This window comes from Polyodon spathula, chromosome 1 (assembly GCF_017654505.1).
Source record: "Polyodon spathula isolate WHYD16114869_AA chromosome 1, ASM1765450v1, whole genome shotgun sequence".
NCBI lineage: Eukaryota > Metazoa > Chordata > Actinopteri > Acipenseriformes > Polyodontidae > Polyodon > Polyodon spathula.
In genome coordinates, this window is record NC_054534.1 from 70,429,884 (window position 1) to 70,487,033 (window position 57,150).

Below are 57,150 nucleotides of genomic sequence, written 5' to 3' on the forward strand. Positions count from 1 at the left end.
AATATCTGTCATAAAATGTTATGCATTTTAGTATTGCAACATATACTACCATAATTGTTTATACTGTAGTTGTGGATTGTTTCGTATTAGTAAATAAAATGTGCTTTAGATATCCCACCAAAAGATCTTGCAGTATACTACAACCACTGCTCAAGGACCCATCTGCTTATGTCTTTTTAAAAGAGTAGTATCATGATCATCACCATCATCATCATCACGGTGCCGTGTCCTTGACTTTGATAATCATTTTCTGCCACCTTGCCCTGTCTGCTGCCAGCTAGAGTAGTTCACATGGTTTCCATCTCTCTCCTAGGTCCACCAATATTTGGTCCAGATTGTTTTACCTGTCTCCCTCTCCCTCTCTTCCCTTCAATTTTACCAGTTAGGCTCAGGTTTTCCAACCTGTTCCTCTTTAAAATATGTCCTAGAAATGTAAGCTGTCTTGTTCTTATTGTGTCAAGATGTTCCTGGTGGTGTTTGTTGTGTTAATTACGTCTTTGTTACTTTTCCAGGTTTATGATCCAGGTTTCACATCCATATAGCAGAGCTGTCCATGCATAGGTTTTCAGTGTTCTTAATCTTACTTGAAAATGTATGTGATCAACTGTTAACAAGCTGTGCATTCTTGTGACGGATTTCTTTGCTATCAATATCCTCTTCTGGATTTCTGTTGTGCATCTTCCGTCTGCCGTTATTGTACTGCCTAGAGATACAAATGTATTTACTTGTTTTATACTGTTGTTATTTACAGTACCTGGATGTTGCACTGTGGTGGGTTTTGCTTTTTGGATATGACTAAGGTTTCCGTTTTCTTTATCTTTATTTTTAGTCCCTGAGCTTTGCTTGCTTCATGTTCCTTTTGTACTATTATTTTGTTTTTTGTCTTCTGAATCTACAACTAGTACTGTATCTCCTGCATATACAGTATGCAACCATTTAATTTTGGAAATGTTCTCAGATGCTTTGGAGTGGTCACAATTGACAAGTGGTCCTTGTTAAATAATGATACACTTCCCTATACGGTATTTTAGTCTTCAATACTGTAAATCTGCAGATATATGCATACTCTTCTATGGTGGCCATTGCTCAGTAGGGGTGCTAGTAAAAGTGAGTTATGTCTTGGTGCTTTTCAAAAAGTTAGCATACCGTGTTTTTTTACTGTATTGGGAACAAAACAATATAATTCAGCTCCCCACTACATTAAACACTCTATCATAACATTTTACTAGAATGTAAACATAGTCTCAGCCTTGTCAGTTATCACAAAGTGTCCAGTAGATTAGTTACCTACAGTATCTTCATGGTGTCTTTACCACAATCAAGTTCCAAAACAAACACATTCAAACTAAAAACATGACATTGTACACACACCCACAAATCCTATTAAAGCCCACAGTGCAAGCATTGGAGATTTGCTTCATTGTCCCTTTGCCAACTAACACCTAACACCTGTTTAGTGTATTTTCTGTATGTTCTATTACAATAATTTAAACAACTATAGTATTTAGTTAAATGTAATATCAGTATATTGCACATAGGTTTTAAGTACCCCCTGATCCCTGATCCCATTGTTTATTTCAGTCCATGTACACCCCTAGCTTGAGATTATAAAGGAAAGTGATAAGGTTGACTCCAGGTGAGTTTATTTATTAGCTCCAACGAGGGCGTGTGGCACTGGGGGCAGGACAGCAGCTCCCTTGCTGGAGCTCTACCTGCTACCGCCTGCCTCCCAGGTATCCTGCTTTGACAGTAAACAATTTGATGAGGTCAATATGTTAAATATTCTCAATACTGCACAGTCTTTTCCCCAGGCACGGAGGAGGGGGTGAAGGTTATAGAGCACACCTGCTGGTATACAGCTGCACTGGCCCAGTAGTGGTGTGATAGTTGCCTCCTCTCAAACATTTAAAGGGCTAGCTGCAAGCAACTTTTTTAAAGAAAATTTAAATCAGATTAGCTATCTTGTTAACTACAGCAGCCATGTTAATTCCTTTTTATACAATCACATTCAATCAAGCACACTATTTACACATTTATATACAGTATAATTGTAAATCTCAAAAAACTACTCACTTCTAAATCTTTTGTAGTCATCTTTGTATTACTTAAGTATAAATACATGTTAATTTGGATTCATATGTTGTTTTTTTATGACTTTATGTGAACGAGAAAACACACATTTGCCCATTTTCCCATTGGAAATAGTGATATTTTGAAATATCACTGTCCTGGTCACAAAAGCAAAGTTTGTGGGGAATAATAGCCATTTTCTATACTTTTGAGGCATAAGCAATTAGGAAATAACACTTACTACCCAGGAACAAAAATTGTGTTACATAGTGTAATGGATGTTTGTCACTTTTTTTCTTATACAGTGGTGCATTATCTAAAGCTTTAAATATTTACGTAGAACAGCAAAATAATGCAGTAATAAAAGAGGTATTTTTTTTATTTCATCTACCTCTCAGTTCTGCTTTCCTGTTCTAGCTAAGATATCCTTACAATTTCTGATTAAACAATGTGTATTCTTGCCATAAACAGATTATTTTGAATATTTTTTTGCTGTATTCTACCTGATTACGGTATTAATTTAAATTAAAACTATGAAAAGCAGGAAAAATTACTTGGCATTTCAAATAATATTCTTCCACAAAGTGCAGAGAAAACCACAGCTAATAAACACTTCTACAGCCAATAAGACTGACTCCTCAATCGGATTAAGATAACTGAATACATCTGTTTGACTTAACCCTTTATGTAAACAAGTAACAGCAGAATACTGGCTTTGAATAGGAGTATTTAGAATAATCTGATACATACATAATAATGTGGAACCTGGAATTAATTATACCTTGATAGAAGTGACAGTTCAGTGTTTTGAATGCTGCAGCCAGAATGTAGACCAGAACCAGATCTTCATAGCACCCATTGCCTACAGGATCGATTTCAAGATCCTGCTTCTGACGTAAATGGCTATACACAGCCTAGCGAATGCATCATACTCTACACATCCTTGCGAACTCTGAGCTCTTCTGACCTGCTTACAGTCCCTCTGACTAAACATAGTACCCCAGGTGCTAGGGCTTCTAGCCCCTATCAGCTGATAGTAGGGAGTTCAGCTGAGTACCTTTTAAAGTAATTCTGAATTTTTTTTTTTTTTTTTTTTTTTTTTTTATCTAACCTTTTCCATATATGTATGTGTGGCAGGCTGGCGAGTGGATAGAGGCCCAGAGACAGTCTGCAGTTCAAAAAAAATACTAATTTTATTATAAATAACACAAAACAAAAGTGCACAATGGCAAAATAAAGGGATTTAAACACAAAAAAAAAACCCCATACAAAAACAAACTTACAAAAACAAGGTTTCCAGGCTGGGCAATGCCTTCACTGGATTCAAATTTACAAACCCAAACCCCAACCCCAACCCCAACCCCAACCCCAAACCCCAAACCCCAAACCCCAAACAAACCCAAACCCAAACCCCAAACCCAAACCCAAACCCGCTTCCTCAGCTCCCTCCTCCCAAATGAGAAGCAGAGGTCTCCTTTTATGTCAGGTGGCTGGGCGCTGATTGATCTTTAATTAACCTAATCAACTAATCAACCCCAGCCACCTGAACATAATAAACCCAGGCAAGTAGGGGAAATTAACCCCATCCCTGCCAATTAAAAAAAGGCAGAGCTTTGCTCTGCCACAGTATGTAAAGCACCTTGAGATTGCTACAGCTGTACAGGGAAAATGCCTATCATGGAGAGGGTCTGCTATTTTTCTATTATATATGTAAATATGCATATATTCTTAAAAGGGAATAGTGCTCCGCATGATTTTAAAAATTGTTTTTACGTTTTGAAGACATTTGTTACCTTATAAACCCATCACCTCTGTTTCATGTAAAACATAACTGCAGTATAACTAAAACACAGGACCATGTTGGAGGGTAGATAAATAAGAATGTTCTGCCTCTCCGAGCAAAGGTTACTAACATAGACAGGCAATAGCATGGGTTAGACTGAGTGGCCTCTGACCTCTATTGGAAGAGACACTTGGGTAAAGGTATTTTTATTGTAGCGGGGATAGAAACTGGTACTTACCATCTATAGAAATGACAGCTGCTGGAAGACCATGACAAGCAAGGATGTGGACAGAAAATAGCCTCAATGTCACTGTCCTGGGTTATGGAACAAAACTACAAAGTCAGTCTGGAAAACCTATGCTTTCTGTGCCTACCATGAGTTACTATTCAGCACATTTCAGCAATAGCCCCAAGCTTTCATGAATACAGCTGCAATTTGAGATCCAGAAAAAAAAAGAAAAAAAAAAAAAACATTTTCAGAGCTTAAGTGGGGATGGATAGAGGGTTTGGCGCATGTGTATCCCAGATAGGACCTGCAACCAGAAAGTCAAGACTTACTGTGTCTTCAAGGAATTATATGAATTATATTATATGTAAACTTATGGAAACTATAATAAGATCCAAAATGAAAAATTACCTATATGGTAACAGTATCCTGGGAGATTGTCAGCATGGTTTTAGGAAAGGGAGATTGTGCCTAACTAACCTTCTTGACTTTTTTGAGGATGCAACATCGACAACGGATAACTGCAAAGCACATGACATGGTTTATTTATATTTCCAGAAAGCTTTTGACAAAGTCCTGCATAAAAGATTAATTCTCAAACTGAATGCAGTAGGGATTCAAGGAAATGCATGCACATGGATTAGGGAGTGGTTAACATGTAGAAAACAAAAAGTACTGATTAGAGGAGAAACCTCAGAATGGAGCGAGGTAACCAGTGGAGTACCAAACAGGGATCAGTATTAGGTCCTCTGCTATTCCTAGTCTATATTAATGACTTAGATTCTGGTATAGTAAGCAAACTTGTTAAATGTTTAGACAACACAAAAAACAAGAGTAGCAAAAATTGTTGTAACAGCAAAGGTATAGACAGCATTCAGAACTGGGCAGACATATGGTAAATGACATTTAATAGAGAAAAGTATAAGGTACTGCATGCAGGAAATACAACTGTGCATTATAAATATCATAAGAGGGTTACTGAAATTGAAAAAGGAATCTATGAAAAAACCTTGGAGTTTATGTTGACTCAGAAATGTCTTCTTCTAGACAATGTGGGGAAGCTACAAAAAAGGCCAACAAGGTGCTCGGATATATAGTGAAAGGTGTTGAATTTAAATCAAGGGAAGTAATGTTAAAACTTTACAATGAATTAGAAAGACCTAGAATATTGTGTTCAGTTCTGGTCACCTCACTATAAAAATGATATTGCTGCTCTAGAAAGAGTGCAAAGAAGAGCAACCAGAATTATTCTGGGTTTAAAAGGCATGTCATATGCAGACATGCTTAAAGAATTGAATCTATTCAGTCTTGAACAAAGAAGACTATGGGGCAATCTGATTCAAGGATTCTAAATTCAAAAAGGTATTGCCAATGTCGACCCAAGGGACTTTTTCGACCTGAAAAAAAGAAACAAGGACCAGGAGTCACAAATGGATATTAAATAAAGGGGCATTCAGAACAGAAAATAGAAGGCACTTTTATACATAGAGAATTGTGAGGGTCTGGAACCAACTCCCCTGTACTGTTGTTGAAGCTGACATCCTGGGATCCTTCAAGAAGCTGCTTGATGAGATTCTGGGATCAATAAGCTACTAACAACCAAACAAGAAGGATGGGCTGAATAGCCTACTCTTGTTTGTAAACTTTCTTATGTTCTTATAAATGACAAGCCTCACATCTACAGTACATGAATGGTGGTTTACAATAAACCAAACACTTAATGCAAGGAATGAACAAGCTACATTTAACCAGAGCAGTGTGCAAGAAGTTATATTCTTGCAGATTTTGACATACAGAGCTCCATTGAGGAGGATGTCACTGCGGAGCCAGAGCTACAGTAGGCTTGGCTTCAAATGTGGGTTTGTTTGCCCAACATAGGACAATATCCGCAACAGCTGCATCCAGTCTGATCTGGGGACATGGGAATCGGTAAGTCCACACCAAACAAGTGGGGGAAACCATATTTATGAGGCCTGCAGTATATGTTACTTTTAAATTACTTCTTTATGAACTCCTACCATAGATGTTTGTTTAAACAGCAGGGAGTCGGATAAAGGAAAATTATACTTAAGTAAGTTATGGGAAGGAGTCCGAATAGTTAAGACCACTGGACTACTACAGATCTTGAGTCTAAGCTTGGTCAACAGCTGTGAATGGGTCTGATACCGGGACACATGTAATAGCATCATAACATTTGTGTTCTTTCCTGAAAGGGTACAAGTCACAACACAGTCCAAAGCTGACTTAAACTTAACATTGACTTGAAAATATTTCACAAAACCAAAACTGTGAAACAATGATAAATATTAAAATTACTTTCAGTTTGGACATAGTGGGCCTTGGCTCACTTATGAAAGGAGCCTCTGCCTTTCCACCTTTTCCTCTTTGTGATTGGTAGGGTTCTGTGGTTCTGAACAGGAGGCAGGTTCTTGTACTGGGAGGCTGAAGAAGTGGATTCCACAGCTGCCAGCCGCCCTGCACACTCCAGGTACCTCTATGATACGTAGGTACCACAGCTGATGAAGAGGCAGTCGCTCCATTCTGCCTGGTTGCTGGCCAAGAGAAACCTGAAACAAAGCTACTCAAAGTCAAAGCACACTCATCCATCAAAATGTCACCTCCAATTAAGCAAGCTGACAACTTTCACAACATAACGAAAACCCTAAACTGAGGAGTCCTGTTGCTCTAGTCGGTGATGACCCATCTGCAATTAAAGAAAGTCACTTTTCCATTTCAACTGCATCTAGATTCATCTGAGGAGACATGCTAGACTGACTGTGAAATCCAAAACCAGCCCAACACAACTGACCCAGAAACCTTCATTGTTAGAACAAATACTTTGAGCTTCCTTCTCCATCCGATGGGAAGGAGATTGAGGATGCATGTTAAATACTAAGCATGTAACAGAATCCTAAGCCTCAGAAACAACACCCATCTTATAGGCTGCCATCAGAGCCCACATTTTTATATAAACCTTTTTATACCATCAGGAATCTCATGTTATAGTACAATATATGTACATATGTACTGTATTGTAGAGATAACACTGTACAATTCTTGTACTGTAACACATGAAGTAGATTATATCTGCAAGATGGCTGCCTAAATACAAAGCAAGAGAGAAATATTTGTAACATTTGGACAACTTTCTTAAAAGTTACATATAAGTTAACAGTTAATAGCTTAAGAGTGGGCTAGAATGTTATAAGAAAGCTGCCAGAAAAAAGGAAAAAAGTGAATTCCTAGAAAAAGACATGTAGATTATAGTTTTCTATAGAAAATATTAACTGTTTTCTTTTTTTAATTTAGTAGTCACCAATTATTTTTTGTATTTCCCCCAATTTAAAATATCCAATTATTTTTAGGTTCAGCTCACCACTACCACCCCCGAGCTGACTGTCCTCTGAAGCGTGTGCCGTCAGCCGACCACTTCTTTTCACGCTGCAGACTCACCATGCAGCCATCTCAGAGCTACAGCATCGGAGAACAATGCTTCTCTGGGCAGGCAGCTGCAGGGGTTGTTGATGCGCAGTGAGCTGAGGACACCCTAGCCGACCTAAGAATGGATTTCCAGTTGAGGAATCACTCTCTGTCAATTATTCTGTCAATCATAAGCACAGCAATTAAACACTATGGTTTATTAAAACATTCTATCGAAGCCTTTGAGCATAATATTTGCTTACTATTCACTGCCTAACTAACTTCCACCTATTAATCGAACTCAATCTAGTTTAGACATAAAGATTGCACGCTGTAGTAAATCACACCTTGAAATGCAGTGTTATTGGCTATCCTTGTCTCATATTATTTGCCTCATATTAAAGTGTAAGTAGTTTTAAATGCCATTTGTTTTGAGTTTTTTAATATGTTCCTTTCTAAAAAAATGGAAAATGGGATTGATGTTGGCTACTGCATTGTTGTATTGTCATATTTCCCTTAAAATAATAAAAAAATTGATAACAAAAAAATAATAATAATAATAAAAGATCTAAACAAAACACTTTTCAGAACAAAAACGGCATAATGGCCAAAACAGACAGACAGGCGGGGTGTACCCCGTCACACATCTCCCCCTTAGGTACAGCACACATGACTTCAAAGGCTACCTCCCCCCTTAAAGGCCCAAAAACCTTCTTCCAGGTCCTGGCCCCTGACTGGAGCTACTAGTAGGCCTATGGGCGGCCATGGTGTGAAGCCCTCATTCATTAATACCAACAATATTATCAACGACATTGGCAAGGCTGGCTCTTCCAGCCGGGGAAATCCTGGCAGCGGATATGCTGCTACCGGCAAACCTGGCAGAGGCAATGCTGTCAGCTGAAATGCTGACAGAGGCAAGGCTGGCTCCTCCAGCAAAGGCAAACCTTAATTTTCGGGTCAGACTCGGTCTGAATTTGAATCACCAAAAACGTTTTCTGTCCTTTCAGCGTACTCGTCTGTAACCCTTTCCCAAATAATGTACTAGAAGGTAAATGTACTTGTATTTCCTGCACTAAAGCGAGGGAGGACTCAGCTGACTAAGCAATGTTCTTGGTGTTGCCACTTATTTGATACGTCACATAATCCTTTTATCACGTCTGCTTGGTGATATTAAAAATGCCTGTGGACGAGGTGAAACTAGTACAGGGTTTATATCATGTAACTTAGTGGATAATAGTTTGATTCGTTGCTTGTAAACCCGATCACTATGTTTTTGTATACAACAGCCACAAAACTGGTACACCTCTGCGAAAGCACAGGTGTAGCTCCCTTTCAACTGGTGGCACGAAAGGAATAGACAGGTATTTTATCGTCAAGTAAGTAGAGATAGTTAATATGTTACAATGTTAAAATATATGCAGACCAGTAGAAAAAGCTACCACGCTGTATAGCCTATTGTATAAACTCAATAAACTCAATCTATGGAGAATAGTAAATATATCTGTGTGTCAATGTGAGAGCGTAAGAGAGTCAGTCGAAGCAGGCAGTAGGTAAAGGATAAATAGCAGGTTGCGGTAAGAAGACAGTGTTGCAGTGGGTTGCTGGTCCGGGTCAGAAAGGGTTGTAAAAATCAGACCCGTGCAGGACTCTGCTTTACAGCCCTAGGCACTGCAGGTATGGCATCCCCAGGCAGTGCAGGCTTGGCATCTCCAGGTGTTGCAGGCTTGGCATCCCCAGGCAGTGCAGGCTTGGCATCTCCAGGTGTTGCAGGCTTATCATGTGCAGACCTGCACATCAAGACGCTTTACACAGTTAAAAAAAAATACAATATCTGTAAGAGAAATAAAGCTTCTCAAGGGCCTTAACCAAATGCGAGACCGCCACAGGTGCCTACAGTGAGTTAGCATATTTTTCATAAATCTGAGCTGAAAGGTTACATTGTCATATGATTTGGATTTACTTATATAGACTCAGTATTCTACCGACAAGCTCAAAGCCAATTAAAGGCAAAGAGAGAAAAATGAAAGCTCAATATTGGAGCAATATAGAACCACAAATGACACTCAAGGCAAGTTTGGACAAAGCTTTTAAACTAAAACCCTTTTCTGGGAAAACTACAACCAAGGTGGAGGAACCTCTCATCTTCAAACTAAGGAAGGTACTATGCTATTCCTAAAGCATTAAATTACTATTATTTTACATGAGATACTGTACATTTACTTTATGATGCTATGCTTCTGTCATAAATTGAGATTTATCTAAAATCATTTAAGAAATATAGGCCTATTACATTCACAATCTAGAACAGGTTCCCAATCAAGTGCAGCTCTTTCAGATATTTAAATATGTCCCATACCTCACCTCCAGACATTTTGGTTTTGCTCAGCAATTCAAAGTGCCAGCATGCCCGCAATCGGTATGCAGATCAAGGTGGTTAGTTGCTAAGCTAACACTGAATGAGTTTCTATCAATGGCCGGCACTAAGGCATTAAGTCATGCAAACACAGGAGCAATAACAAATTCAAACAACAATATCTAAATGCATTTTTGACATGCTAGCATACTAAATGGCTTAAGAGGCTTAGAAAATGTTTAGTCTTGTTCACAGCAAATAGTCAAATACCCTGATGCAGGCAAATTTCATCTACCTACCAGTCTATGGAAAAGATGCATCCCAAACATGACTGTAGTGCCTTTACAGTCACCTTATTCTATTATTCCTTTTTTGTGCACAGTTGCTCCTCCTCACACAATAGGCATATTTTTGACTTTATGGTTTCTTAGTTTTGGCATTACTAACTAGAATCCTTTGACACTTTGAATCAACAGTAATTATGGTACATACAAAACAGATAATATCGTATATACTGAGGTATATAAATGACAGTATATGAGATTACTCCATAAAATATTAATTCTGAAGGTCCTTTCAATTTGAAATGCCAGGGGACTTAAGTTGGTGTGTTAGAGGAAACAGCTTGACTTTGATTTTATTAGATTTTAACCTTTACAATCATGCTTATTTTTCAGACATCAGTATAGAACGCAGTTGTAGCTGTGTCAAGCCCAATGTGCCTCATTGTGAGCACAGGGCTTTTACCAAGCAAACAGAAACTAAGTTTTTCTTATGGCATGCTCACATTATGCCTCGTTTGCAAGACAATGCATCTCAATTGGGCTTGACAGTGATAGTTTCCACATTCCTACATTCTTTGAAGCATAAGGGTGGATACAGGAATTTTACATTTGTTAACTCTGTTCCATGCTGACATCACTTAAGCTGATCATGTTAGACCAAATAAATTCACGTACAGTATCTAAGCATACGCATACATAGAAGACTGAACTAACATTCCCCAGTTGTATGTGCCAAAAAATGATTAACAGCATCAGAATGCAGTGTCCCATAGTCATGTTCAGTTTTATACTAAACTATTATAAAAGGATGGAAAGAAGACTCCTATTGCATAGCAGTTTGAGCCATTCTTGGTTATACTAGTATAGTAAGACACATGAACTTTGTTACCTGTACACCGTGGCTAATGAAGCTTATAATAAAATTTTGAATGGGTGAAACTTCTATGCAATACAAGTCTTATTTCCATCCCTGTGATACCTAGATATTGGTTTACTATTTTCTTCCATAGAACACCTTTAAATTCGTGTTAATCACAAACCAGTTTATTCTTCTGCTACTATATCTGCAGATTAAAACAAAAAGTTTAGTAAACCTGACCAGTGGCCTCTAGATTGATAGCACCAATTATAAAAAGCCAAACATGTGGCTACAGCTTACAGAATTACATCATTGCTTATAAAGGGGTCTAATCAATTGATCTTAATAAATACTGTCACCGGTTCAATATGAAATGAAGACCAAACCTAGCATTTAACTGTCTTAAAAGACAGAAATACACCTAAGAGACTCAAACATGTGGTTAGAGATGTTGGCCTCCTTCTTTTGAATGATTTAAATGATGGTGATATTTAGATCTATCATCTTTTGATAAATTGAATTCTCAATAATACGTTTCAATGCAAAGATGTACCCATATTCATCAATGAATCTGTTCAACATGTCTAAATTGACTGTGGGAGGCAGGACTTAAGTCAAAGTAGTGCCCTGTCCCTTTGTTATTGAATGCTGTTTTCAGTATGTTGTGACAGTGGGGTATATGGGAGTCCTTCTGTCTATACATACGTACATCTATATATCACATACAACTGCTCAACTTCTGTGAAACCGGTTTAACATGACACTTTAGCATAACTTAAGGTAATGAGTACCAGATTCTGGGGATATAATACCAAGGTATTAAACAGGTATTAATACCAAGTTTCATGACAATTGGAGAAGCAGTTCTCCAGATATATAGAATGTGACGTTTGTAAAACCGCTTCCAAGGAGGATAATAAAAGAGGCTGGTCTTTAAATCCCCATATAGGTTTATCTAAGCGTTTGTTTCAGTGCTGTTACATATGTCTGAAGCTGCATATTGATGTGACTGGATGTGAGATAAACCATACAATTGCTTTCCAAGCACCCCTCATTGTTCATTGCTCAATATTAATTTAGCTAGTTTTTTAGAAAAGGATGGGATGACCTTAACATTAACTTACAATAAATTGATGAAGGCAAGGTAAATAGGACAACATCAGTGAGAGTGAAGTACAGCCCCTCTGCAAACATATGCTCCAAAGGTGGCAGCTCACTGGTTTTCACTTTCCTGATCTGAGGGTGCCACCTGGTGGCAGCAGACTATTATCTCCACAGACAGCTTGGAACTCCAGCTGATCTCGGTTACTCTCTACTGAACCACCCTCATGACCTGCCTTTGGCATGCCTTTCATCTGCTGCAGCTTCTGCCTTCAGATGTTATCATCATTATGGACCCTGACAGGCTCCCTAACCTTCTTCTCTAGGTGCAGGAGTGCAATGGGGATCTCTGACGGAAGGAGCTCTGGCTGCCTGCAGAAGTCTTCCACCGCACAGAGGATGCTAAGCTCACATAGCCTGGTCCACTCACTCACCTGCAGGGAAAGGCATACCCAGGTTAACCCTTTCTCCTAACTCGCATCACCTAACACCACTTAATGCTGCATTACCCAAGGTTCGGTAACTCAGCACGCAGTGTCATTTTAAATTTATTTTGAAAAAAAATATTTAATATGCTATATACTTATCATGGTATAATTAAAACTCAGCAGTGTGAGTTTATTACTACACACAAATTTGAAATACAAATTTATATTTACTGACTAATATAATATACATTTATACTTGCAGCTGAATTGATACTTTATTGTAATGGTATTATTATACTGTAAAACTGATAACAGAAAAAAAAAAAAAAAAAAAAAAAACATTAATGGTTAAAAAAAAAGGATTCCCATTGCGTAGAAGTGATTAAGCCATCCTTGGCTTAATTAAAAGCACTGGACCAAATGTAGACCACAGGCAATCTTGTAATATAGTACATTTTAAAATGATGTAAACTGTGGAATTCTTGTGTAACCATCTGTCGATCTGATCAAGAAGGAACTCAAACAATGCACCTGTAATGTGAGAGAAATTATATTTTGGATGAACAGTTAAAGAACTGTGGAACATTGTTAAGAACAAAAATGAGCCTGAAAAATTTAGCAAATGCAAATATGCCTACGTTTTAAAGCCTTAGGGATTATTTGTTTAAAATAATTATTTTAGGAGGAACTACAGTACATGTAGACTTACTTCAATGCAGACCTAAGCAGGTCTTCTTAAAGCCAAGGGTCTGCCTCAAGAGTCCTCTTAATTATGTGTCTCAGTATGACCGCCAGGCTGGCACGACAGTACCTACCCCCCTCTTCCACCACTGCAAACAGGCGGCAGCTCCTTATAACCTAGGGCAACTCCTGTGTGGACATCATTCTGAAATCCATGCCCTCGGGCAGCTGATGCCTCCATGATGGCCCCTCATCAGCTAAAGTGATGGCAGAAAGCAGGCAGACTCGAAAAGTCTTGGACTCGCAGTAGGACAGGAGGAATTAAGCTGTGGTGGTATGAAGAAGTACAGTCTGTTCACTCTGACCATACACTGTCAAGTACAGACATTCTTCTATGCTGTTTGAATTGGTATGCTTAATTTTTTGAGCTGCTTTAATGATAATGCAGCCAGTTCTGTAAAAAATAATTGAAAAAATACTGTAAGACAGGGTGTGGCAAAGATGGCTGCTCTCTCTCTCTCAATTTCAATTTCAATTTCAAGTGCTTTATTGGCATGATTGATATTTAGAAGTATTGCCAAAGCAATGATGGGAAGATTCCATCTTTATAATTAACATTTAAAACATATGCAAATGTTACATTAAGTAAATAAAACAGAAACAATGTCACATGTGACGAATTATATATGGATTTTATGTATTGTTGTTTGTTTGTTTTTTTTTTTTTAATTGTAATCTCTTATCTCAATCGCCAGCTGGTTTTATGTGTGTTGTGGCTGACTGATGGGTACAGCACTTTTGTCCCATCAACAGGAAGTCCTGCCACAGCCAATGGTGGTCCAGGCAGGACTATATATGGGGCTGGATTTGAGAGCAGAACTGGAACATGGAAGACAGAAAGAACGACAACGAGGACGAGGACGAGGACAAGGACGATGAGGACGAGGAGGGGGTGTATGTGTGTGTGTGTAGGAAGGGAGAGCAAGGGATGGGTGTAACTGTTTTGGGTCCCAGTGTTGGTCCAAGATGTTTGGGCTGCCACGGATCCTTGATAGGGGGTGGATTGTTTTCCTTGATCTCTGGAAGAGGGGAAAGGACAATTAATCGTCAAGTTCATGCTAACTGTTTTGTCTGTATTACTTACCTGTATTGGCCACCACCCTACATCCCTGTCAAAGTTTGCTTGAGGCCTCCAGTGGTTTACCTGCCTTGCCTTCGGGTCTGGAGTCCAGCTTCCAGGTCGGGTCCGGTGGCGGCAGACGATATCGGTGCGAGGTCCGGGGAGCACGGTGGGAGAAGGAGAGAGAGAGAGGAGAGGAGAGGAGAGGAGAGGAGAGAAACAATCTGTGAAAAACTGACCGAAGGGAAGTGACCAGAACATAAGAACATAAGAAAGTTTACAAACAAGAGGAGGCCATTCGGCCCATCTTGCTCATTTAGTTGTTAGTAGCTTATTGACCCCAGAATCTCATCAAGCAGCTTCTTGAAGGATCCCAGGGTGTCAGCTTCAACAACATTACTGGGGAGTTGGTTCCAAACCCTCACGATTCTCTGTGTAAAAAAGTGCTTCCTATTTTCTATTCTGAATGCCCCTTTGTCTAATCTCCATTTGTGACACCTGGTCCTTGTTTCTTTTATCAGGTCAAAAAAGTCCCTTGGGTCGACATTGTCAATACCTTTTAGAATTTTGTATGTTTGAATTAGTTCGCTGCATTGTCTTCTTTGTTCAAGACTGAATAGATTAAATTCTTTTAGCCTGTCTGCATGTGAAATGCATTTTAAACCAAGAAAAATTCTGGTCGCTCTTCTTTGCACTATTTCTAGAGCAGCAATATCCTTTTTGTAGTGAGGTGATATTATATTGTATAATATTTAAAATGCACATTTTTATTTCCTGCATGCAGTACCTTACAGTTGTTTTAAATGTCATTTGCCATGTGTCTGCCCAGTTCTGAATCTTGTCTAGATCATTTTGAATGGCCTTTGCTGCTGCAACAGTGTTTGCCACTCCTCCTATTTTTGTGTCATCTGCAAATTTAACAAGTTTGCTTACTATACCAGAATCTAAATCATTAATGTAGATTAGGAATAGCATAATGTAGCATTAATGTAGATTAGGAATACTGGTACTCCACTGGTTACCTCACTCCATTCTGAGGTTTGTCCTCTAATCAGTACTTTCTGTTTTCTACATGTTAACCACTCCCTAATCCATGTACAGGTGTTTCCTTGAATCCCAGCTGTGTTCAGTTTGAGAATGAATCTTTTATGTGGGACTTTGTCAAAGCTTTCTGGAAATCTAAATAAACCATGTCATATGCTTTGCAATTTATCTATTATCAAATTATCCATTATAGAACCTTTGGGCATGTCAGTTCCTGACTGCCTCTTTCCTTTGCTCCGTTTTCTTCTCTCAGGTCCGCGGGAGGCAGCAGCGATCAACAGACGGAGTCCAGGCGATGTCCAGGGAGCGTGGGGGAGAGAGAGAGAGAGAGAGAGAGAGAGAGAGAGAGAGAGAGAGAGAGAGAGAAGAAGAGAACTGAAATGCAGGATTAGAGACCTGTCGAAGGGAAGGGAAGTGTTTTTCATGTTCTGGCTGGTCTGGGAATTGCTTCCCTTAATGGATTATATCTGGAGCACTGTATTAGAAAGTGTAACTCTGTCTCGACCTGGTTGAGAGAACAGTGAGCACACAGCTTGTCTTCTTTGTCTGCCTGTCTCAGCCGGTTTCGATGGCCAGGCTGTGCACATTGAGCCTGTACTTTGTTAAGGTCTGTCTCTGTTTACTGTCTTTCAACCTGGTCAGGTATTCAGCCAGGATTTAATGTCTTTTTGGGCATTATAGCATTCCAATTTACTTTGTGTTTTAGTGTGTCTGTCCCAATGAATAAGGCATTCTTGTTTGTTTTGTTCTATAATTTGGTTTACTCTGATTGTATGTGTTAGAGTGGTACTGTTCTGAAGCTGGTTGGTGTTAGTGTGGGTTAGTGCAGTGAGCTTCAGGACCAGCTGGCTGAGGGGACTCTTCTCTGGGTTCTGCTCTTGGTATTGCAGGGCTTTATGGTGGTAAGAGTTTATGTTACTATTTTTTAGATGGAGCCAAAATTTAATTGCTCTTTTTGGGATATTAATCAATAGTGGGTATTGGCCTACTTCAGGCCTGCATGCATTGTTTGGAGTTTTTCTTTGATACTTTTGCAAAACTCTGTATGCAAGGATTCTGTTGGGTGCTTGTCCCATTTTGTAAAATCCTGTTCTGTGTGCAGACCCCATACTTTACTGCCATACAGGGCAATGGGTTTGACACTTTCCAAATTTTTTAGCCAAATTTTAATTGGGATCTTTATATGAATTATTTTTCTCTTAGTAGCATAAAATGTCCTGCGTGCTTTTTCTTTTAGTGCATTCACTGCCAGGCTGAAACTCCTTGATGTGCTGATTTTTAGGCCTAGATAGGTGTAGTGTGTGCAGTGTTCTAAAGTGTTTTTGCTAAGGGTGATTCTGGAATATCATGACTCTGGTTTTATTGATGTTTACTGCCAGGGCCCAGGTCTGACAATGCTGCTCTAGCGGTGACAGGCTCTGCTGCAGACCCTGTTCAGTGGGTGACAACAGGACCATGTCATTTGCTTAGAGCAGGAATTTAACTTCAGTGTCATGTAGAGTGAGGCCAGGGGCTGCAGACCGCTCCAACACTGTGGCCAACTCATTGATGTAAATGTTAAACAGTGTTGGGCTCAGACTGCAGCCCTGTCTCACTCCCCTTCCTTGTGAGAAAAATTCTGTTATTTTATTGCCTATCTTAACCCTGTATTTATTTTTTGTGACGTCATATACTTTACCCCCTACACCACTTTAGATAAGTTTGTAAAATAAGCCTTCATGCCAAATTGAGTCAAAAGCTTTTTAAAAATCTCTAAAACAAGCAAATATTTTCCTTTTATTTTGGTTTACATGCAAAATAAGCAGAAAGGTCAAGGCAGCGATAGGCGAATACAAGAGTTTTGAATTGGATGCCAATGCAAAGAGCGGAGCAGCAGTGTAGCATGGTAGAAACAAGGAAGGGAAAAAACAAGACGGGCAGCAGAGTTTTGGGTGAGCTGGAGCAGATGGATAGCAGAGGTAGGAAGGCCTGACAAGAGGGAGTTGCAGTAATCAAGGCGGGGCAGTACCAGTGACTGAACTAGGAGCTCTGTGGAGTAGTCGTTGAGGAAGAATTCTACGAATTCTGAGGAAGAAGCGACAGGAGTGTGCCAGAGTAGAGATGTGATGAGAGTAGAAGAGGGAGGGGTCAAGGGTGACACCAAGGTTCTTGGTGGATTCAAGCGGAATAGAGAAATCAGCAGTGGAGAAGGAAATAGTATTGCACTACTAATGTGTAATTGTAGATATAACGTGCTGTAATTTAAGTATTTACCTTGCATTGTAAACCTGTACAGTACTGCCCTGTAACACTTGTAAGTCACCTTGGATAAAGGCATCTGCCAAATAAATAAAGACGAATGTTCAGTCAGAATACAAAAGATTCTGCTGCTAGGGGTTTAAGGGGACCTCTGCTTTTTTTCTGCCTTCCTATATTTCTTTTTTTGGCCACCTGCCGACACACACACTATGTGATAACACTATGTAACACAATTTTTGTTCCTGGGTAGTAAATGTTATTTCCTAATTGCTTATGCCTCAAAAGTATAGAAAATGGCTATTATTCCCCACAAACTTAGCTTTTGTGACCAGGACAGTGATATTTCAAAATATCACTATTTCCAATGGGAAAACGGGCAACTGTGTGTCTTTTCGTTCACATAAAGTCAGAAAAAAACAACATATGAATCAAAATTAACATGTATTTATACTAAAGTAATACAAAAATGACTACAAAAGATTTAGAAGTGAGTAGTTTTTTGAGATTTACGATTATACTGGATGCATATAATCCCAATTTAGCAGTTAAGTCGTAAGACACACATTTGCCCATTTTCCCATTGGAAATAGTGATAGTTTGAAATATCACTGTCCTGGTCACAAAAGCAAAGCTTGTGGGGAATAATAGCCATTTTCTATACTTTTGAGGCATAAGCAATTAGGAAATAACACTTACTACCCAGGAACAAAAAATAAATAAATAATTGTTACACGGTGTAATTGAGATGTTAGAAACAACAACGAATTGCGTACAAATGTTTAACTGGATTATTTTACGGCATGGGCCGATAACGTGAAGATACCTTGTTTTACCCGACATGTGCAGGCTATAGAAGTCATGAAATGTTACGTGTGTCTGTCAAATGTAGCATAACAATTAGGGCTTTTCAAAAGGGTCACATGAAAGATGTATTTAATAAACAATATCTGCACTAATCAGTGTTTAGGTGAGACAGAAATTAATCTCACGAATTGTTAAACGGTTCTCAGGTGGTGGACAACGCGGTCTTTTTTGTGCAAAGTTGCTAGTCGCGACATTTGTTTTCTTTCTTTCTTTTTATAGTGAAAGCGACTACAGAACAAAGTAACATATCATTCAATAAACTATTTCGCCATGCCTGGTGGTTCATTGCTAAATAAAAGCGTTTGGTGGGTTATACATTTCCATTACTTGCAATACACTACTAGTACTCTTCGCTGTTTCAAACCACTTCCTCTTCGTGTTACAAGCATATCCAGCCGTGCTTCCATACGCAATCACATTACTGCGTTTCATTTCTTATTTTTAACAATACCTCTGTTGTTTGAGAACTGTTGTGTCAGACAAACGCAGTTACATTGAGTTGCAGAAGTATGTTACTTTATTTGTACACAACAAACGTGTTGTTAAACTAAATTCGATAAAGTCAAGAAAAGCGTTGTATGTTTCTGCCGGTGTTAATTTCCGGACGAGCTATGTCAGCTATGCAGAAGCCAGATCAGCGGTAGCACTATTAATAAATCAAGTTATTATGTAACTTAAACAGACGATTGTTTGTATTATTATTATTATCGTTGTTGTTGCAACACACAAATACATGTAAAGGTATGTATTAATCTAAAAAGCGATTTATTCGTAAGCCCTTATTACATACGCAGAAAGTAGATAACATTAATAGTATGGGTATGCTAATCGGTAGCAAGCTAGATCTTCCGAACTGTAACAACATCCAAAGTAGATAAAACAAAACTAACACATTTAAAGTAAATGCAAGGCTGCAGCAGTCTGCCAGATTGCTTAGGAAAGGTACTTAATCGTTCCTGGTTTACTTTTTTTTTTTTTTTTTTTTTTTTTAACCGAAAGAGAAAATTGGTTCCAGAAATACACACTTGCACCCTTGTATTAACGTAATTGTCAGAAAAATAATGGTAGAAGGTCGGTGTAATGTAGACTCTTTCAGGGTTGTACAGCTATTTTCATGTCACTTTCATAAGACCATTAAACAAATATGTAGGGGATTCCATTGTATTCAGTTGTAAATATTTATTAAACGGCTGTCTGTACAGGTAAATCTTTATCCATGGAAAGTTACATGTCATTTTTATTGCAGTAGGGCATTTCGTCCTCCCGAAAACGCCATAGTTGTCTTTAAACATTAACCTTGGAGTCCGATACGCCGTGGCCATTCAAAATCTACTCTACTGAATGAATTAATTAATTAGATATATATGTATATATATATATATATATATATATATATATATATATATATATATATATATATATTTATAAAAGAAGTCACAGAGCGGGTCAATCTGTAGTGTGATAGGCTCATTTGTATTCTGTATTGTTACAGCTGATAGAGATCATGGCAGCAGCAGTAAGTTGGGAGCTGGATCCTATTTTTCTGAAAGGCCTGGGCTATCTCCACTCAAAAAGTAAAGATTCTGCAGAAAAGCTAAAGGCACTTCTAGATGAGTCTTTAGCAAGAGGGGGCGACTCAAACTACCGGCCGACTCAAAAGGTAATGCTCTTTTGAATGCGATAAGGTTTACTGCAGCTCTGTGCTGTGCAAAGGGTGCCAGTAGACAGGTTACACAGGAAGTTGTTTCAGAAAGTAATACTAAAGTAGACATGTTATACTGTGTTTTCATTTAAACCCTTTATTGCTTTTTTGTTGTTATTACTGATATTGACATGCGGTTAATTTTTCCATAGGAAGTAGAAGTTTCAAAGGTGTCGGTCTCAAAAAGTTCAAGCAAGGAATTGAAATCTTCCTCTTCGGGTAGCAACAATGGAAAAACAAGTGGTTCTGAAAAATCAAAGAAGGAAACTGAGAAGAGGTCATCTGAAAAGGTATCCATTACTTGTAGGAAAAATGCATTGCTGTATTGTTGCTTTTTGTTGCTTTTTTATCATGTTGTCTGGGACATACCAGTTTAAACAAAGTTTACATTTTTTCACTTTTTATTTATTTTTTACATTTGTTGCGGCTTGCTATAAAATCTGATTGTCTTCATGAACTTAAACATCCTCCATTTTCAGTTGCTGTGCTATAGTGGGCTGTAAGCTAAAATGTTCTTCTCATCAACACTTTAATCTGTTTCCACAGGTTAAGGTGGACCCAGGTGATGGAGCTGACTTACCAAAGAAGCCCCGGTTGGAAAAACAGGAGAATCGTTCCTCTCCCATTACAGTTCAGACCAGCAAGGACATTCCCATGCCAGACCTCTCCAGCTTTGATGAAACCAGTGCTGATGATTTTGCCATGGAAATGGGTTTAGCATGTGTGGTGTGTCGGTATGTTTATGTCTTAATTTTAAATCTGCTAAGAGATGCAAGACAACAGTGTTGAGTGTCAAGCATGCCTTATATAATAGGCAAGATGGCAAGTTTTTCAAATGTTTATGACATCTTCTCGGTACAACATAATCCATTACTGTAGAGCGTCACACCATAGAGCACTGTTACATATGTTTCAAGTTCTGTAGAAGACAAAACGCATACCAGATATAATACAGAAGAAGAAGTTTGTAGATCAGTAAACTCAGTACAGATGGCAACAATACTAAGTACTTTTTTTCTGCTAATTTTATACTTGAACTGTAAGAAAATGTGCCATTGCCTTTGAGCTTGCTTCAAAATATTGCACATTTTCCTTGTTATTCCTTTTTTTTTTTGCTCCAAATGTTTTTGCAGGCAGATGACGGTGACCTCAGTGAACCAACTTGTAGAATGCCAAGAATGCCATAACCTCTACCACCAGGACTGTCACAAGCCACAGGTGACAGACAAGGATGTGAATGACCCACGCCTGGTTTGGTATTGCGCCCGCTGTACCAGGCAAATGAAACGCATGGTAAGAAATGTAATGACTGACTGCAGTACAGGCCCTTTCTTGTAGAAATTATTTATGTAAAACAAGCCAATTTAAACAAAAAAAAAAGAAAAGAAAAACCTACCTTATTATAAAGAAAGATTAAGTTGTGATCACCTTGCAAGGACAACTAAAAAAGTTTTGTCATTTTTCTCCTAAATTTGTAAATTATAACATTCTGTGTTTTAATGTATTTCTCAACGAATCCTCACAAATACAGCACGTGTACACAATTGCAGGATGTATTTATTAAAATATGAATGAGTACAATAACTCACAAAAGTAATGATACCACTTTTAAAAGCCAGGTGGCAGCAAAGGACAAATAGCAATACTTGCAGCATGTTGAATTCCAAAACTGTCATTGAAAACTGTATGATTTGGCAACAATTTAGTTACGTATTGTTTATAATTTAACTATTTACTAATTTAAACATTTACTATTTTATGGTTTTGATCAATTTTATTTAGATCAGTGTTAGTACAATAGAAATCACTGACTAGCTACAGTTGTGGCTACAGCTACACCGTTTTAGCCATGTGCACAATACAGGTACTGTAAATGTACTTCAACACTTTATATATAGCACAAACCAGGTGTTCAAACAGGGGTAACAAGTTATTGGTAAAATCAACAATGCGTTTTTTTAACACACGTCTGTAGACACTTTTACAGTAGCATGCTCTACCCAGGTCTGAACCTACCTGGGTCGCAATCCAGTGTCACACAATCAGGCTACACGATTTCACACTGCTTTTTGAAGAAGCAGGGTTGACCTGGATGACAGAAGCAAGTACACAATGCGCATACGCAATGCCCTGGAAGCAGAAATGTTTATGTGGCCACTCTTTCATCAGAAAGCCAGAACCTGGGTCTGGACCTGGGTGGGAACACCAGTGTGAAAGGGGCTTATGTTTACCTGTATATTTACTAAACAAACATCTACTTCACAAACCTACCACCACAGTGTGAAACTTTGCATTCTTTCTCTTTCACTTGGCGTATGCATTTGGAATTCTGGCATGAAATTATCACAGAGCACACCTTAGTGCAGCTTCTAGGTTTGTGTCAGCAGTTGCACACAGTACTTTGACTTTATCGGAGTAATTGCTGAGAATTTCGACATGTAACCAGAGTGAAAGTGCCAGATTTCATCACCATGGAAACACCATCAGTATTGTATGGAGAGTGGAGCTGTCAATCGTGGTCAGCTTGATTAATCAGAATAACTGCTCCAGGCCAGCAGAAGAAAGCAAGACCAGCCAATAACAAACAGCTCCAAAGTGCTGAAATCCGGCATATTCACCTATGTTAAGGAGGATTTTTTTTTTGCTAGTGCTGGGACAAATATCTGAATATTTGAACAAACATTTTTTGACATGTATTCGCTACAAATGACAAAAACACCTTCACTATTTACTGTCTCATCAGAATTTGCGCTACAGTTTCAAAAAATAGCAAATGAAAATGATCTCCATGTGATATGTGAGATTAATATATATAATATATATATATATATATATATATATATATATATATATATATATATATATATATATATATATATATATATATATATATATATATATATAATAAAAACACAGAATCAACACAGCAGCTTTTGAACCTCTATTTAAAAGTTTTAGACAGCAAAAAGTAAACAAACCAGATTGTGCACGCGAATAAACAAACCAACATTCAACTTGAACTGCTGTTTGGCATCCTTTGTTTTGTAGTTAATTCACTGGGGTAAAAAGTCCTACGCAACTTATTCTTTACTCCTGGGATGTTTTTCTATTTTAACGTGTTACATATTGTAAGTTCTTGCTGTAAAATAAAGGCACACACAGAGGGGGCACAACAACGTCCCCTGCCCCTGCTGCTGTGCTGTCTCTGCCTGCGTTCAGAGCAATCTAATGGCATTTATTACTTTTTGAAAAACGAATATCCGAAAGAATATTTAAATTATGAGTGAATATCCCTTGTTCGTGCCAGCACAAATTTTTACACGGACGACCTAGGCGAGGTGAGAGACACAAAAAGCAAAACATTTGCCTTACGTTTTTCAACGCTATCTCGGCAGCACTGTTGACACTCGCATTGAAATACAGGGTAGGGAATTTCTTTTCCTTTTCATAACGCTTGCCTCGCTCAGGTCATGAATGTGTAAAATTCACCTTTTATATGTCATTTTAATAGGTAACAAAGGAAATAAAGAACACACAATGATCAAAAAACTCGCACACGCTGCTTTTCGTCTTACCATTTTACTAACAAAAGCTCAAAAAGGTAAAAGTACACATGCATATGCAGTGAGCACGTGATTATTGAGGTCATATGTCTGGAGACTATCACTCATTTTTTATTTACTAATAAGTGTGCTGTAGACGTGAATTGCCTTTTCAACGCACCTGTGAGGTTTCCACATCTTTTTGATTCCTGTTACTTGCAGGCACAGAAGACCCAAAAACCTACACAAAAGCCTGTGCCGGCTGTTGCTTCAGCAGCTCCTGTCGTAAAGGATACTTTGGTCAAGAAACCTGAGGTCAAACCCAAACTGGAAACAACCACCACATTCCAGGCATTTAAGAGGACAGAAGTTAAGGTTAGAGCCAACGCACTGTGCACTTCCGAGATCTGTAGTTGCTACTGAGAGTAATTTGGTTCATATGTATTTCTCATTCACCATTGTGGCTTTCACTTTGAAGTACAGTACTAGAACTATTGCTTAAGTATCTTGCCAGAGTAAATTAACTGAGTCCTTATTTATTTATTTATTTATTTTTTGAGCCTTACAGAGGAGTTTATTTTTCGGTAGGCAAGTAATAAAATAATCATAAATTCAAAATATCTTACTATAGAAACAGGCACGATTTTAATCTTCTTGTCCAATGGCCTCCCAGAATCAGTCTATAAAGAAAAGCAGAACACTTACTAATGTGAAAGATAGATCTTTCACAGTGACAATCTGAACTGTGTAAGCTCTCAAGCAAGCAGACTGCTGTAGTTTTGCTTTTGACAAAAGGAGATTTAGCAAATGTATGGAGATGACAAACCCTGCTATTGCAGGTAAGATGAGTTAAAACTTGTTTTTGCTCTATTTTGCAACACAGTTTATTTATTTATTTTAAATGTAGGCTAACAAGCAAGTGGTGTGTAATAAGTAATGCCAATAGACTTTATGCCAATTCAGTTTGGCAGTATTTAAAAATGGCTTTGTTGTTGGAAGTGTACACTTAAGATATAGTACCTCTCAAGCTAAGCAGACTAGAATATGGTAAAATTGTAGGCTATGAATGGAGTTAAGACATTGTACAGAATCCTTTAATTTTTTTTTTATAGGGATTGGGCTGATTTTGATTTTGGAGCTTGTCACTTTTTGATTTTTTTTCTCAAATTAATAGCACTCCTGAAGGCTTGTGTTAATATGTGTAACTTTTGGCTGACTTTTTTTATTTTTGATCTCATCTGAAAAACCACTGTTAAACAAAGTGTTGTTCACCCTTACATAAATAAATGTAATTTTGTTTGTTTCAGGCGTCCACAACAGTTTCAGGGAACACCTCAAGTGCCAGTGTCTCTTTGTCATCCGCTACTGGCTTGACTGGATGGGCTGCCTTTGCTGCCAAGACATCTACAACGGGTCCTACTAGCACTAAACTTGGAGCGCCCACACAGAGCACTAGTGGGAAAGCGACTGCTTCATTAGCTAGCCAGAAACCAGTGGGTCTGTCAGGACTGGCAAGTACTAAATCAGGACTTGGATCCAAAATTGCTGTTGGCAGTGGTGGAAACAACAATAACGGCGCTAGCCCATCCCCCCTCAAACCACCTCCTCCACTGACCCTTGGGAAGCCAGGCCTGAACCGATCATCAAGTAGCGACAATGTGAGTAAGGTTGGTTCGCCGGGGTCCAGTGGCAGCAGTGCGGCAAGTTCTATCCAGGCCAGCTGTGGAAATGGGGGCAATGGGGCAGCTGGAAGTACCAGTAACAATGGAGGCGCAAAAGCAGCAGCAGATGCTGGTAAAGTTCCAACTTCCCAGGAGTCTCAGCTCAATGCCATGAAACGTCTCCAGATGGTGAAGAAGAAAGCTGCACAGAAGAAGCTCAAAAAATAAACACGCCCCATTCATCATTTTTGAAATGCAATACTTGAATTCTTTCTAAAAAATACATGCTGCTGTTCATATTCTTCAAAACACAGATGTGTATTTTGGTCGCAGTTGAATAAAGCTTGTCAAGTGAAATAACGTTGCTGGTCTTTTGCACTCCTTTGTCAAGTGATTTTCAGCATTAAGTAACTTTACAAAAGGAAGGTTGTAAGAGCTTTCTGGAGGTAAGGTTGACTGGGTGTTTTTATGACTAAATATTGTCATATTTGTTCTTATTGTTCAAAAATACCATATTGCCTCCATGTGGTTATGGGTTGATCCATTTAGCAGTGTTTGAGTAAAGCTTGAGATATGATTTAAGAAATCTTGCATTGTGGGGTAAAAATCTGCTAATAATTGTATGGAAATAAAGATTGGATTGTGAAAATTTAAACATTTGTCCCCAGTCAGGTTTTTTTTTTAATAACGATTTAGCAAAACCCAATCCAGTATATCAAAGTTCAGTTTAATTTATTGAATATTCCTTTACAGAGGTCAGCAAGTAACAGCTGCTAAAATAATTATTTGAGACAAATGTCAGGTAATCTTTATTCATATAATAAACATGTAATCATTTATATAGTTTTTGAAATAAATATTTGTGAAGATTTTAACACACTGGCTCAATGCGACATTTTGGAAACTGTCATCATAAGATTAAATTATTAATACTTATTTAATATTTACATTATATATTCACAGAAATGTTAATTATTAAATTGCTATGTCATAATTACATTTAATCACAATATTTAAATTATACATACGTACATACATTAACAAACAAGCTACAATAACATAAAATGAATATTTAACAAAGTAAAAAAAACACTGGAGGTGACAATACTAAGTTCATGGCAGTAAGATTGGTTTTCTTGTGCAAAAATGTTGAGAGTGTGCACCAATAAATAAACTCGCAGCAATATTACATCCCACTGTTACTACTCCTGCAGAATGATTTATGCATATGACATCTTGCCTAGGTAGTTGGCAGGTACATAGCCTTTCTGACCATTGGCCTCAGCTAGCCACCAGTCTTTGTTGCCACTCACATCGCAGAACTTCACTATCCTCACGTGCTGGTATTCCTGTAAGCTTAGCTCCTGCTCACTTCGAGCTTCAAATGCATAGACAGCATAGAAGATCTGCAAAGAAAATAGGAAATACACACTTGTTTGTATAAGAGTGACATATTCAATGAGTATATTATTACACAGTAAATTGGTTTGCACAGTTATCACTGATCACTTATATTACCCACCTAAGAAAGCTATATATCTTGAAAATATAATTGGTGCCTGTGGAATGCATAACAAAAAAAAATAAAAAAATAGCACGTAGAGAATGCATGTTTGACATTCGGTACCTTGCTGCAGTTCTAACATTAGCACAGATGAGCTCACATGGATCCATCTTTTTTTAAGCCAATGCAGTGGTGTGCAGTGGTGATTTAGATGGGTTTTTTTTGTGGTCAGTGTGAACAATGTACCACAAGGTACATTTTATTAGTTTTATTTCCACAGTATGTTAGATTATGCACATGTGCTATATATGTCATTGGCAAATAGCATTATCAGTGTCTACATTTAATCTGCTAAATACAGTGCTCCCCCTTTATAAGGCGGCCCTTTACACTGGAACAGGTTACACGGCTCCCATTACACTAACACTAGTATTCTCATTATAAGGTGGTACACAAACAGCACGGTCTCTTAACTATGGCTTCTGACTACAGCATTATAAAGGGGGAGCACTGTATACAGTAAGTTAATTGGCTCTTTAGAGAACTCTGCTGGTCCAATACAATTTACTGCATGGAGGTCATAACACAGTGATAATAAATGTGAATGGTTTGGATTTTCAAAAAGTACAACCGTTACTTTAAGAAGCTACCTGCTGGTTGTCTGATTCATCAAAAGAATTGTTTCCGTCGAACTCAGCCTTTTCGTGTATTCCATTGATAGAGGAACTGCTGTCACTGCGGGCAATGCTGAAGCTTTTCAAACTGCTGCTCCCATTACCAGAGATAAAAAGGCTAATGTTGTCAAAGTCCTCCAGTTGGTTATGTAATGTCCCATTATGTTCCTTTGTATGGTTGTATTGCTTTAGGAATGAAGAGTAAACATAACCCTGCTGGCCTTTTTAAAAAAAAAGAAAGAAAAAAGGTCCTTACAACAGTACTGTTGTCACTGGTTGAATATATTAATTAAACTAATACAAAATATATATATATATATATATATATATATATATATATATATATATATTATATGTGTCTTTTTATGATGCCTGCTATCATTGTGTTTATTCTTTGATAGCTTCGGTATTAAGGTGCTTTCACCTGCATTCTGTAGCTGCTGTTCAGTTCTAGTTGCCTGCCACAGGCAGATCTAACTAGTCATTGTAAGTGCACAGCTGTTTAAAAATGCTAGCTAAATAAAAGTAGCTGATTACTAGATGCCACTGGTTTACTTCTATAAACACTTGTCTATGGCAGGCAACCATAACTGAAGAGCAGCTCCTAAATTCAGGTAAAAACATCTTGACACAGACTTATCAAAAAAAAAACAGCATTTGAGTAATTGCAATTAAAAAGTACTCTGAATGACCATGAAAGGGTGAGGGCACAGTGAAAAAAAAGGAAGACAGTGTCATCTGAAGCTGCTTACGCTTTAAGCATCGTTGTGTACTGTATGCTTTTAATCATCTGTTGTCACTTTCAAAGCCACAAGAGATGAACTCAGACTTGATGTCGCCATAAGCCCAAAGGCAGTAGACAGATTCTTCTAGTTGTAATTGCAAGTTCTTATCTTCCTTCCTGATTGCAAAAGTGCAGGATCTTATGTAATTTGCAGGATGTTTTTTGGAGAGGTGTAACATGATACTAGAAGAATATGTACACAAACTAGTTCCCTGTCAGAGTGTGAGTAAGTTTTTATATCAGCTTTTCCGTGTAGGTTGCAGACCATAACAACTTCAGCACATAACTACTAGGGTCATTGGTTTGAAGAAGGGCGGTGGGCTGAACACAGTATTCTGTATGAAAGTAATTGTAGCTAAGAAAATAATTCCCTCCAATGCCATGCACATCCATTCACTGTAGTCTTAAATGTGTACTTTTTAAGAAATGTATGTTTTAGCTAACATGTATTTTCATTGTAAAACATGATATAAAAAAAAAACTCTGCAGACCTGCTTGCACTTGCACTGCTTTCTCATGGTCATTTCTCCTGGAGAATGAAATTGTTCCCAGCCCTTCAAGGCTGACTGACAGCCAGTAAGATGCTTAACTCAGAAGACTGCTGAAACAAGCCTACTGAAAACTTTATTTTACCTATTGTAGATGCCATGTTTTAAAAGAAAAATACATGTTTGTGATGCAATGCTTCTTTGAGAATGGAATTGCAATTGTAACATTTATGAATGTATTTTGTTAGCTGCAGCCACTGTAAGCATAACTATAGAGTATGTCTTTCACAAACAACCTATTGCATTTTCAAAAGTGTGTCTGCTCTGTGAGGTATGGGCTTTTAGGACTTTGCACTTTAGCTACTGTTCCAAAAATGTCCTTGCTTCTTTGTTTTAGCAACGTATTTGTATTTTGAGAAAAATTACACTTCATAACAGTATTTTCATGTGCTTGAAGCAGTAAAGTCCAGGGGTTGTAACCAGGAGGTCACCGGTTCAAATCCCACCTCTGCCACTGACTGACTCACTGTGTGACACTGAGCAAGTCACTTAATGTACTATTCAAAGTGACATATAATGCACAGCTCACAGCCTACCTTTGTAAAGTGCTTTGTGATGGTGGTCCACTATGAAAGGCGTTATGTAATGATATTATTATTTTTATACTTTTTGGTTGCTTTGGAGGCCTCAGAGGGATACAGCTTTACTGTAATATGCCCTAAGATTCTTATTCATATTCATTTTATTGCTACATACTGTGAGCAAAAGCCTATCGTCTAAAATAATCCATTAGCACATGTCAGAGTCACCCCTAAATGCCTGCCTTTAGACCACTTATATTTTACACAGTCTCACTTATAAAAGTGCACTGCAATATGCCATGAATAAAGTATAGCTGAGCATGAAAGTGAGACTGGTAATGGGTCACAGGTATGCTGAGATAAGAAGAATCAGCAGTAGCACTCACTGCCAGTGTCGACGAGCCATCTGCTTGTACTCCCAAAGGGGTCCTGCTGTTCCACCACAGCCACCAGCTCCCCCTCAAACAGACTCAAGTCCTGTTCCTGAGTGGCGTTGCAGTTGCGCTTCAGCTGGTACAGTTTGTCTGGAGAGTGGCTTGATAACAGCTTGGACCGCTGGGCTTCTGACTGCCGTGGAATCTCAGGCTTAAAAACACAAGCGACACAGCTCATTAAAACTGGAAGGTCAGAAATGAGTACTGTTACTATGAGGGACAAATCATTAGTCGTGTGATGATAAGTGCTAAGCAGCTTCTACAGGGGTCTATTCAGTTAGAAATGTAAATGCCTCTGTTATAGAAATCGTTAAAGTAGGACCCTCATTTACATTTACAGTACATATTTTTAGAAACAGAAGTACAAACACAGTTTGGTTTTCATTACCTATATAGAGTCATCTTTTATTTATCTAAACTGTGGTGGTGTTTATTGCTTTGTAACTGTCTGGAATTCTAGTTCATCAGTTGGAAAATGCACCTAATCATCATTCAGCTTACTACATCGTGCATCATTTTGCACATGACTGACAAGACACAGCATTGAGCATTTGTGAACTGTTTGTGATTAAAGCTGCAAATAATGTTTTTTTTTTTTTTTTTTTACTCTAGTGGAAAACTGTATGCTTACATGTTTGCCCATAAGACAAGGTATTCTGATGGATTTATCTTTGCTTTCTTAATATCTTAAATTATGTATGATGTGTAATATTGATGTCCTTTTGTTGTACAGTAAAATATTATGTAAACATAATTAAATGCATACATGCATCCAAACCTACTTACCACAACTTTTTTAGGTTTATCAAAACTTAGTTTTCGTTCAATTAACTTTGGAGTATTCTCCTTCACAAAGATCAGGTTACTAAGTTCTTCCATGACACTGTTTTGCACCTCATGGATGTTAGACAAAGGTGCCTTGAAAATGAAAGAGACAACAGTTTTGTTGATAAACTGAGCAGATAAGTCAAAATGTAGTTAAAAGTGACTGCAAGCTGTTACCTGGCTATCAAAATCTACAGTAGTAACACAGTTCTCTTATTTGAACCTAACCTTATTTTGTGTTTGAGATAGCTACTGTACTCTGTACAGTACTGTACTGTACTTTATTATTATTTTTAAAAATGTTTTATGAGTGTTGGGTTGAGTTTGGTCGTTTAAGGCTTTATGTTAAACTAAGTTGTTGTTTATTCCAGTTTTTATTTCATTCCAAAAGTACCAATGCATTCTACAGCTATACAAATGTCCTAGGTGTCTTCATTCACTGATCATAGATACTTACAGGCAAATTTTGTATTGATGGAGAGTCACGAGCTGCAGAATCCATCAAGTCCCGAAGGAGAGCAACAAAGCAGTAAATACAGTTTGTTAATATTTTCTTAGCTGCAGGGTTAAACACCTGGAGCTCCTCTACTAGCTGAGCGTTGAGAGCCTCATAGTCTCTGCGTGCCATCTCCAGCTCTTCTGGTGAGGACCTCTCCAGGCGGCTGTCATAGTCAAGCAGTTTATCATAGCGTTTCTGAATGAGCTTCTGAGGTGCCGGTAACATGGATTGCAATGTAGACAGAGGTATCAGAACCATTCTTTCCAACTTCTCTTTCTGTAAACAGTATTAAAAAAATAATTTAAACTAGTATTTTACAACAACAGAATCTTAGGGCACTATTTTGAAGCCAGTTATTGCACATTGTTTAAATAAAATACAGCAAGAAACTTCTCACAGCACCAAAGATTTTTCTTGTTAGTTTAATATTGTTACAATTGTTTTATTCCTCTCTGGAAATTAAGCTTTGCCTTTGCATACATAAACATACAAACTAGACCCATATAACATCTTTTGTGAGCAAGGCCCTTCTCTCTTCCACCCTCACCTTCTGTTTAACATTCATTGTTGTTCTTATCGTGTGTAGGTAAAACACTGTAAGAAGTTTTGATTAAGCAAGGAGGTAAGGATAAAAGAAAGATGAGAGTGAAGGGAGGGGAGGGAAAGTGAAATTATATTTTCTAAACTGCAAAGTATCAGTAGCAGTCCCTTTTTTCTGTCTTTCTATATGATATTATCACAACTATGGCAATCTGCTGTGTACGGTACAGTAGATACCCTTCACAGATACCATCGAATCTTTGTTGAGCTTTTCTCTTTGTTCTCTTATTTGAACCTAGCCTTATTTAGGGTTTGAGATAGCTACAGTATTGTATATCTAGCCAGTGGCACTGGAACCATTTTTAAAGTGGTGGTGATAAAAGCCATTGAACAAAACTGTAACCACTGTATTTGATCAAAGCCACGCAAAGCCGCACCCCCAGCACATCCCTAGTTCCAGCGTCCCTGTATCCAGTATCTCTTTTACACTGCATGCTGGTAGCACAGCCAGACCAGTATCACAAACTAGAAAGGACATTTAATTGAACACAGCAAACCACTAGCTTTGTATCAGGTGTGTTCGTTTTTATAACTTTTCAATGCTTGTCTCAGTCTTGGCCGGGTTTAGACAATTTGGACTGCATATAGTTCTGCAAATGTAGCCTTGAATCTTGTTGAGCTTTAAAAATATTAGTGTCTTCTTATAAAAAAAACATATCTCTGGTGTTGAAAATGCTCCTTTAGCATATTTAAGGGACATGCAATATGAAAATCAATGTACCCAGATTTCTGCCGAGTCAACACCCCGGTTTGAACAATAACTCCACCACAACTTTTAGCTGAAAGTCACATTTTTCTCATTAATTTGTGTTTTTTAGTAACCATGCACAAACAATGCCGGAGGGGAAATATCACAGCTTGTGTGAATAGAAAAAACTGCCTAATAATTGCAGTGTGCATTGAATGATTCAGGGTTAGGGTTGACTTCCTTTATGATAACGAACATGTGGAGTTCGAAGGTTTGGGATCAGATGATAAAGACTCAGCAGTCTGATTGATTATGCTTGCCTGCTGTTAAGCTACAAACCATTTTTTTTTTTTATTTTTTTTTTTTAGGCACTGCAAGAGCTTGTAACTCAAAGCCATTATTTTCTATTTTATAGTGCTACTTTGGATGTTAATTTATTATGTTGTGTTGTGTTTTTACACTGAACGCTGCACACACACACACACATGCACACATTTTTGCCTTAATGACAACTTTATGCCCTCTGAGTGATGACTCGGCAGAGTCTGACAGATTAAGGAAAATGTAAAACAGGTGTTAATTACAGATCATGTGATTGTAACATTTTTTTTTTTACCTTTAATGTTACAGCACAGTAGAAAATAGGGTCCAGTGTTGTTGTGCTAATACAGTAAGTGATACAATACACAATTACTTTTAAAAGCAGTTACCTGTTTCATTGAATGCCATTTCTATCTTTTATGGTTTTTGTTATCTTTAAAATAAAACCCATTGCATCCCACATTAAAATAAACTATTTCTTGCAAGTTTACTTGTGCAGCCCACATATTCTGCAACACTGTAGATTCCGCAGCAGTTAGTAGGATCCTGCATGACACCACGTAAATTGCTACGTGAAAATCTTATAAAACACTTACAAAGTGTATGTATGGATTGCCACCATTGTTTGGAGGAGCATTGCTATCAGCCTTGTCTGTCTCCTGTAGAATAATTTGAAGCTCCTCATCATTTTGGACAACTAGAGGGATTATTTCCTAAAAAAAAAAAAAAAAAAAAAAAAAAAAAAAATTAACAACAAACATGTTTATAAATTACTATTTTCTTTACACTTTTCTAGCCTAACGCTATGAACCCTAATACAGTCTACCTACACTGATGTGCATGTCAGAGTGTCAATAATTAATTAATTAATTAATTAGCAGGTACTTTTTACCCAAAGCAACTTACAGAGGACTAGGGGGTGAACTATGCATGAACAACTGCTGCTGCAGAGTCACTTACAGTAGGGCCTCGTTTGTTACGGCTCACACACAGTGAGTCACTGGCTGACCTGGGAACCTCCTGGTAACAAGCCCCTCTCTGTAACTACTGGACCACCAAGCCTCCTTTAAGAAATCACTTAAGCGCTCAAGTACATATTAACAGCAGATACATTAAAAGTAACTCTCTGTCAGGAACATGCACTGCATCACATGCAATGTAATAAAATAATCTTGATAAAGGTTTGCTGCAGTATACCAGGGGAAACCATGGTAAAGCCCTAACGCTTGGAAAAGACATTGTAACATCTCAGGAGAAACAGTCTATGGGATTTAAGTCCTTTAATAAGTAATGTAAAACCACAGCCAGAACCTTGTTTAATTTATTTGTGAATCTTCTTTTTTACAACATACATGTTTAAATGTAGTAAAAAAAAAAGAATATAGTAATTTTAAAATACAACATATTAACATTATGGATGCTAGAATTGTTTGAAAGCTTGTATTAACCCTTTCTTACCTGTGTGTGTTGAAAATAACAATAGACATTTTTCACTAATTGCCGTACAGCTTTTTCTAGATTCCTGAATTTTTTTTCTTCTTCGTCAAATTTTTCATCTTTAACCTGAAAGAGGACATGTAGGAGCAAAGTTTCAAGAAAAGGTCTGAGTGGGAAGATTGTTTTTAAAGGTTAAATTGTTCATTGCAGACTTGATTTAATTAATCAAAAACAACTTAACAAACAACCAATCGTGAAAATGTGATCCAACTGTGATGGAGGCTATAAGGAATATCCTTAGTTAGCCTGTTTTATTTTCTTGGAATTATAAAGGTGAATGCATCATACATACTTTCCAAATTCCATGGTGGATTGTTTGTCATTATTTATCTCACCACCCGTGGCAGTGTAAAAGCCCTGCCGGTGCACAGGTGTGTAGGTGTGTGTGGGGAATATTGGGTTGGCAGGGAAGGGGTTAAATTCCTCTCTGCAGAAATCTGTGGGAATGTGACTGGAGCTGTACATTGCATAAGTGATGATTATTTAGGTTCAAGTCACAAGGCTATGTAAAGGCTGTTGAATAGTGTTGGGTTAGAAAGGTGAGAGAGGGTTAATGTTGGTGAAGGTGAGAGTAGAGGTGGTGTTAGCTAATGTTGGTGTTCATGGGGTATAGTTGGTGTTAAGGTGAGTATTGCTATGTTTATGTGTAAACGGCAGTTCAGCCTTAAGCCACAAGAAGGAATATTTAAATTGTATGTCCAGTTTTGTGCTTAAACTTTTGTTTTTGCCACCGTGCTTCTGTTTGTTTGTTCAAGTGTTTTGTTTGTTGTTTTGTTATTTGATTAAACGTGTGCATTAGCGCTTAAACTTGCAGCTTCTGTGTCTGAGTCTCACTTCCTGGTAGTACCAGCCTTGCCAGTGTTGCTGTCCTTACCACACCACCTATAGTGTGTTGTGTTCGTACGACTTGACTCGAAGAGTTTGAAAACTGAACTATATGAGAGCCAGGATAAGACATGGGTATAGAGACATGATAAAAAGTAGAACAACTAAATGGTTTGTTCCCTACCTGGGATTCCCCTCCTGTCAGGATTTTTAGGTGACCAGTGACTCTGATTGATCTCTTAATGATGGAGTGAAAACTCAGCCTGTTTAACTTGTTCATCAGAGTTCCCAATTCCTCATTTCTCCTGTACTTCATCACTGGAAACAGATACAAGTGTTTTATATACAAAGTTGTTTGTGCAAATTTTACCAGCACAAAAGCTTGACAGAAATATGTAAATATCCTGTATAAAAACTACAATCACCAATCTACGAGTAAACAATGTTGTACAGAACCATCTATTATTATTATTATTAGTAGTAGCAGTATACATAAATATTTATAAAATCACTTAAAAACATACAGATGTAATTGTTAATAACAGATTACCACAACTTCACATTTATTCAAAGATCATTTTAATGAATTAAATATAATAAGGTTCGGTATTCAAAAAAGCTTTTTTGGCTAACTCTGAAGAGAGTTTTAAATGTATTATTAGCTTTCAAAACACATGAAAACATTAGAGAATATTTGCAAACATTGAAGAAAATAGTTCAGCCACGATCTAAGGAAAATATATTGTTCCAAAGCTATGTATTGCACTGTAGATTTTTTAATTTTTTTACGATTCCCTCCAAAAAACTTTATTCACAGTATGGTGATTACAAAAGAGCACTGAAAAGGTAAATATTAAGGGGATGATGTAAGTATAGGCGCAGTGCAAATCATTGTGGATGCAAAATTCTATGTAAGCTTTGACATTTGTGGAGCACACAAATAACGAAAATACAAACCAAAAAAATAGTGCACTTGCAGAGTTAGAGGAAGGGCAGCAAAGTCCTCCTGGTGCACAGAAAAAAACGAAGTTTTCTGAGAAGGAGCTCAGCATGAAACAGACATCAGTTATGCAAGTATCCTTAGGAAATTATATGTATTGGTCTGCCCTTTTCAGCATGACATCCAGAAATTTGCCTAGCACTCTGGAAAAGGTGGATTGGGCTATCCTTCCAGACATTCCAACTGTGGTCTGAAAGGAAACAGAGGCTAAGTAGTGTAGAGAACACAGCACTTTCAGATGTGCAGGGATAGTGGTCCCTAGATTGACGCTGGGGTCTAGCTCATCCCTCAATTCAGCTATTAAGTCTAGGATGATCTGTGGAGTGAGACGATAACCCTTTAGCACCACATCCTCCCAAACAAAGTGACCCTGGGTTGAATATGCAGGGTTTTCTTTGTCTTTCCCTTCTCCTCCAAACATGTTCCTGCCTCTCCTCAACAAGAGCCAAGTGTCAATTTATCACCACAGCAGCCACCCTGAAGCCAATGACAAGTCTCTGCAGATGTGTGCTTTTATGCAGCTCTTAGTTACTCGCTTCTACAATGGTTTGCAGCTTGTAAGAAGAGGTGTAAAGTTTTTGGAGTGTCAACAATTGCCTTAGTGGAAGGCAAAATCCTTACATCACAATATAATATTTGCGCCCGCTTAGTATACAGATCCCTCCCAATTCCATGCTCTTTTCTTCATTTCAGTGCATTTCAATATAATTTTAATTGTAAACTTTGTCTAATTTGGGGGGCATGAATGAGGGCTTCTCCTCCTACTTTCTTCTGATCAATAACATCTGCTAATCCCCTATTTAAACCTCAAGCCTTGAGTTTGCTCTCTGTCTTGCTTTTTTTTTCCACCATTATCCCCTCCTCCCCCACTAGGCTTCCTCTTCTATTCAGCTACTACACCTCTGCAACTGTGCCCACCTCAGCAGTGGTCTCCCTCTTGGGGGTAAGTGAAGCTCACTTCCCAACCTTAGAAGCCCAGTTGGTGATGGATTCATCCTCCATGAGGAAGATTCTCCGATAGTCAAGGGGGATCCCCAGCCAAATGTAACTATCACAGTCATCTTCCCATTTTCTACTCTAGATCCCCCTTGGGGGAAGTATTGGTTGCTTTCCAGCCTGAATGGTTCGGCCTCACCTCTGCGAGAGTGGCTCTCCGCGAGCCAAGGGGAATCTCCTTAGGTTATAGGTATGTATCTTCTATTATCAATCCCCAAGGTCTCTTCCTCCATGCAGCCCTCAATCATGTCCAATGAATGGATTAACCCTTTACAGGCCTATGTCGGACCAGGTCCAGCATTACAATTTTCCCTTTCCAGTCAGATGCCGGACCCTGTCCGGCATCATCAAAAAGAAGTCAAGCACAGGTCTCTAGTTGTTTTTTCTCCAGAAAAAGCAGAGAAAAACCTTTCAATGGCTGAGTGAGACCTACAGGAGCCAAATGAAGCCGAAAAAAGGGCATATTTGATAGCCCCATGCACCACAGAGATAACATGGACACAAACTAAGGAGATAGCTGCTTCCGCATCCAGCGCTCAAAGAATATCACAGACATTTGCAGAGCATTTTGAGATGTTATAGTAATAAAATAATAACTTGGATCACATTATTGAGGAGTTTAGTGACAAAACCAGTGATCAGGAAAGGATTTATCAGTATGCACGTCTATAAAGAGGATTGATTTCGTTTTGCCATGCAATGCCTTTTAAACCTGTTTAACTCTGAAAAAATATATTTTAAACAGTGAGTGTGAAAATAAATTGGACCTGACGTGCCTGACAAGCGCTGAATAAATGGACTGCAAAGGGTTAAACATGTGCAAATTTGATAGCGGGTCTAGAATGCCAGGTGAACACCATTCTTTACATACACTGCATTTTTAGCGACTGGTAAAATCAGACTTTACGGCTGCTAACCACGATATACAGCAGCATTATGGGGCTTTTGCACCCACAATCACTTTATGCATATCCTTTCATCACCCTCTCTATTAGGGTTGTGTTGAGTAACAAATATAAACAAGTATCTGTAATTATTATGGTGAGTAATACAAGTAGTTTTTACAGTTTTAGTCCCACGAAATTATAAGATTCTTAAACAAAATCTGTCCTCAAGTTATTTTTTATTCTTCATGAAACAAGCCATATTTCTACCAAGAACAGTAGACTACTTGTACAATATACCCTCTTGCAATGGTCTGGAGTTGTGCAGCATCCAGCAGCTGTCAGCATTATTCAGGAGAGCAGGAATAACAAACTCTAGGCACAACATATATCAAAACTAGCTTCGGGTATATGAACCAAACTTTTTAAAAGTTTCTGCTCCACTGATTACTAACATTGATTACTTACTAAAAATAAATATGACCTATGAGTGTGTGTTGTACAAGATGCTATCCTGGTTACTGACTTAATCATGACTACTATTTATTAACTAGAATGCAAGCAACATAACCTGTAGTTTCTCAAGAGAGTGTAGGGAGTCTGAATTGCCCCACTGTGCTTATGTAAGAGCTCAGTTTGTACATGCATGTGCTCAATAATGTATTTCCTCAGTGTTGAAGTTTTAACAACTCACTTCTTCCCCACAACCCAAAATTACATAGTATTTCAATATTTAATTAATATTCAAATCATCAGTAACAATGTATGCCCACTCAGTCGTGAAATGTATACAGTGTTGCTGTGAATATGCTGTGTAATAAAGTATTGTTAGTAGTGTAGGAACCAGGGTTGCCAGATCTCTGTGAGAAAAAAAAAAAGCCAACTGGACTTGAAAAAGAAGCCCAAGCACCCCTGTGCATTATTTTCGGTCACACGAACATTAAATTGTCTATATCACGTTATTCAACTTGTCTATGGCTTTAAAAAAAAAAATACTGGGCTCTGCATGGAGTGCAGGATGCACCCTATAGCCTGGAGATCTCAGGTTCGAATCCAGGCTATGTCACAGCCGACCGTGACCAGGGGTTCCTAGGGAGTGGTGCACAATTGGCCTAGCGCCGCCCGGGTAGGAAGGGCTTAGGTCGGCAGGGGAATCCATGGTTCACCGTGCACCAGCGACCCCTGTGGCCGATAGGGTGTCTGTGATTCTGCAGTGGAGCTGCCAGATCTGTGTCTGATGGCCTTGCTGTGGATCCGCAGTGCGAAAAATTATGGATTGGCAGGAGCACGTCTCGGAGGACTACTTTTTTAATAAGGGACATAAATCAGAAAAAAAGAAAAAGGTTCAGCATATTTATAATTATAGGCTACTGTGACGGAAAGATGAGTTCTGGTGATGAATCTTCCTCCCGACCTGTGAGGTCGCTAAAGAACGAGAGGAGAAGTATCTGGAAGGGCTGGCCTGACAGTTCGTTTCCGGGTCAGGGAAGTGGGTCAGCCTGGAAAGAAGCGAGACTCTGTTGTAAGACCGTATTGATTTGAAAGGTAAACGAGAGGCAGCTGCAAGTAATAAGGCAGCTGCAACCGTTTACCTGGATATCATGTGGGATTACATATAGGGGCCAGGGTAACGCTGATCTTTTCTTTCGTTTGGGTAAAACGCTTGAGAGACAGAAGGATCGAGAGAGGAGCTCTCATTTAAAGAAAAGAAAGAGTATTGTGTGTTGTTTGTGTCTGTGTAAATAACTGTCTGTGTTTTCACCACTAGACAGCTAAACGCACAAATCCGGAGCTGTCGCGAGGGTCAGCATGAACCGGATCACCACTGCACCAACCATCACAAATTACCCGTGTCTTCACCACCGCACACGCACGTCTGCACTCACCCAGGACTGGTGACTGTGTGTTTGTTTTGTTCGGGACTGTGCCCTGTTAGTTCTATCCCCGGGCTTTACACATTGTTGTGTATAGCCGGGGATTTATTATTTGACGGTCACCAGACCTGGATTACAAATAAAAGCACTTTTTTCACTGGATATCGTTGTCTGTTCATCACTCCTGCACCGCATTACCGCGACTTCTGTTCCCCTTACCAACCACTCTGCCACAGCTACATTCTAGTCTACCTAGAAAATGTATAATTTCTTAATGTTGTGTATCAACAACACAAGGCAATGATACAACGTACACAGTACAATTGTCAATGTTATATAATAATTTAAAATAGTATATATATAGTTCTGTATTCTGTTACATTTTAGTGATGCCTTTCACTTGAGACCTTGGGTTATGCGGGTCTGCAGTACTTTGCACTGAGCATGAAACTTCATGCGACTCGACATCGGCTAGCGAACCTTACTGAACAAAATGCTTCAAAAGGCTTCACTTTTCATTTCAATATTTTTCAGATGTCATTTCATTTTAAATGTGCTGTATAAATGTGGGATGCACAAGCATACTAAGTTAGTCTTATACTTCATAAGTTAGTCCACCTGAACAGGATCATCTCAAGTCCGGTTTGGTATACTGCAGTCGTGATCTGATTTCGTGGATGATCCACCTGTGGTGATTATCATCTGGTACATTGCAATTGGGATTAATAAGTGTACTAACTTTAGTCCAAGCAAGTGGACTAAACCTGCTTAATCCACTAGTTACACACATCAAGTGGACTAACTCTGGTACGCTGCAATCGACCCCCTATGTCTTACAGAGAAAACAAAAACCTGGTAGATAATGTGTTTTGCTTTTGTATATAACATTGATAATTAATTGAACAGACTTTTACAGTGTTAACAATTTACAAGATAAGTGACCAAGCATGAAAAGAAGCCCAAAATATAATAAAAAGCAGCAAGGTAAAATTGTACGGGACTCGGGGGAAATAGAAGCCCAATTACGTGGTATTAAAGCGGAACTGGCAACCTTGGTAGGAACAATATAAATGAGAAATGAGAAGTTACCTATGTTGCTTTGTTAATGACTGAAATGGAGGGTGACCTTCATTATAATGTTAACTGGCATAGCTTGTAGAAAAAGATCTTAAACCAGGTGAGCAGGGATCTAACCTCTACACTGACAGTAACCCTGGCATTCCCTCACCTAGGTCTTTTCTTCGTTTAAATTCATTGATATTGCTGTTGATTCTTTTCACTGCTGCTAGGGCTTCTTCCAAAGGTTTGTTGTCTGGGTGGCAGTCGGGTGTAGAATTCCACAGCTCACTTAAAAGCAGTGGGTACTTCATCACACGCTGGACAGGTTTAATCATGAGGGATCCCATTTCTAACAAATTCGGCTTTCCTCTAAAACACAAGAAAACAAACAAACAAACAAACATAATAAACAAATTAATAACTATGTTGCCTATTCTGAGGCATCTGTCTTGTTTAAAACCTCTACTGTATATCCCTGGTACATGGCATAACAATCCACGATGCAATTGTGTCCTGCACAACTCGCCACGTGACGACAGTGCATCCTATATTCACAAAGAACACAACCCCTCATCCTACCTCACATACACTCCTTCTTAATTAACTCGTAAAAATAACAGATACGTGAACATGTGTGTAATTGAATGTTTTAATGAGCTGTAATCATTTGCATCTCCTTGCTTAGAGCAGCTCTTGTGAGCCAGTGTAGCAGGTTTATTAAACTGAGCGCATAATATTGATTATGTTTCTCCAATCATAACATTTTATGTTCTTTCACTATTTTTATCTAATGCAAGTTTTGGAACTTTAAACTTGCATTTTTAAACGCACCTTTCATTAGCACTAGAGGGTTCAGCTATTGTGCACCTCCACACCACTGCTTTAACTCAAATTATTACTTTCTGAGTTTTTTTGGAATGTTCTAAGAGTAAATATTAATTGGTCAAGAAATAGGCTGAAGGCGATTTCATATGGAAGGTCAGAGGTTAAAAAGGTGATAGTTCTAACAACTACCCCATTTGATATGGCAGTGTGTTTTCATTAGGTAAGTAAGGTATAAACCATGACTTGGCGTGCGGTTCCCATGATATATACCACACTTGGGGTGGCGATATGGTAATAAAAAATAATTAAAACACATCTAAATTAAGACAAAACCAGACATTTTTATTGTGTATACATCCACAGTGTAATATAGTCCCAAATTGTATTTAATTGAATTCATTGTTCGCTTATTAAAAATAAATTGCACATGTTCGTTTATTGTTAATTTCTGCATCGAAAGTGCCATCTCACTAGAAACTAGAGGGCTGAGCACAAGCTGTGATGATGGACGCTGTTTCAAAGGACACTAAGGAAGTAAGGGTAGCAGCTGCGATGGAGACTGAAGTCGGATCTTGAGGTGAGTTTGTTAACTCGTTATATGCAAGGCACACATATTCTAGTATGTTTTCATCCTTTTGCATCTCAAAATGTGTTTTTGCTAATTGTCAGACACCCTCGCGTCCAAGTCGTGCCAGATTAAGTTGATGATCGAACCAATCTGACCTCGGTTTACGCACCAATCTGATCGCGGTGTCAGGGACAGTACCTTAATTTCCTGCAGATGTTTAAAATCCAGGCCGGTAATTCGGGGGGGTCGTGTCTGGCCTTGTCATTACCTGCTTTTCTAAAAGTTTTTCTGACTGACATGAATACATTATTGCTGGTTTTAAACTCGCTGTCAGTAGAGATGTTAAAACTTCTACAGTTAAAACATATATTTAGTTATAAAGCTGGAGACTGAATACTGGTCCTCAGTTTAACTTCTTGCACTGGTATAAAATTCCCTTATGTTGTTGAGATTTTATGGATTTATTTCCATAAAATGAATGTCCATAATTGTTTTCTTTAGGTACATTAACCAGCCCATGCTGTATTTTTTTATTTTTTTATTTTTCATTTTGCTGTTCCTCATTTACTGTTATGTGTCTGTTCTTGCTGGTGCACTTATTTTATTTTTATTTTTTTTCACATGGACTGCTGTCTTCCCTCAGAAAGTTGGTGTTGTACCAGTTATGTGGATTTCATCCCCAGATATACTAAAGGAAACAGGTGAAATGCCACTTATTTTTGGCGGTAGTTTTGTAACTAATAACAAATAAAATGGCAGTTTGTCATGGAATTTAGAATGTAGTGGTGCGTAGTGATTTATTCAGTGTGAAGCGGCTCATTAGTATGCAAGCCATGACATACGCTATATATATATATATATATATATATATATATATATATATATATATATATATATATATATATAGATAGATAGATAGATAGATATTATAGATAGATAGATAGATAGATAGATACACAAGGTCATGTGATGCTGTTTAACCAATCAGAGGTGGTTATTTTTCCAAGCCATGTTATAATAAAACACGATGTATTATTTACAGAAGAAGAGTACTATAATATGGATTTAAATCCTTTACCCAACACCGATAACACATTCATATTAAAATACTTAATGGAAAAGATACTTACTCCCTGTCATATATTTTTCTGTAATAGAAACAAATAAAGAAAGGAAAAGTTAAGTTTTCAATTATTGTATGAAATATTATACATGTAAGTGTGAATCATTTAATTGTAAAAGTTTACATAATAAAACTACAGGATTTTTCAGTGATTTTCCATTTGGGTTAGTAATAAGAAACAAATGATAAATAAGTCAGAATGACACACAGGTATAACAATAATTTGACTGGGTACAGTATGCAGTATGTATTGTGCATGTAAATTGTATGTTTTGAAAAACAAAGCCTTTTTCATCCATAAAAACAGAAACATGCTATTGCAAACAAAAACTGTTGATGTCTAGAAAGCTCAGCATTAACATCAGACATTATTTTAGTTCATAAAACAAGATTATCAATGTAGGAGGCATTTATTTTTGTATTAGCAACTCAGATGTTATCATGGTAGGCCTATATCGATCCTTACTCTTACAAATGACCTTAGACAGCAATCCAGTGGTCTGTATTAAGGGGCAATGAAAGCACAAGGGCAGCTACAGTTCTATGAATCATTGCTACAATGGTACATACCACTGTGAACCAGTATCTCAGTATTACACACAACATAACACAATAATGTATTGCTTAGCCTAGTGTACTACAGTATTGTGCACCTTTTAAATGTTACATTCTATTTTCTGCATACTTTGTACATGTGGTTTCCCAGGCCCAGATTAGCTCTAATCCTGGACTACCTTACCTAAGGTAATATACATTGGGGGCTGTAAAACCAGTAGTAATGTTATATTTAAATATATGTATTATAGTATATTATTACGTTGCACAGCCAAGTAAAACTTTATATGGTGCTTACTTCAGGGACAGAACACAGCTTCTGAAATGCCTTTTAACTTCTTCATCTTTTTCATAGGACTTTAATAAACTGTTGGCATCATCATGGTGATAGCAGTACATTTTATAGGCTTCCTCTAGTGAAGATTTAATCTCTATGAATGCTTCACCTAGAAAGAAAGAAAAAAGGACCACAAACACTAAATATCAGCACATTGTGGTAATAATATGTACCTTTTAATATGTAATAACATGTACCTTCTAATATGTAATACTGTACCATCTAATATGTAATAACATGTCTCTTCTAATATGTAATAACATGTACCTTCTAATATGTAACAATATATCTTCTAATATGTGATAATATGTACCTTCTCAGCATGCCCTCCTCATCCTGTACAGTAAATTCAGTAATTCAAATTATGTATGGATGTGCATATTTCCTATTAAATACAAAACGCATTGTAGAGAGTAAGCATTAATTCAGGACGAACGCAACACTTATAAACACAGTTTAGGAATGAGTGTTTACTTATTTCTTATGTTATAGCTAATCATACTCATGCCCATGTGTAATTACATATGAACAGCAGTCACTTATTAAAAGTGTTATCATGTTGAACATGTTAAATTGTTCAGGAATTTCCACAAGCTTTTTTTCCATGCTTTACTGTGGATTTCCATGTATTTAAAAACAATACTACTCAGTGTTTAGCCATGCCATCACATGTATTATTCTTTACAGCACTCGGCTTATAGATCAGACATATATGATTAGACTTAGCCAGTACACTTGTGCAGGGTTAAGGGATTACCAATTATTTGCCTCTCAGGATCTGCTTCTGCTATGGCCTCTTCTAATTTGGACAACAGTTTAGCTGACACCTCGCAGACAGATTCAATGTTAGTAAACAATCGGTCCACATCCACAACCTAAAGGCAGAAATGGAGACTGTCAATGAGCCATCTGTAAAGTGACAGGCCTTGTCTGCCATATACTGTTCAGTGATATGTCTGATTTTCAATTCACAAAACACATTGTGTTGCACCTGCAATTCAACCCTTCACCCCCTTAACAATTCACATGTAAGGCAACAAACCACGACTGCCTGGAGCTCAAAAAAGTCTGTTTAAAGGTTGTTATTGCTGCCAAATGACGAGTCAAACGGAATATACAGGGTGAGGCCAAAATCATTTAAGCCTTCTTTCTATGAAGTATCCTGCCACTATGCCCTCACCATGCATTACTTAAGGCAGATTTCAAAGTTGGTAGACTCTCACCTGCCTGTATGCTAAACCATTTTAGGGCATCAGAGTCGCCCAGGTGAAAATGTAAAAATGATACAGTGAGTATTTATAAACCTTCAAAGTGCATCGTTATTGTATATTCTTACTAATTTTGGAACAGATATTTTTCACTGCATGAGAGCTTTACTGGTATTAGATATTTTTAAGACATACCAAATGTGTATTTCAGTACACACACAGAAAATGTGTCTCTTTTTTCCCCCCAATAACAAATTAAATGTTTAATTTTATTAAGGATTTGATAGGCACGAATAATGTGCTCTTTGCCTTAATGGAATTCTAGAATTGTAATGCACATCCTGTCATTAAATATTATTTACATTATGCAGGGTAATAAAAAATAAGACTAACTTCTATAAATGCTATATATACCAGTAGTTAAAATAATACACCTACATGCTGGTTAGTTGATACCTTAGGGCAATTAGAAACAATAGACACAATGCTTTTTTTCTTTGAAGCAGAACTTGCGTTACCTGTATGTCTCTCAGTGGCTGAACCACTTCCTTAATACAGAGCTGAAGATCAGTGATGTAATCTTTCTCTGTCTGAACCAGTTCATGGATAACTTTAGACCTCTTGTCCATCATCCTCTTCTTCAGCTCTTCCAAATCGATGGTCGGGGAGGTTGGTGTTGAAATTTCATGCGGTGTCATTTTCTCTGCAATTAGAGATCAAATATATTTGGGTATCAAAAAGAATGCTTAGTTTAACTAAAGGAAGATATGTGAAAATTAAAATGTCTGAATTTCAGTATGCAAGTACAATTTCAATGAAAAATTAAAGAAATTCAATAGCCTCTCCCCACTGAGAAGTTGTATGCATATATTATAAATAGCAATCGCATTTTGGTGTAGTCTGAAACCAGTTTAAAAGCAGATTTGTTTTACCTACAGCACAAGAAATTTGTTAAGCTTTATTTTTCTGTGCATTGTCTTGTGTTACATTCACTTATTCAGTCATCCATTAAAAAAATAAGTTTTTTTTTTTTTTTTAATTATTGTAGTCTAAAATACCCTGTTTTGAAAGAAACACATGTCATAGTAAACTAGTATTTTTATTTTTATAAATATGATATATGATACTAGGTTAATTAAGTCCATGCTTTCAATTAATGTTAGCTGCTTCCCCTTTTGACTGATATGCTTTCAGCAAGTAACATGCTTTGATCCAGAAAGCCCTGTTTTCAAAGTGCAAAACAGTTAAGATTTATTAAATTATTTTGTTTCCTGCAATTACTTTAAGTAATAACACCTTTATACATTAACGTTGAAGAAAATACAAATCCTCTCAGAATGCTGTTGCAAAAAACAAATAAGATCTCTTCAGAATTAAATGTTACATTGCTAATGTCCACTGTCTAATAAATAATTGATTAAACAAATGGTTAGACATCTTAGTTAAACAACTAACAGTATACAATTATACATACATATTATTATACATATATATATATATATATATATATATATATATATATATATATATATAGAGAGATAGAGAGAGAGAGAGAGAGAGAGAGAGAGAGAGAGAGAGAGAGAGATAGATGGAGATAATACGCCTGGGCTTCAGTGATGTACCCGAAGTCACTCTAATTTCCTTTTATTAGGTAGATCCCAAAGATACTATATAATAGTATTTTTTTTTATATAATACATGAATACCCTTGTGATGCTAATATTAAAGACGACGTGATTCAGCAGTATAGTTCTTCTGTACTGTGGGTGTTGTCCAGTGATTGAAAAAAGACTTTTTGTGTTTGAATTGAAAGTGATGGTCTCGCGAAAGGTCTAAGTTATTTGGGTCAAAGTTCAAGTATATTTTCCTCTAGAGATATTATCACTTTATTGAATCACTACTGTAATATTATGCCTTACTTACGGTTGATATGTCTCAGGTGCAAATATAGCCTTCTTATACGGAATATATATCATATATATGTATATATATATCATATATATATATATATATATATACTTCCTATATATATACTACTACATGATTAACATTTCTAAATCCTTTGTCTTAATAATTTGGTCAACATAAAGAATTTAAAAATACTAGATTTTGCTTATTAATGACTGTTATGTGACTATATTACTGTTATGTACACTTCTATATTGAAGATTTTGGAAAAATTTATATCATATATAACACCAAAAACTTTTTTTTTTTTTTTTTTTTTTTTTAAGAGACGTCTGCTAAGACACACACATGTAACAAATTGTTTACAATTATCAGTGTACACACACACACACACACACACACACACACACACACATATATATATATATATATATATATATATATATATATATATATATATATATATATATACATATAGTGCCTTGCAAAAGTATTCAGACCCCTGACCAATTCTCTCATATTACCGAATTACAAATGGTACATTGAAATTTCGTTCTGTTTGATATTTTATTTTTAAACACTGAAACTCAGAATCAATTATTGTAAGGTGACATTAGTTTTATGTTGGGAAATATTTTTAAGAAAAATAAAAAACTGAAATATCTTGCTTGCATAAGTATTCAACCCTTGTGCTGTGGAAGCTCCCAGTTTGCACCAATGAAAGAAATTGCCCTAACGAGGACACAATTACCTTACCATTGGCCTCCACCTGTGAACCATTAAAGTTGCTGTCACATTTTCTGGATAAAAACCCCACTGTTGAAGGATCACTGGTAAGGCTGTGAATCTGAAGGAAAATGAAGACCAAAGAGCATTCTACAGAAGTTAGAGATAAAGTAATACAAATGCATAGATTAGGGAAAGGGTACAAAATAATATCCAAGTGTTTGGATATCCCAGTGACCACAGTTGGATCAATAATCAGAAAGTGGAAGCTGCATCACACTACCCAGGCACTGCCAAGAAAAGGCCGTCCCTCAAAACTCAGCGCTCAAACAAGAAGGAGACTTGTGAGAGAAGCCACAGAGAGGCCAACAATCACTTTGAAGGAGCTACAGAGTTCAGTGGCTGGGAGTGGAGTAATGGTGCACCAGTCAACCATATCAAGAGCTCTGCATAACACTGGCCTGTACGGGAGGGTGACAAGAAAGAAGCTGTTACTCAAAAAGTACCATCTGAAAGCACGTCTGGAGTTTGCCAGAAAGCATGAGAGTGACCCAGCTGTGATGTGGGAAAAGGCTTTGTGGTCAGGTGAGACCAAGATAGAGCTTTTTGGCCAAAACTCAAAGCGCTATGTGTGGCTCAAACCTAACACTGCCCATGCCTCAGGACACACCATCCCTACAGTGAAGTATGGTGGTGGCAGCATCATGCTGTGGGGATGCTTCTCATCAGCAGGGACTGGGCATCTTGTTACAATTGAAGGAAGAATGGATGGAGCAAAATACAGGAAAATACTGCAAGAGAATCTGCTTCAGTCTGCTAAAAAACTGAAGCTTGGGAGGAAATTCACCTTTCAGCAGGACAATGATCCCAAGCACAAGGCCAAAGCAACATTGGAGTGGCTCAAGAACAAAAAGGTGAATGTCCTACAGTGGCCCAGTCAAAGTCCTGATCTCAATCCCATTGAGAATCTGTGGCACTATTTGAAAATTGCGGTCCACAAGCGTTGTCCAACCAACCTGAACAACCTGGAGCAAATCTGCCAAGAAGAATGGGCCAAAATCACTCCGACACTGTGTGCAAAGCTGGTACATACTTACCCCAAAAGACTTAAAGCTGTTATTGCAGAGAAAGGTGGCTCTACCAAATATTAATGTGTGGGGGTTGAATACTTATGCAAGCAAGATATTTCAGTTTTTTATTTTTCTTAAAAATATTTCCCAACATAAAACCAATGTCACCTTACAATAATTGATTTTGAGTTTAAGTGTTTTAAAATAAAATATCGAACAGAACGAAATTTCAATGAACCATTTGTAATTCAGTAATATGAGAGAATTGGTCAGGGGTCTGAATACTTTTGCAAGGCACTGTGTATATATATATATATATAATATATATTAATATATATATAATTAGATATATGATATATATATGAGATGGTCTAAGTGTACATTAAATAGTTAAAAGACGACATTTCCTAATTATGTACTGTAAAGCATTATGACATGGTAAAAGAGAATCGCTATGTAAGACCTTTCTTATGTACAGTATGCATGAAAGCCTGTCTGTATCTAGTATATGTATATGGGGCACCCTTCAAACATTCTGACATTTTAAGATCAAAATAAATAAAACAATATCACATCACAAGTTGTGGCTGTTGCTTTGATCTGTGAGGTTTTGTCATTATCATTAGATTTGGGAGTATAAAATGTCTACTTTAAATCCCACTTCATGGAACTTACATATTTGATAATTCTATTATTAAATGGCTAGGTTGTGGTAAATTAGTACACGAAATGGGCCGGTGCTAATGGTATCTTTCATCTACAGGAGATTAGGTGAGATGAAGTAGTAAATGGTTCCTATGACAACTTTTGAGGAAATACTAGCAGCAAGATTTCAGATGATAATGGAAGTTCAAAAGAGGACAGTACTGTTCACAAATTGGTTAAGATGGTTCAAGGAAAGCTAATAAATTACCCAGTCATCACCTTGCCATATTTGAGTCTGTTAAAGACTGTAAAGGTGGCTGCCTATTCAAGATGCCTCTATCATTACATTTTATTGAAAGGAGCAGGTTATAAGTATTGTTTTGTCATTTCTATTGCAGTTATGAAATTAGATATGTTCAGTGCATATTGTGAAAAGTTGTTATAAATCGGTTAAGAGTGTTGTCTCATGTATCTCTCTTGTATATAATGAAGCTTGTCAGTGAGGGTGGTGGGCACTCCTATAGTGTTTACAGTCGTGTGTATGGACAATGTGGCTGTAGCTTGATAATCTTGCATTTTACTTATCTATAGATCTGTATATATATATATATATATATATATATATATATATTTATATATATATAGATATATATATATATATATATGATATATGTGTGTGTGGTAACAAATTGTTTATCATAGTCATTACTGTTTTACTGCACTCTAATTGAAACCTGTTATAGGTAATTCTCAATTAAAAGTCAGCTGGATAACCTGTAGGAAACCCACCAGAAATGTATGTGCCAGTACGCAACTGTAGCCATTCTCCAGTGATCTGTGATGCATTTTACTCAGTTACAAAGCTCTATTAAGAATTGTGGTCAGCTTTTCATCAAAGTGCTGATCATTCTTTCAGTAGGTTCCAGCCTCACAACTGAAGCAGCAATGTGGTGAAGATTCAGGAAAAAGAATGACTTCACACTACAATTAGCTCCCTTAACAGAGACTACTTCCTCTTTCTCAGAAGGGCTTAGGAAGGGAACAGGTATCAAGTTACAGCATTCATCACCTAGAATGATGTAATGCTTAAACTACTCAGGCATTTAGCCTGTTAAAGCAATATAGGTGATACATTAACAATTTATTGACGATGACACCAAGCCTATTACACTGATCTAGTTACAGTTGAATTTAATGATATGTTAACATTTGTAATAACATTTGTATTGTTTAAGATATAATTTTACTGAAGTAATCAAAAACAGTCGTTTAAGTGGAGGGTGAATTGCAAGGGTGCAGTTGCCTTTTTTATTTATGATTCAATTCTTCTCTTGCCACTTGTCCTGCTGTTAATGCAGCTTTGTTCATCTCGTTTTTTAAGGAGTCAATGGGGTACATTTTAATTTGTAGATGTAAGCATGCATCCTAACCCAATATTAATCATAGTGATGCCCATTTATTAACATATCTGATAACAATAAATATACACTAAAGAGGTCCACGTTAGCTCTATGAATTGAATTGTGGCAGTGTTTTGATCCCTGATGTTTAGATCATTTTTCAAGGTACGGACCACTGTTTGAAGCAAAGATTTAATAGTAAAAAATATTTTATACTACAAACTGTAGCAGTTAGACATTGAAAATATTATACATTGTAGCTGCAAATGGCAGCATCTGATGATATATTTGAGATGGAAAATATGTAATAATAATAATAATAATAATAATAATAATAATAATAATAATAATAATAATAATGCAACTATGATGTTGTTTGGAGGCACATATTTTGCTTGCTAATATCCAGTGTTTGCACACAATAGCAGGTTAACAGTCCAGGAGGGTGCAACATGCAATTTCACTATTTTGTGCCAGCTGAGATTTACTGGTTGGGAACCTTTGTTTTAAAGCACAAGAACAGACCCCATGACCTAGTACTTAGGTCAGGCTGCTGTATATTGGACTGATTGTACTGTGATCAAACATATGTAGTTCTGGGGAAAATGCCACATTTTGCAATGTAATATTGGGCCCTATTTTTTTTTTTTTTAATTAATAACTAAACCCCCTCTAAAAGAACTGAAAAGGGTTTCGTGAACTGCAAACTTAATTTCATTAATCAAAATAAGCTTGAAAAAAAAGTAAACAAAATATTCCTTTGAACAGTCATTAATCTTTTGTGACTAGGGTCACCCATGGAAGCTGATATCCACCATAGAATCTATTTGAGATTCAAACAAGTTGCAGGCTTTGTGCAACTAGTTCAAACATTAACAGTAAGCTCTTGAATGAACGTAAATGAAGTCACACAATACTATTGTTCAATGCATCTTTACAGGACTTTATAAATAACTACTCTGTTTTTTATTTTGTGGGATTTTTTGTAGGTTTCTTTTGGTTCGATTATCAGTCTTAAAATAAAGGATGCCTGTTGTCCTGTTGATGTGAAACTGAAGCATTATCATCCAGCCTGAGCAATGAGAAGTACCTGTTTATTTATCTACTGGAGCCGGACAAAAACACTGTAACACTGACTGACCACCATGGCCGACTATAGTAAGAAAGATTGGACGCAACAAGTAGAGTATGAAAAGTATTTATATTGGTCTGAAGGGATACAGCACCTGTCAGCTACTCAATAGTGTCCTATAATCACCAGATTTCGAAACATCAGTAATTTGCACAGTTTCAGGTACAGAACTTTGCACATGTATGCCTAATCTCTGATTCTTTCAAAGACATGCCTGCTGCCTTTCCCATCATGATTAAAACAGACTTGGACCAGGTAAACACGAGCAGCAATGTATTATATATATATATATATATATATATATATATATATATATATATATATATATATAATATATAACACACACACACACACACACACACACACACACACACACACACACATATATATATATATCAAAGAACAACTTTTCAGGGGTGTCATAGGTATAACAAATGAATCATCCCATTTACACACCAATGGTATCTGTGTGTCTACCTAACTTAGGCCCGAGGTACAGTATCTCTGAGTTATGCATTATACAATGGGATGCATTTACCAAACCTTTACTTTGCCACACAAGAGACAAGGAACCTGTTTATCAAGCAAAACAAGAAATGAACACAACAATATCTACCTCTTTTTCAGAAAGGAAATAAAACATTGTTTTAAAGAAACAACTTAAAACCTGTCTAGTTCTAGTTTGAAAGCATGTTTCTTTTTTATAATTGTATTTAGAATTATTATTATTATTATTATTATTATTATTATATTATATGCTATTATGATAAAATATTTTTTAAACTCATACCTAGTATTTTATACATTTTTTAATATATAAATTTTAGCAAAAAAAAAAAAAAAAAAAAAATACAAATACAAATACAAATGAAATTCACATCTAATTTCCAAATATCCTGCATCTTTAAGGACTACAGTATGTATACTATTACTACAGCACTGTATATACCAGATAGAACACCATTATTGTCACTTGTGTTACGTGAATGTCCCTAAATCTGTCTGTAGTGTTGAATTTAAGGAAGTTTAGAATTACTCATACACTGTTCGCATAATGGCTTGTGTTTGCCTGAAGCATTACATTCCAACCACTATTGTAAAATAAAGACAATGGCAACTAACAAGCTTCCTTGAACTTGTCTCAAGGGAAACCCATAATCACATGGTAAAGGCGCTACTGACAACCAGTTAATAAAAGCCCTTGTGTAAGCATTGTGGAGGAAATCTGTGGAACCCATATTTCATTACTGTACTTTGGAACGAAATGCAGATAAACTGGTTCACTTTGTCCTAAACTATTATGGGGGTGGACTGATTACCTTGAGATAATCTGTACACATTGCAGTTTTACACTGCTGATTCACAGAAGTGTTTCACAATTACATCATTTTTATCAGCTATGCATATGTTACTAGGTATGTGAGCAGTGAGACATTTAAATATGGCTTCGTATCAACCACAGGCACTGTATACATTTGCATGGAAAATAGGAATATAGGTGACTTTTATTAAGTTTCTCATAAGCAGAATTTAACTACTTATGTCTACGTTCCTAAAATAAATTAATATTAATCTATTTCAAACAACATTTCTATTAACAATTATATCATATCTGTATTATAGACAAAGATAAGGAGATGTAATACCTTTTATTGGACTAACTAAGCAATAATTAATCACAGGATTTCAAAACCTCAAAGGTCTCTTCTTCAGGTGAAAGTAGAAAAGAGAGATTAATATTACACAGCTACCATTTCATTTATCAACATCATATTAGTAGTAAAAATTGTTGTTTTATGATCTAGTAGCCTGTATAAATATATTTTCTCTGGGGGAAAAAAAATGCAGCTTTTCTAATTTAAGCTTTTCACCTTTCTGGGGCTTTGACACACCTAAATCACTTTAAGTTGGTTGGCAATATTGTTAAGGAAACACAAATCATACGACGCATAGTCATCGCCATACGCATAGTCATCGCCATATCATAATAGTAAATATGTATATACACAGATTACAAGTAATATAAGCTTTATTGAAAATTAAATACATTTATAATAAGTGAAAGCAGATAATTGTTTTTTTCACAACCAAGCCAAATAAAAACAGAAATACATAAAGTCAATCAGTGCCTGTTACCTTTAAGTTTTTTGTTGTATTCTGTCCTGTCAGACTGGCTTCTTCTGAGGGTGGCGGAGTTGACATCTCCTATACAGTCATCAGCAACAACTGTGTCCGTTTTCCTCCTCTCTAAGATGTACAGCCGAGGTTTCACAAATATTATATTTTTCTTTTTTGATCCTTTTTCCTTTTCTTTGTCACTAGGTTCCTTTGGTTCCATGGTCAATGCTTGTTGTATTGATAGCTTATGAAACTCCACCCCCCCCTTTAATTCTAGAATACCAGCAAGTGCTGTGTTTCTGCACTGCTTGGTAAATGCAACAGGTGCATTAGTTCTGTATAGCTGACTTCCAGCTTTGCAAAGGCAGCTCCACCCCTATTGGAGTCATTTACCTGTCACCTGAGAGACCTGTGTTCTCAGGTGACAAATGGAGCAACTGTTCAGCTCTGATCAAATAATCCACGTCTCAAGACTTATTCCCTGGATACCAAAACAAAGAGAAGGCAAACAGTGTCATAGCTCAGGGAAGGCTACAAGACAAAGGCCCTTCAGAATATGTTTGGAATTAAAGTATGAGAGGAGTGCATTTTGCATGGAAAATATGGAAAATGTAAATTCTGAGATTAGTTTTGCATTTAAAGACATACACACTATGAAGGTTACAAGGCATAACTGAAGTAAACAATTATGCAAACAAAAAGTATTCAGTTGATCTTAATACTGCCACCATTGAAATCATTCAAAAACTACTTTTTTTAATGACAACTAACAGTCAGTTTCTTTGGCGTATTTCGTTCGGTAACTTCTTGGAGAAGGTGCTCTATTGATTTGAATGAAAGTGGTATTATGATCTGCTACTTTTAAGATCAACTGAACAAGCCCTACTGTATACAATATCTTTCTTTTTATTTCATCTGTTTACAATGTCTTTAAAAGTGAATGTAATTGCAAGACAAATGACAGAGATATTTACATTCCAAGTGTTTGTTGTCAGCAATGTAACAAATTAGTTCTGTAAAAACAATAAGGAAATCAGAATTTGTTTAGAGGAATAGTATCAAAGTTAGTTGCTTGCTGTAGTACTGAATATTGCAGCTAAAAAGCATGTCAGTACCGTATATTCCATTCAGTGCTAGTTATGCTATAAGCTCTGTGCTAACTGGGAATTCATCTTTACTAGAGTACTGTTGTAGATAAGTTGCTATATTACTATCAAGTTTTAGTGCCTGGTTTATCAAACCAGTTTATTTCACTTTGCTCAGTAGCTTGCAGGCAGCACTACGGTATTAAAGTTGTTGTTAAAGTTGTTGTTTTTTTCTCTTCAATATCAACTTGATTCACCATCACTAGATTATTACTTTAACTTGCATGCTCATCTAACAATGTAATTAAATAAATACAATACATGATGCAATTATATAAAGAATTATTAAGTTTGATTAAGGCACTACTGAAAAATGAGAGCTGAGGTATTCCCTCAAAAATGTTATTGAGCATTTTGCTTTCCTTCTTGAGTAATAATACAACTTGTATATTGTATTCATAACCTTTTACAGCTGTTCTAGAATGGCACATTGGCAAGCAGTTTCAAACACGGTGGTAGCACATGCCCCTTTAGCTTGAACTTACCTTTAGAGAATGTAAATAAACAAGAATGTTTGCCTTCTGAAGAAGATGAGTGCAAAAGACTAAACTGAAAAATGTAGCAAATGCATTTAAATTTCCAAACAGTGATGGGAAAAGCTATGTTAATATAATAATGGCATAGGGAACATTAGTTATTTAGATGTATTTAAGCATAAACAAAAACATATAGTAAATATACACTTTCGAACTGCTGTTTACTGATATGAGATAGCTACATTCATATGCTGAGGTAAAACTTGTACAAAAAATCTGTAACTTTTAAAAAAAAAATAGGTTTCAGTATTACCTACCTTTATTTTTTAACTGTACTGACAAGGAGTTTACCTTATTTCTTGTTCAAATGTATTGTACTGTTACTGAAGGGTTACCATGATCATACAGGAGTATTGTAATAATTTATTTATGACCGGTGTTATACCCCTCCCCCCCAACCTGCAGGGGAATAGCCTGAAAACCAGTGCACACAAAATAATGTTTTTTTGTAAACACCTGTTGTATTCATTCAAATACAATTACAAAGGGGACTCTATTGACTTTTTTAACAAGAGTCCTAAAAAATGTAAAGGCGTTCAGTACTAATAAGACTCTGTAGGCAGCACAATTCTTCTTCTATCCCAATACTTGAATACTATATGTACTTTAAAATAAATCTTGACCTCCATGTTTGTCTATTGAGAACAATGGGTATCAGAGCCCACCCTGTGTTCTCTGTGCAAGACAGTCACTGCAGGATATCACATGTGTTACATGAGGAATGATGTGGTGTTTTTTTTTTTTTTTACATAATTTTTGTATTTTCTTATAAAAATTCAAAACAATAAAATATGGAAAATGTGGAGACCTATTGTAATCTGAACCTAGTGTAACCTGGAGTATTGGTCTATTGGTATTGGTCTCATTTGAAGTGTTTTTTAAATCCCCAAAAGTAAAGACTAAAGTTAAGGTTTACAATTTTAGAAAAGCAAACTATGAAGGTAT

General features: G+C 37.0%; 2 protein-coding genes and 1 pseudogene across 2 annotated transcripts; 1 reads left to right on the forward strand and 2 right to left on the reverse strand.

Moving 5' to 3' along the window:
- Positions 1-4,009: 4,009 nt before the first annotated feature.
- On the reverse strand, positions 4,010-13,446 carry LOC121323537 (annotated as a pseudogene).
- A 5,576-nt stretch (positions 13,447-19,022) lies between these two features.
- On the forward strand, positions 19,023-25,736 carry LOC121321857 (integrator complex subunit 12-like). The gene is made up of 7 exons (XM_041261154.1): positions 19,023-19,212; positions 19,964-20,131; positions 20,326-20,463; positions 20,720-20,907; positions 21,307-21,466; positions 23,938-24,090; positions 25,023-25,736. The coding sequence occupies exons 2-7, from the start codon at positions 19,976-19,978 to the stop codon at positions 25,602-25,604; spliced, it is 1,377 nt and encodes a 458-aa protein (XP_041117088.1). The 5' UTR covers positions 19,023-19,212; positions 19,964-19,975; the 3' UTR covers positions 25,605-25,736.
- Positions 25,737-26,418: 682 nt separating this feature from the next.
- Positions 26,419-54,868, reverse strand: LOC121321866 (rho guanine nucleotide exchange factor 38-like). The gene is made up of 14 exons (XM_041261167.1): positions 54,543-54,868; positions 46,044-46,228; positions 45,075-45,192; positions 44,279-44,426; positions 43,433-43,450; positions 41,079-41,278; positions 35,281-35,414; positions 34,233-34,337; positions 33,371-33,487; positions 31,124-31,441; positions 30,628-30,759; positions 29,794-29,992; positions 27,531-27,775; positions 26,419-26,782 (listed from the first exon to the last, which is right to left on the reverse strand). The coding sequence occupies exons 1-14, from the start codon at positions 54,742-54,744 to the stop codon at positions 26,597-26,599; spliced, it is 2,307 nt and encodes a 768-aa protein (XP_041117101.1). The 5' UTR covers positions 54,745-54,868; the 3' UTR covers positions 26,419-26,596.
- Positions 54,869-57,150: the final 2,282 nt, after the last annotated feature.

What these genes read in the sequence shown, in the direction of transcription:
- LOC121321866 (XM_041261167.1), bottom strand. Translation starts at nt 54,744, where the DNA reads ATGGAACCAAAGGAACCTAGTGACAAAGAAAAGGAAAAAGGATCAAAA. An exon ending in TAAACGAAGAAAAGACCTAG is followed by an intron (nt 35,415 to 41,078) that starts GTGAGGGAATGC and finishes ATCTGTTTCCAG; the next exon opens with TGATGAAGTACAGGAGAAAT. An exon ending in ATAAACCTAAAAAAGTTGTG is followed by an intron (nt 29,993 to 30,627) that starts GTAAGTAGGTTT and finishes TGTGTTTTTAAG; the next exon opens with CCTGAGATTCCACGGCAGTC.
- LOC121321857 (XM_041261154.1), top strand. Translation starts at nt 19,976, where the DNA reads ATGGCAGCAGCAGTAAGTTGGGAGCTGGATCCTATTTTTCTGAAAGGC. An exon ending in AGAAGAGGTCATCTGAAAAG is followed by an intron (nt 20,464 to 20,719) that starts GTATCCATTACT and finishes CTGTTTCCACAG; the next exon opens with GTTAAGGTGGACCCAGGTGA. An exon ending in TTAAGAGGACAGAAGTTAAG is followed by an intron (nt 24,091 to 25,022) that starts GTTAGAGCCAAC and finishes TGTTTGTTTCAG; the next exon opens with GCGTCCACAACAGTTTCAGG.